At 48.6% G+C, this 64,782-nt stretch overlaps 5 protein-coding genes across 21 annotated transcripts in view; 1 reads left to right on the top strand and 4 right to left on the bottom strand.

Annotated features, from left to right (window-relative positions):
* Positions 1–431: 431 nt before the first annotated feature.
* Positions 432–9,328, bottom strand: Fancg (FA complementation group G). Of its 2 annotated transcripts, none has more exons than XM_036179388.1 (14): positions 8,994–9,328; positions 8,727–8,817; positions 7,777–7,908; positions 7,008–7,210; positions 5,411–5,546; positions 5,131–5,261; positions 4,896–5,042; positions 4,555–4,706; positions 3,553–3,619; positions 3,098–3,384; positions 2,875–2,921; positions 1,822–1,977; positions 1,222–1,339; positions 432–1,086 (listed from the first exon to the last, which is right to left on the bottom strand). In XM_036179388.1, the coding sequence occupies exons 1-14, from the start codon at positions 9,087–9,089 to the stop codon at positions 978–980; spliced, it is 1,872 nt and encodes a 623-aa protein (XP_036035281.1). In that variant the 5' UTR covers positions 9,090–9,328; the 3' UTR covers positions 432–977. The 2 variants fall into 2 exon arrangements, with proteins under 2 accessions (XP_036035281.1, XP_036035280.1); XM_036179387.1 differs by having other exon boundaries at positions 8,727–8,820.
* Positions 9,329–14,397: 5,069 nt separating this feature from the next.
* Positions 14,398–23,096, bottom strand: Pigo (phosphatidylinositol glycan anchor biosynthesis class O). Of its 3 annotated transcripts, none has more exons than XM_036179366.1 (11): positions 23,069–23,096; positions 21,870–22,381; positions 20,819–20,962; positions 20,516–20,639; positions 19,622–19,781; positions 18,887–19,066; positions 17,132–18,653; positions 16,424–16,630; positions 15,992–16,209; positions 15,407–15,477; positions 14,398–15,254 (listed from the first exon to the last, which is right to left on the bottom strand). In XM_036179366.1, exons 2-11 carry the CDS (start codon positions 22,378–22,380, stop codon positions 15,125–15,127), a joined length of 3,267 nt encoding a protein of 1,088 aa, XP_036035259.1. In that variant the 5' UTR covers position 22,381; positions 23,069–23,096; the 3' UTR covers positions 14,398–15,124. The 3 variants fall into 3 exon arrangements, with proteins under 3 accessions (XP_036035259.1, XP_036035258.1, XP_036035260.1); XM_036179365.1 differs by having other exon boundaries at positions 22,472–23,071; XM_036179367.1 differs by lacking the exons at positions 14,398–15,254; positions 15,407–15,477 and having other exon boundaries at positions 16,105–16,213; positions 22,472–23,071.
* A 5,645-nt stretch (positions 23,097–28,741) lies between these two features.
* Stoml2 (stomatin like 2) lies at positions 28,742–32,551 on the bottom strand. 2 transcript variants are annotated; one of them, XM_036178487.1, is made up of 10 exons: positions 32,417–32,551; positions 32,064–32,201; positions 31,312–31,411; positions 31,007–31,065; positions 30,517–30,618; positions 30,235–30,369; positions 29,964–30,108; positions 29,754–29,833; positions 29,412–29,540; positions 28,742–29,012 (listed from the first exon to the last, which is right to left on the bottom strand). In XM_036178487.1, exons 1-10 carry the CDS (start codon positions 32,459–32,461, stop codon positions 28,884–28,886), a joined length of 1,062 nt encoding a protein of 353 aa, XP_036034380.1. In that variant the 5' UTR covers positions 32,462–32,551; the 3' UTR covers positions 28,742–28,883. The 2 variants fall into 2 exon arrangements, with proteins under 2 accessions (XP_036034380.1, XP_036034381.1); XM_036178488.1 differs by lacking the exon at positions 32,417–32,551 and adding an exon at positions 32,299–32,401.
* Positions 32,552–33,502: 951 nt separating this feature from the next.
* Positions 33,503–46,974, bottom strand: Fam214b (family with sequence similarity 214 member B). 5 transcript variants are annotated; one of them, XM_036179583.1, is made up of 9 exons: positions 46,414–46,509; positions 37,783–37,926; positions 36,585–37,553; positions 35,994–36,052; positions 35,708–35,813; positions 35,422–35,580; positions 35,122–35,190; positions 34,855–35,030; positions 33,503–34,733 (listed from the first exon to the last, which is right to left on the bottom strand). In XM_036179583.1, the coding sequence occupies exons 3-9, from the start codon at positions 37,476–37,478 to the stop codon at positions 34,580–34,582; spliced, it is 1,617 nt and encodes a 538-aa protein (XP_036035476.1). In that variant the 5' UTR covers positions 37,479–37,553; positions 37,783–37,926; positions 46,414–46,509; the 3' UTR covers positions 33,503–34,579. The 5 variants fall into 5 exon arrangements, with proteins under 5 accessions (XP_036035476.1, XP_036035477.1, XP_036035479.1 ...); XM_036179584.1 differs by lacking the exon at positions 46,414–46,509 and adding an exon at positions 40,712–41,003; XM_036179586.1 differs by lacking the exon at positions 46,414–46,509 and adding an exon at positions 46,877–46,974 and having other exon boundaries at positions 33,567–34,733.
* A 14,249-nt stretch (positions 46,975–61,223) lies between these two features.
* Positions 61,224–64,782, top strand: part of Unc13b (unc-13 homolog B) — a 198,288-nt gene continuing 194,729 nt past the window's right edge. For all 9 annotated transcript variants that reach the window (XM_036177284.1, XM_036177285.1, XM_036177288.1 and 6 more), the window contains exon 1: positions 61,224–61,528. In XM_036177284.1, coding sequence (XP_036033177.1) covers positions 61,507–61,528 — 22 coding nt within the window. In that variant the 5' untranslated portion in view covers positions 61,224–61,506. The remainder of the gene's footprint in view (positions 61,529–64,782) is intronic.

Below are 64,782 nucleotides of genomic sequence, written 5' to 3' on the forward strand. Positions count from 1 at the left end.
GGCTGTCCTGGAACTCACTATGTAGAACAGGTTGGCCTCAGACTCCACCTGCCCCTGCCTCCCGAGTGCTGGGATTAAAGTGGCATACCACTTCTTAAGTATCATGTGCCCACTCTTCCCTAAGAGGCCTGTCAAGATCATTCTTCAGACCAACTTCATTCACTCTGTCACCTACCACAGATTCCCGGGCTTTCAGATAACAGCGCTAGAGAGATGGCTCAGTGGTTAAGAGAGTGTAACTGCTCTTCCAGAGAGCACAGGTTGGATTCCCAGCACCCATGTCAGGTGGTTCACAACCTCCTGTAACTCTAACTCTGAGGGACCCAACGCCTCTGGCCTCCAAGGGCACCCACACACATATAGATGGCATACACACACATGATTTAAAATAAGTAAAGTTTTTAATAATTTTTAAAGGACGGTGCCACTGCTTCCTTTTCCTCATGCTCAGACCTCGAGCTCTTTAGATAGATCGTGGGGGTTGGGTGAGAGATAGGGAGGGACTAGGGGCTTATATGTGAGGAACTGGAGTTCCATCCCCAGAATCCAACCTCCCAAAAAGAAAGTGGGAGGGAAGAGGGGACCTGGGAGGCAGGGAAGGTAGACGAAAGCTGGATGTTGGGAAGACAGCATCTTAAATAACCAACACCTAACTAGTCTGCCGTGACTCTTCCCATTCAACCATGTGCAATAAGCAGATAATAGGTAAATACGAGATTTTACTCAACACATATACCCCAAAAAAAGGAAGAAAGAAAAGAAACAGGAAGCAAGTGTCATGACCGAAGTCACTGATTTGTTCTGGAACTAGACTAGCAGCAGGGGACGGGCTCACAGACCAGCATCTCAGCAGTAGAGAGAGGAGTGACTTAGGAACACAGCCCCAGCCATATTCTCCAAAGAGGATAAGGGAGGGAAAAACCGCGCCATGGAGATGGTCCACAGGGGCCCCACTCAAGCTCCTGGAAACAAGGAAGCTACAGGTCATGAGACTCCAGCAGAGATGCTCCAAACTCCTCCAGGAGAGCTTCACAGTTAGGGGGGTGGATCCAGCTCAAACAGGTTTCTAAATACAGTGGAAGAGACCTGAAAAGCAAGAATGGTGATGCCTGAGAGTGCGAGATAGACATGGGTTTGACATCCTTCCTTCTTCTGCTCCTCAGCATCTCCACCACAGGATTCCAACTCCTCCCCAGCCAAGCCAGGAAGACTCAGCCTTACCAAGTAGCTGCTTCCTGTGGTGCTTGAGTTTGGACCTCCCGCCAGAAAGCAGTGGCCTCATTCTTCCGTTTCAATCTTTTCAGAGTCTGAAGCAGGTAAAAGGAACCATCTCTATTGCCTATAGCCCCCGCAAAACACAAAGACTTAGAACCTGATATAGCCTTAGACCTAGAGAGAAGCAGCATCTCGTCTACACATGAAACCCAAACTAGATTATTCAGAACCATACTTTCCCAGAAGCCGCTGCCTGCCCAGTACAAAATGTTCAACTGACCCTGTTCCTACAAAACCATCCCCACAGAGTCCAGATCTTTGTGTCTGAGGACAACAGAGAGACCAGGGAATTCTTAGGAGCCTTGCATGCTTGTTTGTATATGCACACACGGGTAGCTTCTGGGTAATACAGTATAACCCTATCCAGTCTTCCTATCTGGGGATAACCCCCCTCCCTCAGAGCTGAGGACCGAACCCAGGGCCTTGCGCTTGCTAGGCAAGCGCTCTTCCACTGAGCTAAATCCCCAACCCAGGGATACCATTCTTACATGTCTGTCCAAGTACCACTCCTCCAGTACAAGGCCAGTGTCATGCAAATGTACTTACCTGGGCATATCTGCACACCAAGGAGGAAGTCACTTAAGGCTTTGGTGTCCTGGCCACTGGCTGCCCATTCTAGCCCACGGCTAAGCAGAGCAGCTACTTGAAGCTGTTTCAGTACCGCATCCGGCCTACACGTCTGCTCACAGCTGGAGCCTGCACCTAGAGACCACCACCAAAGTCAACACGGATCCTCTGGTCTTCCCACACACATGATCACCAAACCTCCAAGTCCCCATTCTCCTCCTATCTTCCCCAACTTTTTTTTTTTTTTTTGAGACAAGGTCTCACCACATAGTCCTGGCTGACTCAGAACTTTTTTTTTTAAGATTTATTTATTTATTATGTATACAATATTCTGCCTGCATGTGTTCCTGAAGGCCACAAGAGGGCACCAGATCTCATTACAAGTGGTTGTGAGCCACCATGTGGTTGCTGGGAATTGAACTCAGGACCTCTGGAAGAGTAGTCAGTGCTCTTAACCACTGAGCCATCTCTCCAGCTGGACTCAGAACTTATTATGTAAGTCAGGATGGCCCCACACTCAGAGATCTACCTGCTGGGAGTGCTAGGATTAAAGGTATGTGCTACCATGCCCAGCATGTCCCCCTAAGTCTCCCATTCTGGTGGACTGGAGTACAATGGGAAGGTAACCCACACACCACTTTCAGGAGATAAGAAAAACTGGCATCTAAATTAGAGTCAGGCACAGTTCAAACATCCATCTTGTCAACACTTGGGAGGTAGAGGCAAGAGGAACAGGAATCCAAGGGCATCCTTGACTAAAAGAGTAAACTTGAGGCCAGCCTAGTCGATATGAGAACCTGTTTTATAAAAAAAGAAAGGAAAGGAAAAGAGAAAACTTAAAAAAAAAAAAAAAAAAAAATTAGCCAGGCAGTGGTGGTACATGCCTTTAATCCCAGCACTCAGGAAGCAGAGCCAAGCGGATCTCTGTGAGTTCAAGGCCAGCCTGGTCTATAGAGTGAGTTCCAGGACAGGAACCAAAACTACACAGAGAAACCCTGTCTCAAAAAACAAAAACAAAAAAAATTAAATCACCTTGTTCTTTGTCCTCAGGCCGGGCCCGAAAGAGCAGCTCAAGGCACCTGGAGTGGGGTATAAATAGCAGGAATAAAGAGCAGCTCAAGGCACCTGGAGTGGGGTATAAATAGCAGGAATAAAGAGCTGACCTCAGAAATTAAGACAGCTTCTAAGAATGAAGTCCACCGACCAAGGTCCCGATCAGAGAGCCACCCTTCCGCCCTCTGTCTCCCGGACTCACTGGCTAAACGCACTAAGTGCCTCTTTTTGAGCCTTTAGTTGTGACCAGGCCTGGCCCTGAAGCAGGTGGGTAGCAGAGACCCAGATCGGGCAGTAGGGCAGTTCTTTGGTTCTTTTTCTGGCATTTTCCCACAAGGACATCTTGGGACGCAGAGATGAAGTTCGACTGAGCAGCTCCCCGCATACAGTCAAAGCGTCTGGGGCTCGGCCTGCCTGGATCAGCGCTGCTGCCATCTCCAGACACAGCTCTGGTATACTGGGCTCCGGAGAGGAGGTGGGCGGGGAGAACTGGGGGGAGAGGGGCAGTGTCCTGGAGTGGCATGAGCCATCACTCCCGAGCTCTTCATCAGGCTCCAGGACCATTCAGAGAGAACTGATCCCTCGGAGACCAATGAAGTGCGGGGTGAGGGGTCCCAACCCACCCACCTAACCGAAAAGAACCTAAAACACACCTACCCTCAGCTCTGTGCCACCCAGCAACATGGCCAGCAGGTCCAAGTAATGCTCCGCAGCGTCTTCTGCCCTGGAGAGTCAGTCAGCTTGTGAGTTTCAACAAGGACCCTGGCCCCCCATAAAGGTTCCAGTGAGAATACTCTCTTGGCTAATGAGGGATGCCTTGGGCCCTGAGGTGTAAGTGAGGAGAAGGGCTTGGGAGCTCCAACCCTGGCTCAGTATAGATCCATCCCATTTCAGGATGGATGGGGTAGGCCACGTCAGCATTTCAAATAGAAGACGTTACCGTCTGGATGAGGGCTTCTCTGTTAAAGCTCCGCTGTAAGGCAGGAAGCTATGTCTTGCCCATACTTTAGTCACAGGAATAAGCAATCTCACAAGAGAAGCATGGGGTCTGGGGAACATGGTTCAGTGGATAAAGAGCTTGCTATGCAAATGTGACAAGTTTAGAGCTCCAGTACTCTTGTAAAAACCCTCTACAGCAATACACTTTTTTTTTGGTTTCTCTTTGTAGCACCAGCTGTCCTGGAAGGCACTCTGTAGATGGAGCTGTCCTGGAATTCAGAGAGCCACCTGCCTCTGCCTCCCGAGTGCTGGGATTAAGGGCATGTACCACCACCTCCGCAGCCACCGCCACCAGCAGCACCACCAGGCAACAAAATACATTTTTAACCACAGCACTGGGAGTGAGGGAGGAGTCAGAGACTAGCAAATCACAAGGCTTCACTGGCCAGCCAGTCTAGCCAAAACTAGTGAGCCGTAGGTTCACTGAGAGATCCTGTCTCAAGAAATATAGTAGATAACAATCGAGGAAGACATCTAATGTCAATCTCTAGCTTTCACACCCCCCAAATCAGCCAAGTGGAAGCTCTCCCTGACCCCGCATGCACAGATATACCACACATACCAAAAATAAATAAAATTTTAGAGAGAGAGAGAATCGCATGCCCAGCAAAAGTATCAGAAGTGGGAAGAGGAGCTCTGGTGAGCAGTGGGGAGACTCACCTCCCTGTCTGTAGACATCGGCTTGCTAGCAGGTGCTTGGCCTGGCTCTGTGTGCCACAGTGAAGAGGAGAGGAAGGGTCAGGTTGTGGGAGTAGCAACTCTACCTCAATGAGAAGTCTGAGCATGTCAGGACTGTGAGTGGTACTCAAGGCCTAAAAGGACCAGAAAGAATTTAAGTCTTTGAGGACCACACATCTGTGTACTTCTGTCTTGCTGAGTCATCCTGGACCAGAAAGAATTTAAGTCTTTGAGGACCACACATCTGTGTACTTCTGTCTTGATGAGTCATCCCAACACAAGTGCCTGAGCAGTCCTCCACAAGGTGTCTGGAAGCGCCTCACCTCAACCAGCAGCTCCAGACTCTCCAACTCGGCTGCTGTGTCTCCTAGCTGTCGATATATTCTGGAGGCCTCCAAAAGAGGAAGGGCACAGGTTGTTCCCACCTTCAGGGCAGCGGTCAAGTACAGCAGCGCTCTCTGTGGATTTCCCTATGTGCATGGAAAGATACAAGCCTTAGCTACCCTGACAAAGCATGATGTCCATGGTTTCCCCCAGTTCCTAAGGCTTTATCTTTACCATCTTACGGAGACAGGTCCCCAGCGCTGTGTACACCTGGACTAACACAGATGGTGGACACAGGCCTGAGGCTGCTTCATGCAGGCTGTTCAGTGCACGGGGTAGGCTCCCTGCGACGAGCTCCTGGAGGCCTGGAGGCAAGCACGGTACAAGCTTAGAAAAGCTCGTAAGGTAGGAAGCATGATGGGAAACAACACCTTAGAGGAACTCCCCGGAAAGACAGAGAGCAGAAACCCAGAGGATCCTTTAGGGAAAGAAAGGATAGATCAGGTTGCTAGACCTTGGCGGCAGGCAAGTGCTGTCAAAAGGACATCCCTCAAACCCTGGGCGTCCTGCAGAATCAATGGGCCATCTGACTTCTCAGCTGGAGGACTCCAGGATTTTAGCAGTAATAGCAGGTCCTCAGAGGTCTCAGTCTGGAGAGAGAAGGACAGTCAGAGGCTGTCATTGGCAAGCACCCTGTCTTCTCCTGTCAGTCTGTCCCACCCAGTCTTTGAGCCCGAGAGTCCTTCTGCTTACTGTACCCCCATTATAAGGGAAAGATAACTACGGGGCAATGATGTGGGCAGGAAGGGAAACCCTAGATAGTGCTGACTGAAGTTCCCGTCACTCATATGCCCAGGTGGACATGGGACAAGGAATGTGTTCGGGTACTATGAGAGGATTGAGCCTGGAAGGTAGCTTTAGTACTCACAGAGCCTTATCCTGACTTGGACTTACTAAGCAACTTTTAAAACTGCCCCCAAAAAATCCCCCAATGAGGAGCTAACCAGAGCAAGGTCACTCAAAAAAACTGGTTTGGTTTTTTGTTTGTTTGCTTGTTTTTGCTTCTTTTGACAACCATCAATCATAGCAGCCTTCCCAGGGGCTCTCAAGTTCCTAATGCTGTGACCTCATGCTGTGTGACCCCCCAACCACACAATTCTTTCATTGCTTCTTCATAACTGTAATTGCGCTACTGTGATGAATCGTAAGGTAAGTATCTGTGTTTCTGATGGTCCTAGGTGACCCCTGCGAAACGGCCATTCGACTCTCAAAGGGGTCATGATCCGCCCACAGGTGGAGAACCACTGCTCTAGAAGCTAAGGCAAAAAGGATCATAGTTGAAGATCTTAAACCCAGGCTATAGAGTAGCATGGGCTACCAGTAAGTTCAAAGCTAGACTTGACAACTTATTCAGGTTCTACCTCCAATTAAAAAGTAATGAGAGTTGAGAGCTGGGTGTGGTGGTTCACAGCTGTAAATTTCAGAATCGGAGAGGCTGAGGCAAGGAGGACTGCAATAAGTTTGCAGCCTGGGTACACAGTAAGAGCCTGTCTCAAAAACAAAGTGGGAGACCTGTCATGGTGGTGTGCTCCTCCAAACCCAGCACTTAGAGGAGGCAGGTAGATCTTTGTGGGTTTAAAACCAGCCTGGACTACGTTGAGAGCTAAGGCTACACAGTGAGACCCTGTCTCCAAAAAAAGTGTGTGTGTGTGTGTGTGTGTGTGTGTGTGTGTGTGTGTGTGTTGGGGGGTGGGAGAGGTGGACTGCAGAAGGCTTAGTGGTTAAGAGCACCTGTTCTTACAGAGGTCCCAGGATTGGTTCTCAGCATCCACGTGGTGGCTCACAACTATCTGTAACTCCAGTTCCAGGGGATCTGACACTCTCTTCTGACCTTCATGGGTACCAGGCATGAACATAGTACACATATATGCATGTAGGTCAAACACTCATACACATAGAAATAAATTTTCTTAACACATGGGCAGGAGGGGAGGATGGAAAAAGTATCTCAGTGGTGGAGTGCCTGCCTAGCATGTCTGAGCCCTAGGTAAGCAGTGCAGCTACGGGGAAGAGCGGAGAGTAAGCCCTTTCACCCTCATTTTCCTGGTTACCTGGCTGCCACCGAGGGCTTGCAAGAGCAAGGCCAGGTCCTCCGGGTGGTCAGTCCTCATCCAGAGGATAGCTTGAAGGCTGGCCAGGCAGTGTAAGGTAGGTAGCAGCTCCGGCAGAAGGGAGGAAGCAGAAAGGACAGAGTGCCACAGCTCCTGGAGTCCCTGCTGTGACTTTGGCTCCAGCTGATTCTGGGTCTCCATCACTGTAGAACACACACGCGCACTCATCCATCTCTCGTCTCCCCACACCCTCTGGTTTTTCCTTTCTTAAAACTCCCTGGGGGTTGGGGATTTAGCTCTGTGGTAGAGAGCTTGCCTAGCAAGCACAAGGCCCTGGGTTCAATCCTCAGCTCCGGAAAAAAAAAAAAAAAAAGGAGGGGGGGTGGAGAGATGGCTCAGAGGTTAAGAGCACTGCTTGCTCTTCCAAAGGTCCTGAGTTCAATTCCCAGCAACCACATGGTGGCTCACAACCATCTGTAATGAAATCTGGTGCCCTCTTCTGGTCTGCAGGGATATGTGCAGACAGAACACTGTATACATAATAAAAAAAAATAAATAAATCTTTATTAAAAAAAAAACAAAAACAAAAACTCCCAAAGATTACAATAATATACCTGGTCTGAAGAACATACAGAGGATGAGGAAAGGGCATCTGCCTTAGTGGAGATGACAGGTTTTGTGCCTCTCACCGCCCCCCATCCCCTACCCACACACACCCCCTTCAAGCATCACCCCAGAATGGAACTGCCAGGGGCATGGGAGGCCTTACCTCTCTCTAGGCCCCTTTGAACATCCATGATAAGGTCTTCAGTGAAACCCTGGGTCAGGCTAGCCCTCAGGATTATATAATTACAGATGACAGTCAGCTCCAAGGGAAGAGCGGGAAGAGCAGCAGGGAGTCCTGGAGCGACAGATGCTGGTCTCACAGGCTGTCCCATGAAATACAGCCCAAACGGTTTCCAATCCAGAGATCAACCCCACTCCAACCAAGATGCCTTCAATAAGGAATTCATCTTTTGTTCAGAAACTTGGAAAGAACAAGAAGTTCTTGAAATCTCCTGATAAATCATTTCTTCAAATGTTGCAGCGCGCGTGTGTGTGTGTGTGTGTGTGTGTGTGTGTGTGTGTGTGTGTGTGTTGTAAGGTGAGGGAGAATTCACCTATTGAAAAACAATTCCACCCGTCTCTTAGTGTTTTAAAGAGTGTAGAGAAAAGATTAATAGAATCATTGCACCTGGGGTAAACATCGGAATGCATAGTTATTTTCCATAAGTACTTAGACTTTAAGTAATCATTGTGGAAAACAGTGATTGTTTTCTGTTGTCTAGAGAGCTGTCTTTCTGAAGCCTTTGCATGACTTTGGTCACAATACGGTCCTGGCACACCTGGAGCATCTAGAATGATTGGGTACTGCAAACAGTACACAATAAGCGCTGAAGTGCCAAGGGGGTGATGCTTTCCTTCAGAAGAACACGCAGATTAGATCAGGGGCTTTGGTATGAGGAACTAACAGTCAACAGATACGCCTTTGCTGTTCGGGGTTCAGTCCACCAGAGGCTGGACCTCCCTGCTGCAAAGAGCCTAAAACTTGCCTTGGCGTGAGTGACCTTCTTTCTTTGATCATCCGCACACTACAGAACACCCGACAAAACAGGGCTCCTAAACGCTCGGAATAATCACCTCAATCCCAGAACCGCTGCTGGAAGCTCTCTGTCTTACCTTGCAAAGTGAGGAGCAGCTCCCTAAACCCTTCCAGTGTGTCTTGAGCCAACTGCTGTCGCCTCAGAGACAGACGAGACTCCCCAGTCAGCTGCTGAAATTAGGAGGGGCCGCTGAGGATCAGGGTGGGACACATTTTCCAGCCACTTCTGGTTCTTTGGGCAGAGATCAAGCTCTGCTCCTTCCCCCAGGGTTTGCTTCTAATCATTGCAAACCCGCTTCCTGGGATCTTGAGGATACAAGGCGAGGGTCCCAGAACCATCTTACCCTAGTCTGTCCAACGAGCCAGTCATTCTTTTCCCTCCACAGGTCCAGGCTACTAGAAGATGTCTGGGGGAGGGCTGCAATGGTCTGGCTGCACATTGTCGCCGAGGTTGAGCCCCGTCACCCGAAGAGGTCTTCTGATGGGCGATGCTGGTCCCGCCGACGCCTTCGCCCTAGCCGCGAGGAGGGTGCCCACTCGGGCGCCCGGCGCCCCTCTGGGTCTCAGCCGGCGGGCTCTCGGAGCCCGAAGCTCAACCTTCCCGCCGCCGCCCACCGCGGCTCTGGTTGGCCAGGCTGCAAAACTCTCGGCCACGGTTGGTCCTCTTCCAGAGTCGGTTCCCGCGGGAAACTGAAAAGAGACCCGGAACAAGGAGGTGGGGAGACGGGGCAGCCACAGGCCAGGGACAGACTGTTGGCCTTCGCGGGGGCCAGTAGTGAGACTAGGTTAGCAGGAGCGGGTGTTGGCACCAGAGTCCCTGGCTCGGCTCTGCCTTAGAACCAACGGCAGCCCAGGTTTTCCACTCCGTGGCAGGCTGGCCCGCGCGGTGCCTGCTGGGGGTTGTAGTACAGTGGAGAGCGCCCAAGAAAGGATTCCCCCCCACACACACACACCTCCACTCACTCCTCCCCTCTCTCCCTCCCCCCATCCCCCTGCAAAAGGAAAATGTCTCCTAAAAGCTAAGGACAGAGGACTGAAGCCCTTAGTAATCTTCCCATCCTTTCTTTTTGAGCAAAAAGCGTGGGGAATCTGACATCCCTACGCAGCAAGAAGAAAAAAGTACTGGGCTCAGTGTATATAAACATCAATTCAAAATGATTCACAAAAGAAATACAAAAGCCCCAAATATAAAGCTCAGAAAACAAGAAATCACCTTCATGGGTTTGACAAGTTTTGGTTTGGGTTCGTTATTGTTATGTTTGAAGGTTTGTTTTTGTTTTTTAATTATGTGTGTGTCTGTGTGGGTAGGTCTGTGAGGTGGCCAGAGGTGGCCAATACCTGAGTTTAAGGCCTGAGCCGCCTGACATGTGTACTGGGAATGAACTCGAACACAAGCCTGCAAGAGCACAATGCACTCTCAACCCGGAGCCATCTGTCCAGCCCAGTGTTATTTTTGAGAGAGTCTCACTATGTAATCCTGGCTGGCCTGGTACTGGCTTTGCAACCACCAACTAGCGGTAGTCCTCCTGCCTCGGTCTCTCAAGTGCTGGGATTACCAAAACCAAAAAAGCTGCCAGTCTCAAAGTCCCACCTCACTACTTCCTGTGCATTTCTCTACCCATTTTCTGGGCTCCCTCTCACTCTCTATGGCTACTTCCTGTCAACAAGTCGTTGGCTCCGCCTCTTGGTGCAAGGTTGATTTTATTTAATAAATGCAATCTTTGGGTTCACAGTGTGATCAAATATCCCTCAACACTCTGCCTTATTCCTTTAGACCAGTGGTTTCTCAACCTGTGGCTCTCGACGGGTGGGATGACTCATTCTCAGGGGTCACCATCAGAAAATCAGATATTTATTTACATTACGATTCATAACAGTAGCCAAACTACAGTTATGAAGTAGCAAAGAAATAATTTTAGGGGGAGGGGGCAGTTTCTCCACAACATGAGGAACTGTGTTAAATGGTCACAGCATTAGGAAGGTTGAGAACCACTCATCTGGACAGTTCTGATCCTGAAGCTGGCTGTTGGGCTAGACTTCATGGTTTGTGCTCATTGGGCACAGAGTTTCTTTGAGGGGATGAGCCATTCTGGAATCGAGAGTTGTCATCTTTGCTAATTATGTACTTACGACCACTGAACTCTACACTTTTTTTTGGTCTTTTGAGAGTCATCTCACTCTGTCGCCCTGGGTGGCCTACAACTTTTTCTGATGACCCAGTGGCCTTTAACGTGTGGCAGCTCTCCTGCCTCTGCCTCCTGTTTGCTGAGATTATGTACTTTTTTTTAGACTTATTTATTTACTGTATTTATGTATCTTATGTACTGTCTGCCTACCAGAAGAGGGCATTAGATCCCATTATAGAAATGGTTGTGAACTGCCATGTGACCCCTGGGAACTGAACTTAGAACCTTTGGAAGAACAGTCAGTACTCTTAACCACTGAGCCATCTCTCCAGCCTGAAATTTTATTTTCTTGACATTTTAACTTTCCTGGAGGTTTTGTTCTACTTAATTGATTTGGTCTTGAGGACTGCACATGTGTGGAGGTCAGGGGACAACTTGTGAGAGTCGGTACCAGGGATCAAACTCAGTCTTTACCTGCTAAGCCACCTCTCCACCACCCTACCCCTACACACACTTTAAAAAAATACATACTTCCAAACGGTGAATTTTGTAGTCATGATAGTACATGCCTATAATGCTAGCACTCAGGATGGTGAAGTAGGAGAATCAGGAGTTCCAGGCCATCCTGGGGTATATAATGAGACCTTACTGTTTAAAAAAAAAAAAGTTAATTTTACTGTCTTAATTTGTTTGGGTGCTTCCCAGACCAGGTGCCGATTTCTCTCCTTCTCACTCCAACCCTCCTCCATCCCCAGGCTGATGGGGTCCGTCTCTGAGGCCCCCAAATGCTGGTGACAGTGCTTGAAGTGACTGCTTGGCCACCTCAGAGGCTACCAGGGCTGCCAGGTGCCTGAGCCCTGCTGCAGATGTGACAGTGGACCACACAGCACCCATCCCCCACCTCATTCCCCCCTGGGCAAACAGGCCACCACTGAGTTACATCCGAAGTCCTTGTTTTTGAGATAGGGTCTCACTATGTAGCCCTGGCTAACCTGGACCTCTCTCTATAGATTAGGCTGGCCTTGAACTCACATAGATCTGCCTGCTTTTGCCTCCAAGTACACACACACACACACACATTATACCACATAAAGCTTTATTGAGATAACAGTCACATATCATGCAAATCACCAATGTAAGTTGTGGTTTCGAGTATATTCACCATGTTGTCCAGAGGCTCCAATTTCTTGTTTGTCACGTGGAGATAATATAACCTCGTGGAATTGTTGTAAGAGAGACATGAGATAATAAATGTAACATGTTTGGCACAAAAAAAATTTTTTTGTTTGTTTGGTGACAGGGTCTCACTAGATAGCCCTGGCAGGCCTGAAACTCACCTTGTATGTAGACCAGGCTAGCCTGGAACTCAGAGAGACACTCTTGCCTCGGTCTCCTGGGTGCTAGGATTAAAGGTGTATGTCACCACACCTGGCTTTATCTCAGTTTTTAAAATGAATGAATGAACATTATGCTTAGAGATTTTGGTCACAAAAGATCATGTGTTAGAGCTCATTCCTAGGAAGTGTCGAAATGCCCACAGCAGGCAGATATAGACAGAAAGCAGGTTAATGAAGGGGGTGTGGCGGTACATGGGTGCAGTTCCAGCACCTAGGAGGATCAGAGTTCAAAGCCAGTTTTGTTTTAGCTAGGCAGGAGCCTCCAGAAGCTGGAGAAAGTGCAAGGTACAATTTTCCTCTGAGTTGGACGGATTGTAGGGAAATTACGCAACTCTGTGAATACATAAAAACCACTGAATTTTATACTTCTAGTGGATTTTCTCTTAAAATTGTGATTCAACTTGGCTGGCCTGAACTCACCACGTAGAGTAAGTGATCTCAAACGTTTTGAGATCTTCCTGTTACTGTCTTCCAAATGCTGGAGTCACACATTTTCCAAGCCAAGATTTTGTTTCTTATTTCTAATCTACCTTACAAGCTAGTTAGTGATTTCTCCTTTGCATTACCAAGCCTGTTTCTGTCAGTGCAACCAAAGATCAATTAATTTGCCTCAAGTAATATATACTTTTTTCATCTGATCTAAAACTAGGGTCTGATGGCCATTAACAATTTGAACATATTTTGGCTGTCTACCACAGAAGTGAATGCTTTTATTTTTCCTTTTTTTTTTTTTTTTGTATAATAGTTTTTTGTGTGTGTGAATGCTTTTATCTCATAACTATTGTTTAACTTTTCTCCTATTCACTAAGGCCCCAAATGTCCTATTGTTGATTTTTGTTTTTTTTTTTTTTTTTTTTTGGTTTTTCGAGACAGGGTTTCTCTGTAGCTGTGGAGCCTGTCTTGGACTAGCTCTGAAGACCTGGCTGGCCTCAAACTCACAGAGATCCACCTGCCTCTGCCTCCCGAGTGCTGGGATTACAGGCATGCGCCACCACTGCCAGTCACGGCAGCTCATTTTTTTATTTATTTGTTTGTTTGTTTGTTTATACTATCAGCTTGATACAGTACAAATTCTTATCCTAATAGTGAAATATTTCACTGAGGCTTGCCCAGTGATTGAATAAAACCAAAACTTATTATAAGCCACAGTCATCCGAGGGTCCCCCTGCGATGTAGCCTCCCTGGACCTGTGGGTTGCAGTCTGATTGTTCTTTGCTTTATATCTACTATCCACTTTTTTTTTTTTTTTTTAGATTTATTTATTATGTATAGAGTGTTCTGTCTGCATGTATCCCTGCAGGCCAGAAGAGGGCACCAGATCTCATTACAGGTGGTTGTGAGCCACAATGTGGTGGCTGGCATTTGAACTCAGAACCTCTGGAAGAACAGCCAGTGCTTCTAACCTTTGAGCCATCTCTCCAGTCCACGGCAACTCTTATAAAGAAAACATTTAATGGGGTGGCTCACAGTTTGAGGTTCAGTCCACTGTCATCATGACAGGGAGCACGGCGCCATGCAGGCAGAGGTGGTGCTGGAGCTGAGAGCGCTCTGTCTTGCAGGCCACAGGAAGTCCACTGACTGTCACACTGAGGGAAGCTTGAGCAAAGGAGGCCTCAAAAGACCGCCTCCGACAAGGCCACACCTCCCACTAGTGCCACTCCCTTTAGGAGCCATTTTTTTTTCAAGCCATTGCAGCCACCTAGCTGTCCCAGTTTTGTTTGTTGTTTGTTTGTTTGTTTTGTTTTGTCTTGTCTTGTTTTTTGGTTTTTCCAGACAAGGTTTCTCTGTAGCTTTTGGAGCCTGTCCTGAACTAGCTCTGTAGACCAGGCTGGCCTTGAACTCACAGAGATCCGCCTGGCTCTGCCTCCCGAGTGCTGGGATTAAAGGCATGCGCCACCACTGCCCAGCCCTGTCCCAGTTTTAACATCTGTCCATCTGCCACACAACAGTCCATCTCCTCCTGATGGGAGGGAACACTTGAATGCAGTCCCAGTCCTTCTCTCCAGAGCCTCTTCTCAAGTCCACAAATGGACATTTTCAGGACAATCTCACACTTTAACTTGACATGTGAGTGGTGGGATAAGCAGAGGCACAGGATGGACATAAAAGAAAATCATTGGCTAGGCGTGGTGACACACACCTTTATTCTCAACACTGGCAAGCAGAGGCAGGTGGGTCTCGGTGAGTTTGAGGCCAGCCTAGTCTACTACGTATTGAGTTCCAAGCCAGCTACTGCTACATAGTGAGATTGTTTTTAAAAAAGAAAAAAGAAGCATTACATTCATTCCATTTTGGCTCTAAGTTGGGAATAATCAATAGGCAAGTAGATGTGACAAAGGCAGCACAGGCTGAAAAACTAGAGAGAGGCTTCCACAGTTGGGAAGGGGAAGGGTACCAGAGGAAGAGACAGTGCTGTTTAAGGCCTTGAACACAGAAGTCTGTGTGCTTCACGATCCTGCGCTTGTCTTCTCTGCTATCAGTTACAACACAGCATGACCCAACCAATCAACCAAGGAGGAAGGCAGGACCAGTGGGATGACCACACATTCGGGAAGAAGTCAGAGAACCCAGGCAGCTTCTTGCCAAGGAGTTCTTGGGTCCAGCAAGCCCCGCCTAAGATCACATATGTAATCGTACTTGGTGAGGAGACAGACTGACTTGGCTAGCTCCTCCACATCTTAGATACACACATTTACATTGCTATTTTATTCCACTTCGGTGACCGCCCCTGTAGTCCATCAGGTGCATCCAAACAAGGAGCTAGGGCTCAGGCTCCATGGTGATTCTGAATTATAAAACGATGAAGTCCTTCCTGGTAAGCAGCCTCTGGTTGTTACATGGTGGTAAGAGGTATGCCTGAGTCTCTCTTGCAGAATATCCAGCACTAGTATAGGCCAGGCCAGATGATCTCCAGGTCTCTCCATGGCCAGGTGTCAACATGCCGAGCCTGGGCTACCTCTGCTGAGCCAGAACTAATCTTTTGAACCAGGAACTCACAGCACCATCCACTCGCATCACCAAAGCTATGCCCAAGAGAAGTCCCACACTGCTCACAATGAAACCTAGGGCTTCAAAAATGAACCTGTGAAGAAAGATGGAGTATTTCAGGACATAGGTAATAAGTCTAATGCCTTTCCCTAAAGAGACAAAACCTTGTCGACTTGACCTAGGATAGCCATAGTTTCCTCAAAGTCTCTTCCTCCACATCACCTCTTCTCAAGCAAACCCACTTACTTGGGGGCAAACACCTTCCAGACCATGAGATGCCTTCGGAGGATGGACGCGGCCAAGGCACAGGCTAGAATCTAAGGGAAGAGAGGCGGGCACTTACTTTGGAGGAAGCAAGGCAGAGAAGGAAAGTAGTACATACCACTGGAAAACACCCTGGGTTGGGAGTTAGGAAACCCAATGCTTGTCCTGGTCCAACAACCACTGACTCATGTGAACTTGGGGAAGTCACTATCCATCTGTAATGCTGACATTCAGGCTTTGCCTTCTGTCAGAGGGAAACACCAGCAACCCATCTCTGCCTCTGATGGCAAAGAATCCTAGCCTTAACCACTGCTTTTCCAGTGTGTCTGAAATGCAGGGCCAGATCTACACAGCAGAGAAGAAATGGTCCAGGACTGGAATAAGAAAACCCAGCCCAGGTCTCAAATCTGCCATTGGAGGTCTGAATTTGAGCAATCACCTCACTCATCTGAACCTCCATCAAGGGTCTTTCCCAAGGTATCTGAAACTAAGAAAAGGTATAATAAAAGTGTAAGAAAAGAAATGAGGGGAAGGCCATCAGCTCTTCCATGTCTCCCCTGCACTCACCTGAACTCCAAGGACAAAGAGGTACTTGAGGCCCAGCTGCAACAGGGCTGCATTGAAGTGATGCGGAGCATCTCGGAGGCGCATCTCCATCAGTGGCTCCTCTTTCTCCTCCTCAGGCCTGACTCTGGCCTCAGCTTCACTCCCTGGAAGCTGCTGCCTCTTCCTTGGCCCTTGACTCTCACATAGGAAAGGCCAGAGCAGGAGCAGTGGGCAACCTACTGCCTCCGGAAGGACAGGGCTGGCGTCAAGGGAGGACCCTGGGACCAGGTCAACCTGGTCCCCAGCCACCCTAGTTGGCTCAGGCTGCAAAGAGCTTAGGGCCAAGGGGCTGCTAGGAGCCAGCATAACTGCCCCTTCCCTTCCAGATCCAAAGTTTTCCTTTCTTTCCACAAAGCTGGACCAACAGAAGTTAGGAGTAAAGCAAAGAGGTACCTGCAAAGAGGATGTGGGAGGCAAAGGTGTTAGCTCCCACTAGCAAAGCAGGCAACCAAGTAGAAGAGCCATGACCTTCTGGGAATCCCACGAAGGCCGCATGCCAATGGATGGCTGAAAAGACAGGCTGGTGGCCAGTGGAGTAGAAGGTCTGGGTGGCCAAGAGGGCCCACGCTGAGACCGCCTGCCACAGCACAGTAAAAGGACCTAGAAGAAAAGATATACTTCTTTACAGTGACATCTCGTGCCCCAACCTACAGCCTTCTCTTCTGGGACCATCCGCTCCTAGTACTTGAGCGAATTTTTGCACAGTCGTACACTACCCCCACCTTCTTTACAGCCAATACTGCTATTCTGATTGCCTCAGCGCTACAAGTTATAACACAAGACCACAGTGCTCCAGTTCTCTTTCTTTCTCACAAAGAGCTCACTATGCCATGATACACTCATACTGTAGCACTCTTGTAACTGAAAAATCAGGGAATGTGCTCAGACAGTGTTTCTCTACAAGGTGAGTCCTGAAGTCCCTATCTCTCTCTCATCTCCAAGGGCAGGGGCGAGGGTAGGGGGAGAGGACTAATATGGTGGTGGCAGATAAGGGAGGACCTCAGGAAGACTTTCCCAACTGCAGGGGACAAGAGACTGTATGTCAAAGTGAGAAACACCGGCCTCGAGACAAGATGCATCGGGGCTAAGGTCCGTGTTTACCAGTTGTGGTGACTGAGGTCCCCGCAGCAAGCAGATGCAGGAGGAGGAAGCTCTGCAGAAACAGGAGCAGGAACGCGAGGCTGACACGCTCGACGTGCAACAGTAGAAGCGGGAAGGCCAAGAGGACGAGGGCTGTGACCACAGCAGCTGAGTAGACACTTCCCAACTGATAGACAGTCACAGGACCCTGAGCTCTGGTCCTCTCTAGCCGGCCCTGGAACTCTTCCTGCATGTGGCGGTAGATTTGTGGGACCACATAATCTAGGTCAGCCTGAGAGGTAGGGGGACCTGAGAAGGGAGTGAGGATAGTCCTGGTCCTTGAAGGCCCGGCCCCAGCCTTCACCAGCACTGTCACGGGTCTCCAGAGCAGCAGCATGAGCCCCGAGGCGGCCAGCCCCACCACAGCCCGAGGCAGCACAGCTGACGCCCCAGCAACCAGGGCCCGGAGACGTGGGGGTGTTTCCTCTGCCCCCGATGCCAATGCCCAGTAGGCGGCCGTGCCTAGGGCCATGAGAGGCAACCCCCAGCGCACAAAGAGCACAGAAGGCTCGGGACTCTTGAGGTTACCATAGCGGCGAAGCCACAGGCGCACAACTACCAACAGAGCCACCAGTGCCCCGACACAAGCTCCGTACCACAAATTCTTGGCTCGACCGCCCACCATGGACGCCAAAGGACTCAGCCAGGGAGAGGAATGGCAAGCAGGCGTCTCTTCGGGGCAGCGGTGAAAAAGCCCAGCTAGCCTTGTACATAAAAGCAACCCAAATCCAAGCCTCAGGGCATAGGTGCCAGTGTGCCGTGGGGGGCCCGCTGGGGCGGAAGAGCCGAGGCGGGGGAGCGTGAGCAGTTTGGGTGGCAGAAGCTGGCCCTCCCAGTGAAGATGGGCAACCATGAACAGGATGAGAGAGCCCAGAAGGAAGGGAGTGGCCCTGGCCTCAGCAACAACAAAACTATCAGAGAAGAAGGTGGCCAAGCGAAGGAGCAGGAGCAATAGGAGAGGTGGAGGGACAGGAAGTAGGGGTGCCAGGAGCCTGGGGGACCCCCGGCTAACCCAAGCTTTCCACAGAAAAGGAAGGAGAGAACCTGCTGCAGCTACAGCTCCGAGAACCACCGAATCCACCTCTGCCCCTGTGGTGACCAAGAGTCCAGCATAGAGTGTGGCCCAAGTTAGGCCCCAGGCTACAGGTGTTAGCAGCAGCGGGCGGAAGAGAAAGCCTGGGGATACTGCCCACTGGGATGCAAGCAGGCAGAGAAAGCAGGCAGCAGCCAAGAGAGCAGCACCCCCTGCCATTCGGACCAGAGAGAAACGGGCCCAAGACTGGATGCACAGGGCCCGAGCTCCCCGCAGGAACTGCTGCAACTCAGCCATCAAAGTCTTCAGGGATGCCTCCGCCTCCTGGGCATTCTGCAGAAGCTGCTGGTAGCTAGCAGAGGTCTTGGAGAAGAGCTTCTGCAGCCGATGAAGCTCTTTGGCGTGGAGATCCTGAGTAGCAGCTGAGTAAGCCTGAAGAAATCGGGACACCTGGCAGGAAAGGTCAGACAAACAGAAACAGGTCAGAGAGAGAAACCGGGGCAGAGGTAAGGCCAGATGTTATGCAAAGAGGAACCTGGACACGAGGGCTCAAATTCTGTCCAGGATGGGAGAAGAGAGGGTACCGGGAGAAGGGCGTGGCCATGCTATGGCGGGGAAGTGAAGACTGTCCAATGGGGTGGTCCTTGTGCTTACTCCCACACAGGTCTAGTCCTCTTACCTACCTGCTGGGCATTGACATGGAGAGCTGAGAGCTGGGCTAGAGCAGAGGTGTGAGGGTAGGAGTCACTGCCGCCTGAGAATAGCTCGGCCATCACTTCCCCGATGTTCCCAAATGGGATGGGCAGGCCTAGCAACAGTGCCAGTGTGGGCACAAGGCTGACTTGAGGAATAACCTCTGGCTCCTAGAAGGAAAGGAAGAACCGTTATCAGTGTATTCACCAGGTTAAGAATGTGGGGAGGGGGTGGGGATTTAGCTCAGTGGTAGAGCGCTTGCCAAGGCCCTGGGTTCCATCCTCACCCCCCCACCCCCCAAAAAAAAGAATGGGGGAAGGGGGCGTCCAGAGAGACAGTTCAGTGGGTGAGAGCATTTGCTGCATACACATAAGCACCTGAGTTTGGATCACAGAATCCATGTAGAGAGCTGGCACGACCACACAGGCCTGTAACCTAGTGCCATGGTGGGCCATTCTGGCCACCAGGATAATTCCAAGTTCAGTGAGAGACCCTCTTTCAGTAGGATAAGGTGGAGAGTCATAGAGCAGAACTCCCAACGTCCTCTGGCCTCCTTGCACACATGAGTGTGCATACCAGCACACACAGTGCACACATACCACATACATCCATCTCACACACGCGCACGCGCGCACACACACACTAAGTGAGAGTGGAGCCAGATCACGTTTTGGGTAGCCTAAAATAGAGGGATGACAGTGTGGGGAGACCGGAAGAGGCCTCACCTCTGGTGGGGCACTAGGGAAGAGGGCTGTGCGGCTGTACAGGAACAGTGCAGCAGAGACCTCCAGTTCACTGTCCCCTCCATGGTCCCCATTCACGGTCATCCCATGGTCACCAGCTACCACCAGCAGTGTGTCATTCTCCAGACGGTCCATGAGTCCCCTGAGGGCCAAGAAATGTGTCAGGGGGAAGAGAGAGAAAGAAAGATTCTTCTCAGGGGCCCATTCACCCCCACCACTGATTTCCATTAACGGGCCCAAACCTCTGTCAAAAAGATACCTCTTCAGGCATAACCATGCAGCCTAGAGCTGCACACCAAGTTATTCAAAATGAATGGTGCCCCTAGGTTTTGGGGAAGAGGCCCATATAAAATAATTCAGAGCCAGGGCATGGTAGTGCATGCCTTTAATCCCAGCACTTGGAAGCAGCCAGACGCAGGTGGATCTCTGTGAGTTTGTGTCCAGCCTGGTCTGGTTTATATTGCAAGTTCCAGGTCAGCCAGAGTTACATATTGAAATACTTTCTTTCTTTCTTTTTTTTTTTTTTTTTAAAGATTTATTTATTTATTATGTATACAGTGTTCTGCCTACATGTATGCTTGCAGGCCAGAAGAGGGCACCAGATCTCATTACAGATGGTTGTGAGCCACCATGTGGATGCTGGGAATTGAACTCAGGACCTCTGGAAGAACAGCCAGTGCTCTTAACCGCTGAGCCATCTCTCCAGCCCACGAAACACTTTCAAAATACATACATACATAAACATATGTACGTACGTAGATTTCATCCAGAAAAGAGGCTCCAAATAAGGGGTTTTTGGTTTTTTTCCTCATAGAATCCTATGTTCTGAGATTCTCAAACATAAACCCATTCCCCCAGCCAGTATCCCACACTCACTGGATCACCTGGTCCATCTGGCTAAGTTTCTTGGCCATTTCAGGGTGGTGAGGCCCATGCTTGTGACCACAATGATCCACACCCAGGAAGTGGGCAATCAGCACGTCCCATGCACCACTGTCCACTGTGGAGGGGAGAACACTGAGCACAGGGCAGCAGAGCCTACTCCTCACCCCAAGCCAGGCCTTGACATTCCTCTATGCCCAGGGATCCACCCACAGGCTCTGCCACACCCACAACCTGTAGACACTCTCTCCGACTCCTAGGGTGGGCAGGCACTCCGTGCTCTTTCCCCATGCTCACTGGTAGGGTAGAGATGTTCTAGGATGCCATTGTCCACTGTGTGGAGGTCTCTGACGTTGAAGGACGAGAAGAAGAAGGCTTGGGAAAAAGCTCCAGGGAAAAGGTCTTTCCAGGTATCATCTCCCATGAAAACTACACGCCTACCTGTAGAGACAAGAGGGGAAGCAGAGCAAATCTTGTTCACGTGAGAACCAGAGCAGGGGATATTATGACAGACATCTCTAAAAAAACCCAACACAGAGCAAGTGAGACATCTCTATGGGTCAAAGTGCTTGCCACCAAGCCTGACAGCTTGATTTCAATACTCAGAACCCATATAGTGGAAAAGGAGAAAATCAACTTCTAAAGTTGTACTCTTAATTCCACACGTGTACCATGGCATGTGCACTCACACATATACACTGTGTGTGTGTGTGTGTGTGTGTGTGTGTGTGTGTATACACATATCCAATAGGAATCTCAACCACACATCCCCAAGTATAGGAATTCATTCAGCATCCCCTAAAATTCCCCATTAAGCTTTCTCTGATAACCACATCCCCTCTAGACCTGTCACTTCCATTTCTACAAAATGATCCACTATTCCTTGGTCTCTAGGCTATCTGCTGATATGTATGTTTGTTTGTTTTGAGACAGGTCTCACTATATAGACCAGGCTAATCTGGAACTCAGAGATCCTCTTGCCTCTGCCTCCTGAGTGCCGGGATTAAAGGCGTGCACCACGCTCTGCCCTTGGCCTACTTTTTTTCATAAGCAGTCAGTGAACACAACTTGGATACTTCAACTCTTTTTTCTATACTTGCAACCCAAAACACCTGTCTTCCTTCATTTCTTCCTTAATTGGAGCTCCCAAGAGTTGAACATTTTGTGCACATCAGAAGCTTCATCAAGGATAAAAATCTCTTGAGCTTTCCACAAGCAAGGTCCCATCTACTTCTACTCCCCAGTTTCCCTACACCATAGTCAAACACAGACCTGGGTACCCTATGTCCTGGCCCTGTAACTTCTGAAGGCCCAGGTACACCTGGCTTCCAAAGGAGTCCATACTGACCTGCACTGGTGAGCTGCTTAATGAGATTATCTTCCACTATAGCGTGGCTGGCAAAGTTACTGCCAGCATCAATAAAGGTAGGCAGAGAGCCAGTGGTGAGAGCCTTGAGACGCTGCATGGTGGTCGTGGGGGGATCCACCTGAGATCGGTATAGCCGGGCATGGTGGGGTTGAATCTCTAGGATCCTCTGCAAAGAGCCTAATTTTCCCAGAAAAGGCACGGAGACAGGAGGTTCCCCAGGTACATGTGAGCGCTGGGGCTGGGCAAAGTCAAACCGCAGAGCATCTATCAGCACCAACACAAGCCTGGAGAACCGAGAAGGCATCCAGCAAGCCCCAGGCTTTCCTTGGCTCCCCCATGGCAAGGAACCAGGGCCTGGGGGCTCTTGGCAGCTGCTTTGGTTGGTGAGCTCCAAACGGGTGAGAAGGAAGCCACTGGTGAAGAGTGCAATGCCGGCGTAGAAAAGAAAACAGACCCAGGCTAAGAAGAGGAGCACAGGGACCTTCTGCATCCTGGAAGAGAAGAGGAAAATTTTCGTTGTGGTGCAAAAAAAAGATTGGACATTTTGGCCCTCAAAACAATGCCCAATAACAACCACTTACTGCTATAAAACTTCAGGATGTAAACAACTCATAGCCAACTCATTCCAGCTGTTTCTACAAGTTATACCACCTGAGGGAGAGATGCTGCAACTCTGGATCTCACCCTGGAGCCCACGCTACATCTACTGATTCAGGCTCTGGACGTGAGCACAGCAACCTGTGCATATACAAGCATGCTGTCAAACCACAGCCTAGAAGGATGACTATTCCAAATGGTAGATAGATTGTTCTCCGTCAGTTCATTTCAATGACTATCTCAACATTCCTAGGCTGACAATAGGTAAGAGCCGCACGGAAAATCGGAGAGAGTAAACGGCGCCGCCTGGCGGGGACCGAGGAGACGAGGGGGAGGAGTCAAGCTCCGCTTCCGGGCGGCCAGGATCAACAGAAAACCAGAGGAACGGCGTCCCCAGGAACCCGTATAGATCCCGTTGAGCTGAGCTGGGATCCAGGAGTCCCAGCGGCTCTGTCTCCTCCGGTGGGAACCCGGCCAGCACGTGGGCATGCTCACTCCGATGCTGGGCACCCTGGCAGCAAGCTGAGGCACCTGTGCAAGGGGTGACGGTAATAGAGGGTTCTCGGGAGACCTTGGCTCACCTGGATCCGCGCCCGGAAGTGCAGCGGCGGTGCCTGCAGCCTGACACCACAGAGGTGTGCACGTCTGACAGAGCGCCCTACCAGGAGCTTCGTCGCCACCTGCCGGCACCAGGGTGGAAGTTCGACAAGGAACTTAGGGCTGGCAAGTTTGCTGGGTGATTCGGTGGAGGCAAGGCACTAATCTAAGAGTTGGGAGGACGACCGGATGTGTACATAAACATGAAAGAAAAAAGGTTCAGGGATCACTGTTTGTCTTTTTAAATATGCGTTTGTTTTATGTGTATGTGTGTTTTGTGTACCTGAGTGTATTTGTGTAGCAAATGCATTTAGTGCTGCAATTGCTCTTAACCACTAAGCCATCTGGCAGATCCACTGTCCATGTTTTGACACGAGGTCTATTATGTAGCTCTAACTGTCCTGGAACTTGCTATGTAGACCAGTCTGGCCTCAAACTTCAGAGATCCACCTGCCTCTGCCTCCTGAGTGCTGGGGCTAAAGGCGTGGGCCACCACACCTGGCCTTCACTGTCCATTTTTTATTAGAACTAAAACCATGGCTTCTGGAGTCAAATTTGACTAGAACCTTTCCTCTGTCAGCTGTTCATCACTGGGCATGGTCATCCGTAAAATAACACTGGGCTGGGGAGATGGCTAAGCAACTAAAGTGCTTGCTGCATAATCATAAAGACTACAGTTTGAATTCCCAGAAACCCAATGCTGGGTGAGCATGTGTTCCAGTAATCCAGTCCCAACAGGGTATTGCCAGATTGTGTACAGATCTGAGTTTGATTACCAGATCCTACATCAATGAGTAAGGTGGAAAAAAGATGGAGGATTATTCCTGCCCCTTCTCTCTCTCTCTCTCTCTCTCTCTCTCTCTCTCTCTCTCTCACACACACACACACACACACACACACACACACACACACACACACACACGGATACATACATATGAGACATGGAAAAGGAAAAAAACTTTTTCTCCGCTGATTCCAGTTGATAGCATTCACCATTGCTCTCAAAACTGTTAGCTGAATCTTAAATATACATTAATAGGGGCTGGAAAGATGGCTCAATGGTTAAGATCACTTGTTTTTGCAGAGGACCTGGGTTCAATTTCCAGCACCCACAGGAAGGCTCAAAACCATACACAATTCCAGTTCCAAGAGACCCAAAGCCCTCTTCTGATCCTCAAAGGCTCTAGGCACATGTATGGTACTATACATACATGTGAACCAAAAAACTCATCACATAACAAAATTTAATTAATAGAAATTAAGTAATGCAATTTAAAGATGAACAATGGGCCTCCAGACATTTCTCTAAAAAGGATACACATAGCCAATAAACACATGGAAAGATTCTCAACATCATTAGCTATCTGGGAGGTGCTAGAATTAGCACTTGAAATGTATTAGTTTGGACTAGATGTAGCTCAGCAGTACAGTGCTTGACTGGCGTCTCTGGGTTCAATCCCTAGCACACCAAAGCAAACAGCTGGAATGGTAGCTCATGCTTATAATCCCAGGACTCAGGGCGGAGGGTTGCCACAAGCTCAAGGCCAGCCAGTGCCAACACAGAGAAAGGAAGATGATTACAAGTATTAGCAAGGATGTGCAGAAGCTGGAACTTCCACACAGGTGGGGACTGTAAGATGGCACAGCAATGTTGGAAAGCAGCTTCTCAAAAGGTTTAGCTGCTCTATTGCCCAGAAATTCCACGCCTACATGCTGGGGATGTCTTTCTGTATGCTGTGAAATGTGTTGCTCTGATTGGCCAGTAGCCAGGCAGGAAGTATAGTATAGGCAGGATAAGCAGAGAGGAGGATTCTGGGAAGTGGAAGGCTGAGTCAGGAGATGCCAGCTGCTGCCATGAGAAGCAAGATGTAAAGTACCAGTAAACCACAAGCCACGTGGCAACGTATAGATGAATAGAAATGGGTTAATTTAAGACATAAGAACTAGATAGCAAGAAACCTGCCACAGCGATGCAGTTTATAAGTAATATAAGTCTCTCTGTGTTTACTTGGATCTGAGCAGCTGCAGGAGACGGGTGAACACAGGAAAACTCCAGCTACACCTACATAGATACCCAGGTGTGATGCATAATGTTAACTGTCAACTTGACAGACTCTAAAACCACCTGGGAGATGGGCTTCTGGACATGCCTACTGTAGGGGTTATCTTGGTTATGTTAGTTGAGGTGGGAAGACATGTCCACTGTGGATGGCACCATCCCTTAGGCAGGGGGCCTGAACAGAGTAAGAGTGAGCTGAGTGATGGTAAGCATTCAGAGAATGCCTACTGCCATTGTTCTCTTCTGATTACAGGTGTAATGTGGCCAGCTGCTTCAAGCTTTTCTGAAAGTTTATTTTTAGTTATGTGTATTTGTGTGTGAGTACGTGCATGTGAGTGCAGGTGCATTATGGAGGTTGAAGTGTTGGGATTCTGATGGAGTTGGAGTTATATAAGGTTGCAGTTTTTCTGATGTGGATGCTAGGAAATGAACTCTGGTCTTCTCCAAGAGCAGCACATGCTCTTTGCTCTCTCTCTCCCTCTCTTTGTTTTTAAATTTAATTTTATGTGCACTGGTGTGAGGGTGTCAGGTCCCCTGGAACTGGAGTTACAGACAGCTATGAGCTGCCATGTGAGTGCTGGGAATTGAACCCAGGTCCTCTGGAAGAGCAACTGGTCTCTTAACCACCGAGCCATCTCTCCAGTTCATACTGCTGCGACTCCCCTACCATGATGGACTGTAATTTGAAACTGTTTGCTAAATAAACTTTCTCCTTTAGATGTTTTTGCCAGAGCATTTTATCACAGTGACAAAAGAGGAACTAACACACCAAGATAAATTAAAACATGTCTTTAAAAATACATCTAAAGGGGCTGGAGAGATGGCTCAACAGTTAAGAGCACAGGCTGTTCTTCCAGAGGTCCCGAGTTCAATTCCCAGCACCCACATGGTGGCTCACAACCATCCGTAATGAGATCTGATGCCCTCTTCTGGCCTGCAGTCATACATGCAGGCAGAGCATTGTATGTAAGTAAATAAAATTTTAAAAATACATCTAAATAAAAACCTATATGTGCCAGGTGGTGGTGGGAAACACCCTTAATCCCAGCACTAGGGAGGCTGAAGCAAGTAGCTTTCTGAGTTTGAGGTCAGGCTGGTCTACAGAGCGAGTTCTAGGACAGCCAGGGCTACACAGAGAAACTGTCTTCAAATTTAAAAAAAAAAAAAAAAAACTATATATAAACATCCAAATTAGCATCTGGAATTACCTAAAGATAAAAACTCAAATTTCTATTAGTGAATGGATAAACAAAACCTGGTGTTTGCATGCAATAATGTGCGTAGGGAGGGAAAAAAAATGTTCTAAATTTGTGCTTACACATAGTCTGTAAATACGTTAAAATTTACTGGAATTATTATTATTATTATTGTTATTATTGGTTTTTCGAAACAGGGTTTCTCTGTGTAGCTTTGGAGCCTTTCCTGGAACTCACTCTGTAGCCCAGGCTGGCCTCAAACTCACAGAGATCCACCTGTCCTTGCCTCTGGAGTGCTGGGATTAAAGGTGAGATTTATTGTTTTAATTTTACATTTAAAATGAGAAAGTTAAGCCGGGCAGTGGTGGCGCACCCACGCCTTTAAGCCCAGCACTTGGGAGGCAGAGCCGGGTGGATCTCTGTGAGTTCGAGGCCAGCCTGGTCTACAGAGCGAGTTCCTGGGACAGCCAGGGCTACACAGAGAAACCCTGTCTCAAAAACAAACAAACCAACAAAAAAAGCCAAACAAATGAAATGAGAAATAGGTGATGGAGGTGCAGCTCAGCTGACAGAGTGCTTGCCTAGCATGTATAAAACCCTGGTTAGATCTCCAGCACTCCACAGAACCTGGCATAGCTGCCTACATCTGCAATATTAGCCCTGAGAGACAGAAGCAGGAGGAATAGACATTCAAGGTCATCCTAGCTAGTTTGGGGCCAGCCTGGGATACATAAAACACTTTCTCAAAATCAGTAAGTAGCTAACTAAAAACACCCTACATAAAATGGGTAAGTTGGCTGAGGATGGCAGCACATACCTATATTAGCACCACAAGAACAAGACCAGCCTGGGCTACAGAGAGCCGATCTCCAGAAACAATAAAATGGGTAATTTGTATAGTATGTGAGTTGGATCTCAGTAAGAAAACCACTCAACTTTCTTTTGGTTCCTTAGTAAATATGGGGCACCTCTCTACATGAGCCCTACAAATTTACGTAGTTCTTTCTTTCCCCTTAAATACATCCAGTTGCTACTTCTTTGCTTCTGTTAACTATCCCAGCCACAGTTCCTTGGCTCATGTTTCTAAGCCAGATATGCCCTGCCTCTCAGCATTTACAAACTCCTGACACCTTCATTTCCAGATCACCAAACGGGTCTCTTTTCCTCCCTTCATATCCAAGCTCTGGTCTAATTTTCATCAGTCTCCTGGAACTCAAGCTAACTTATGTTAGCTTTTTTTATCAGAGCACCATGACTTAAAAATAATGTTATTCAGGAAGTGGTGATGGTGTCATGGGCCTATGAGGTTGCTGGACTAAAGTCTATCATATTGTGCAAACAGGGAAATTGTATACTATGTGAATTATCTGTCAATAAAGTTCTTATAAAGTAAAAAAATGTTATTGTGCCAGGTAGTGGTGATGCACGCCTTTAATCCCAGCACTCGGAAAGCAGGGGCAGGTGGATCTCTGAGTTCGAGACCAGCCTGGTCCACAGAGCAAGATCCAGGACAGGCACCAAAACTACACAGAGAAACCCTATCTCCAAAAACAAAAACAACAACAACAAAATGTTATTGTGTGTGTGTGTGTGCGCGCACATGCGCGCGCCACGGCATGCATGTGGAAGTTAGAGAAGACCTCTGTGAAACTGGTTCTTTCCTTCCACCCTTTACGTGGTTCCAGGATCTAACTCAGGTCATTTGGCTTGCACAGCACGAGGGTGTACCCACTGATCCTCCTCAGCCCCATTATGACTTCCTATCACTGTCTGCTTGCTTGTATTCTACCTGACTTTGTATTCCGTGGAAGCAGACGCCACTGGTCAATTTGGTTACTGCCGCTCTGTCTCACTAAGTACTTCAAGCAACCTAGCCTTGAACTCACAATCCTGCTGCTTCAGCCTACCAAGTGCCGGGATTTTAGGTATGTATCACCATGGCCATCCCTTAACTTGTAAACCCAGGTTGGTATCTTAACATTCTACCTGGTCCACAGTAGATATTAAATGGTTTTGAATGAACGAGATACACCCTCAGCCCTTCTAGATCTCCAAAGTACCATTCTGCAAAGGTAGTCCTCTTTTCCCATGTTTCCCCAAATACCTGCACCACTTTGTGTGTGTGTGTGTGTGTGTGTGTGTGTGTGTGTGTGTGTGTGTGTGTGCGCGCGCGCATGCAGGGGTGGGCAACAATGCTCTCCAGCTGCCAGTTTAATGGACGCATGCTTTATACCTCTATAGTGCGGGTTTCCCTTGAAGACAGGATGATTTCATGTCACGTGAAGTTCATTCTTATCATGGAGAATCTGCTCTCCAGACCTACCTGGACTGGAAGGTGGGAGTGGACATCCAAAGAAAACAGGGGTGATTTTTCTAACTTCACCCCTAATCAAAGAGGACAGTTTCCAATTTGCCACTGATAAGTTTATTACATGATTATTAAGTTCAAATAAAAAAATAAAAACTAAAATTTTGGCAGGGAGGCTAGAGCCAGAATCTGAGAGTACTGTTCCCTGCCCCAAGACTTCCCAGCCAAGCATCTCCTTAACTGAGCTTGACTCTACCCAGTTCTTCAAGACTTGCATCTGCACCCTGGACATCTCTGCTGTTTTCGCTGGAGTTCTGGGCTCCTGGCACTGGGGTCTTGGTGAGAGCCCCATATACACCCATGGCCTGAGGGGAGAGAGAGAGAGCACCGTAAGGACACCGCAGAAGCTCTATCCCAAACTACTAAAAGGGACTACTCAACTCCTCTGGTTCTTTCATTTCCCCCCTCTTTCTTTCTGAGACAAAGTTGCATTATGGAGCCTAGATAGGTCTCTAACTTGTGAAATTCCTGCATCTCCTCCTGGGTGCTGATATTGCAGGCATGCACCATCACACCCAGCCCCTTGGTTTTTCTTGTTCCTTCAAGTCTTCTAAGCTTTGCACTCAATGATAAGAATCCTACAGCCCATCACAACAGGGTGACTCAGAACACTGACATAGGTCTCTACAGGAGCAAGTGGAAATTCTTCATTCTTCGCCAAGCCTGACATTGTTATTGTATGCTTGTCCTCAAAGAGCTCTAACCTGAGCCACCATACTCGTGACGTCGCTGGGATTGGAGGGCAGGAGGACTGTGTTGGAGTCCTTGGCAAGCTTGGAGAATGCGCTGACATATTGCTCAGCCACTGTCAGGGAAGCTGCCGCATCTCCGTTCTACGGGCACGAGGGATAAAATCCAAGGTCACAGGTTTGGGGAGAGAAGAGAAAGGTCAGGTTCCTGCGAAAGGGGCATATCAATCATAATACAAAGCTCATGTCATCTGCCTTAATGAAGCCCACAATGTCAGGAACTCCCCTTAAGGGTAGATGAGCGCAGCCCTTCTGTCGTCTATTCCTGTCCCTCATTCCCACCCACCAGCCTCTCACATGTTGAGTCAAAGCCGAAGCCAGGATTCGAATTGCTTCCGCTTTAGCCTTGGCCTTGGCCAGAACTGCACTGGCCTCTCCTGGAAGGAAAAAAAAAAGACAGTTTGACCCATGAAATCAGAGTACCCCAAAGCTCCTGCTCCGGCACTTACCTTTAAGACCCATGCTGTCTGTGTTCCTCCCTTATCCTCTATGCCACTCACTGCTCACCTGCTGCCTGATTTATCTGCTCAGCCTTTTCTGCTTCTGAGGCCAGAATCTGGGCCTGTTTCTTCCCCTCTGCCACATTGATAGCTGACTCTCGTGTCCCTTCAGACTCTAGGACTGTGGCCCGTTTCCGCCGCTCTGCCTCTACCTGGAAGCCCCAACGACCCCATCAAGAAGCAGCCAGGGGAAACTCTAACCAGGACTTACAACTGTATCTACCACAACAGGGGATTCTAGTCCCATTGGGATTAGAGTACCAAATCCAGTTCCCCACCTGCATCTGCATAGACTCTTTCACTCGGGGTGGCACATGGATATCTTTGATCTCATAACGCAGGCAGCGGATTCCCCAGTAGTCAGCAGCCTGGTTGATGGCATCCACAATGTTGGCATTCAGGGATTCCCGCTCCTAGAGAAAGATAAATGTGAGCAGCATAAGTCAGTGCATCAACCAGGAGCCTAAACTGAGAAGATCCTGGGGTTAATCTTGAGCTCCAGAAAAGATCTGACAGGGCAAGGAATGTGCCCGCAAGCCCTAAGGCCCAGATCTGCTTACTCGAAAAACTTTGTCCAGAGAGAGTTTGCCAAGCTCTGATCTCATAGTCGTCTGTGCTAGCTGGGTGACAGCATACTCAGGGTCTTCCACACCATAACTTGCCTGAAAGAGGAGGTTATAGGGTAAGAAATGAAGACACAAGATTTTAATGAGGGGCTATTCAGAAGGCTGGATAAAGCAAGGGGCAGAGTTGGGGATTTAGCTCAGTGGTAGAGTGCTTGCCTAGCAAGTGTAAGGCCCTGGGTTCGGTCCTCAACTCTGGCTAAAAAAAGGCATGCGCCATCAACGCTGGGCTGAGACTTCTTATTACCGGGCGGTAGTTGCGCACACATGTAATCCCAGCATTCAGGAGGCAGAGGCAGAGGCAGGTGGATCTCTGTGAGTTCGAGGCCAGCCTGGTCTACAGAGCTAGTCCAGGCAGGCTCCCAAGCTACACAGAGAAACCCTGTCTCGAAAAACAAAAACAAAAACAAAAGCCAGGGGCAGATACCTTATAAGGGTCCATAATACGCAGGTAAAGGACTCCATCTATTTGCAGAGTTACATTATCTGCAGAAGCAAAAGAAAGAGAAAAGGAAAGTGGTCCCAACAAGCTCTTTTTTTCCTTTTTCTTTTTTTTTTTTTTTTCATTTTTCTTTATTATGAAATTTTCTACTCACTCCACATGCTATCCACAGGCCCCCCTCTCCTTCCTCCTCCCACCCCCTAAAGCTCTTTTTTTCCCCACAAGTTCTGGATCCATAGCAACCACATCCTAATATGCTTCGTGCATCCCTATCTCTCTGGGTCTCTCACCAAGGGTCACAGCCGACTGCTCAGGCACATTGATGACAATTTCCTTGAGACTCTGCACATATCGGATTCGGTCTAACACAGGGATGAGGACATTCAAGCCCTGGGAAAAGAAGTCATGGATTCTGAGAAAAGTGGGGGCGATAAGCTGGAATTCTAGCTAAGTCTGCAGAAAGCAGAAAGTCATGGATGGGCCATACCCAGGGAAGTGATAGCTCCTACCAAGACACGTCCTCAAAGGCCGAGGTGTCATTGATAGGGAAACCTAAGAGCAGAAGAATGAAAGACTAGGCTTCTGGATGTCAACAGAATGGGAGCCAGCAAGAACAGCCATCTTTAGCCGAGCGGTGGTGGCGCACACTTTTAATCCCAGCACTCAGGAGACAGAGACATGTGGATCTCGGTGAGTTCGAGGCCAGCCTGGTCTACCGAGCGAGATCCAGGAAAGGCACAAAGCTACACAGAGAAATACTGTCTCGAAAAAAAAAAGAATAGCCATCTTTGGGCAGACAGGTGGAGCAGAGAGGATGGGTGGTTCTAAGAATGCAGCCTGTGGAATACTAGAGTAATAAGAAAAGCAGCGAAACACGCATGTGATGGTCAGGAGACTGGGCTCCGCCAGAACCGGTCCCTGCTAGGCATGGTCCCAGTAGTCAAGGGGCAAAAGTGCAGACAGGCCCCGGGAAATCCCACTCCCACATGAGTAAGAGATCGGATCACTTGGCTGGCGGGAGGTGGACAAAAGAGGTTCTCACAGGTTCCAGGATCCGGTGGAATCGGCCCATTCGCTCCACCACCCAGGCCTCCTGCTGCGGCACAAACAGTAACACCGTGTTCCGGGGCAGTCCGGAGGAGGCGCGGCGCGGAGCTCGGCCAGAAGCCTGCACAGAGCCCTGAAGAAAGAGGAGAGTCGACTGAGGACGCGGCGCCGAACCCTATCTCTATTCGGAAGGCATCTCCCCAAATCACGATCCCCGGAGAATGACTCACGTGGGGACCATGACCTCTGACCCCAGTCCTTCCCCAAAGTTGGAATCCCGCTCCTTCCCAGCTGAGGACCCAGGTGATCTCTGTCCCGGGCCTCTGAAGAAGGTTGCTTCGTTCTCACCCTCAGCAAAAGGGCTCCAGTGCCCCGCGCGGCGCGCGCCAGCATTTCCCGCAGCCTCAGTGACCTCCGGAACCAACGAGAGGTGGAGCAGAGCGGCCTCCCCTGAAGCCTAAACCCGAGCCCTTCCTCCTGAAGTTCCACTCCGCCCGACGTACTTCCGGCGTCTCTTTCCACTTTTTGCCCTGGTCCGTCCCGCCCCCTTCCCCCCCAACCATCGCCGTACTTGGCAGAGCGTACGTCAAAACGTTCCCTGGGAAACGTAGAGTTTGAAGAGAGAGACCGGGGCTGCAGGTTTGTTCTGGTTCTCAAGAACCAAGAAGTTCCTGGGTATTGTAGTCGAAATTGAGGCAATATTCTGTCTGCAAGTGGTACAGAAATACCTCCCACCAAGTTCTGTACCCAAAGCCGTGACTCAGTTTACTCTCCAGCTCGTAGAACTGCCTTAATCTGTCGCCATAACGATCAAAGGTTTGACGCTGACTCGTTGCCGTGGTTGCCATAGTGACATTCTTGGGTAGTCAAGCTGTTGTGTTCAGCCCTCCCACTGGGGACTGACCCCATTCCCGTTGCCATGGTTACTAGGAGGCCTAACTTTGCTTGATGACTGGGCGGAGATTTTTCCTTCTTCCCTCTTTTCCCAAGGCATCAACAGCTCTTTCCATATTTTCTGAGCCAGATACTGTCAGGCGTGATTCCCTTACATACAGAGGCCAGCAGAAAGGCTTAGTCTTTCATTTTGTCTGGAGCATGTCACCTTGCTCAGGTCTCTGACACACTCTCGAACACATCCTTTAAGCGGCCCGTATCATAGTCACCATCCTTGTTTTACATATAAAGACACTAAGGATCTGAAGGGCTAAAGTAACTCACGGATTTAGTGTAAGAATCCAGGTCCTCAAAGTGTAGCTTCAAGAGCCTCACTTCACCCTCCCAGCCCCTTATTGTATGAAAAGGAATAAGACTAGCCTAAGATCCCACGGGTTTTCAGCAGCCTGTAGCTTCCTCTTTAGAAGAGAGAACAGTTCCAGGTCCAATTAGGCCCCACATCTCCATCCACATCCTCTGAATATAGGAAAAAAGTAGAGCTTACTTCAAGTTTCCAAACAAGAATTTATTTTTTTTTTCTAAAAAAAAAAAAAAATGTACCAGGTACAATTTTTCCTGTTTTTGTTTTGTTTTGTTTTCAAGTTTCAGCAAATGCTTGTTCCCCTCAGCCAAGCCCCAAGAGTTAAGAGTTGAGGCTGGGTCAGAGTCTTGAGTGGGGAATGGGGTAACTGGGAACCACATGACTGAATACGAGGGGCACCCCCTCATCCCAGCTGAGGTAGGTGGGTCAGAGTCCGGTCAGGTGAGAGGAGGTTCCCCAGTCCTTAGGCCTGACTCTGTCCCTGGACACCTTCCCCAGTCAGGACCCCAAAGCAAGGAAACCCAGATAGGAAGAGAGGAACAACTGAGTCCGAAGCCCTAGGTAAGGGGTGGTTAAACCCCTGTGTTACACATACATGCACATCCTCTCTTACACACGCAACACACACACACACACACACACACACACACACACACACACACACATTAGCTTTCAAAGATGGATTGAAGGGTAGGGAAGGGGAAAGGAATAGAGAAGAACAAGGGAAGCTGAGTCTTTGGCTAGTGACTCAATTCCTCTGGAATTAACCCTCTGCCCTTAGCCAAGGGAGAACAGTTCTTCCCTTGCCCCGACATCAGCTTCTTCAAGTCCTGAGGTTGGAGCAATGTCAGAGTGGGGTGATGCCAATTATCAGGTTTGGGAGGTCACCAAGGCAATCCAATTTGAATAAATTATAAATTAAAAATAAATAAAATAATAAGTGGCCCCTGCCCAGGGCAGGGAGGCAACACTGGCATTACTTGCCTAGGAACTTGGGACAATCTCAGGGCAGCTCTGGTTCCTCCCTACTACCTAAGCTGGCCTGGGAAACCCAAGGGAGGGGACAGGCACATGGAGTACCCAGAGTAGACAGGGTGTGGAAGGATCAGAAGCTTTAAACACCCAAATAATCAATTTGGGTGTGAGTGTGGTGAGGGCTTTAATGCAAGCCTGAAGGGGCTCTCCACAGTTTACCCTGTCCAGGATGGAGCTGGATAGGCAGGCTTTGGGCCCACCTTGTTTCAGGACGATGGTAATTAGGGCAAAGGTGAATAACGTGGATTATGGGGGGCCTCAGTCACAGCCTGCAGTTCATAGGGGAGCCCCGTGTCCAGCTCCAGGCTCCGGCGGGAAAAAAGCAGGCGGATATCTCCATGCAGGCTTAAGCGGCCTGAGCGGGAGCTCCGGAACCTGGGGGAAGACAGGGTGAACCGCGTCAGTATCCAGATGATTGAGAAGAAGAGAGGGATCCTGTCTGAGGGCAGGGGGCAGAAACCCAAACTTCCCAGCACTCCCAGGGGCCTGGGCTTACCTGAGGTGCAGCAAGTAGCAGAGGAGGCGGTGGGCGGGGCTAGCATTTCCCTCCTCACCTACGGGCACCAAAAAGAGGCGATGGCGCAGGAAGGTCATGTGGGCAGCAGGCATGTCCGAGAAGTCAAAGGTCACAAGGAACATCTTCACCACGGTCTGGTTGGGGTTAAATAAGGTCTGGAGACAGGACAGTCCAGGTCGGTAGGGTCTATGGGTTGATTTTCCTCTTCCCACATCAACTCCCTCTGGGCACCATTCCCTCACTCACCACTTGGATGGTGCCCACCTTGGGCACACTGTAACCCTTCCTCCCCAGAGGATTCAGGTCCACGACACCCTAGGAAGATCATAAACCATTAGCCAGGGTAGGAAGTAGAGAACCATGAGCACTAAATACTGACTGCTCTGTAATATCTCCCCTTGGACTTGGCCCCACCCCATACTAGAGTTTTGCCCACCTGAGCCTGACTAACTCCCAAAAGAAGACTATGTAAGGATTATCTTTTGCCACTCCTCCTACCCACCCCAACCCCTCTGAGGTAACCTCGGGGTCAGTACTATATCATACCAAGAAGGGAGCCGGGGCATTTTGCTCAGAAACATCAAAAAAGGTGACAGTGACAGGCAGCGTGACATGCTGGGGGCAGTAAGACCCACTGGCTCCAATCTCTGCAGTAAAGCCCTCAATGTGGCCAGATGGTGCAAAGCGTCCTCGAAGCAATGATTCCTGGTATTGGCAGGGAGCAGACACGGTCTGAGAGTGACGTCAATTCTTTCCTTCGTCTATTTGAGCCACGTCCCATCACTGAATTCCTCCCAGAAACTCCTACTCAGAGCCCAGAAGGAGGTGTTACCTCAAAGTTGCCCAGCAGGGACCGGCTGACAGCAGGGGTGGGAAAGAGAGAGGCACTGGGAGCGCTCAGCAGGCCTGGCCCCTTCCGGAGGCTTCGAAGGGAGCTTCTGGTGAGGGAAGGGATGCATAGTGCGCTGATCTGAGTATTCTGGTAGTCCTATTTTCAATCCTCGGACCCCGCTCCTTGCCACTCCCCAGGGCTCCCCACTATATATAGCATTGGGAAGAAATAACAGACTCTGCCTTTGCTTTCATGGCCAGGGTAGAGGGAGAATCTGGTCACTTACAGCTTCAGGCGACGGGCACCTTTCAGCCTCCGCCCCATGGGACTGCAGTCTGTCGGGTCCTATGGTGAAATATTGAGAAGAGACTGCATGAATACCAGACATAATTTGGGACAAGGACTTACTACAAGTTCTCAGAAGAGCATCTGTATAGGTCTCCTCCACCTTCACCTACACAAACGTCCACAGGAGTAGATAAGAGTACGCCGGATGTGGTAATATATGCCTATAATCTTGGCACTTAGGAAGTAGAGGCAGGAGGATGAAGAAATTCATCCTTGGCCACACAGGGAGTTTGAAGTCAGTCTAGGCTATTTGAGACCTTGTCTCAAGAAACAAAACCAGGAGACTGGGGATATAGCTTAGTTGACAGAGTGTTTGTATAATAAGCACACAGCCCTGGGTTCAATCTACAACACCACATAAACTATGGTGGGGGTGGCGCATGCCTTGTGTAATCCCAACACTGTACTTGGAAGATGGAGAAGGTCAAGGTCATCTTTGGCAACCTAGGCTTGCCTGGAATACAAAAGACCCTGTCTCCAAAGAAAGAAAAATAAATAAAAGAATAGATGAACTCATCCCCTGGCTTACCAAAACAGGCTCCTTGGGCCCAGGCAGCAGGTGGCTCCAGAAGGGTGTGGCTTTGGCATCAGAACTATTGGCAGCAAGAGGGCAGCCCAGGGTTCCCCGGCGCCTCCGAGGGGCTGGCCCCTCTTCCTCAGAGCGGACATCCAGGGTTTCTCCAGCAGGCAGCAGCCTTCGCTTGGTGGGGCAGGGGCCTGGAGGTCCAGGGCCAGGGGGTGTGTGCTCGGGACTGTGCCCATTGGCAGTTCCAGGGGACTCCCTAGGCCAGGGGCTGCTCCCGTTGCCCACCCTAGCCACTGGGCTCTTACTCCCTATTTGTGCAAGATTGTGCAAATCAGTGTCAAGTGTGTGCAGCTGGCCTGAAGGGGCTGGCCCTGGAGACTCCCCCAGGCACCCCTGTCCCCCTTGATCTGGGAAAGCCCAGTCTCTGGTGTGCAAAGTTTTGCAGGAAGCATTTGATGAGGGCCAAGGGGAACTCCCGGTCCCTGAAGTCCAAGGTGAGGTGGCACCACCTCCCTGTTCCACAACACAGAGGCCATGATGGGAGAAATGCTGGCTGGCCACACCCAATCCCAGACCCAGTCCCTCTGGGCCCAACAGTCCCACAGTAGATGGTTCTTCAGGGGGTATTCCCTCTCTGGCCCCCAACCCAGGGCCTCTCTTCAGCTCCCGGGGACCCTCAGTGGGAGGGGCCGGCCGCTTCAGAGACCTAGGAGGTTCAGAGGCACCAGCTGGAGGGGAAAAGATGGATACCTGGTAGACCCCGGGGGATGTCGCCCCCCCTGCTGGGCTGTAGCCCATGAGCAGGCCACCCTGGAGGGTCCCCTGTCTGACTGGAGGCTGCGAAGGGCCAGCCTCTGGCTCTGAGGATGGAGACGGCTCCGCCTGCACGTGGCGCATGAAGCCCCCCTTGGGTCAGGGGGGCCCCCCTACACGGCCTTTATGCTGGGCCTGGGCTGGGGGGCCTGGGGACATCTGTAACAAAGAAGAAAAGGCGGTCAGGGAAATCAAGGAATTTTCTTTCTTCCAGCTGAGTTTCAGACCCCTCCCCCCCCCATCATCCTCAACAGGTGACCTGGAGCAGTTCGTGGAGGTAAAGATGTCCAGTGCCGGGACAGATTAATGGAATTCAGAGGCTACTCTCAGAATTCCAGAGAGGTGGACAGGTTTAGTTCCCGAGTCCCTCCTTCTTCCTGGCAATTACCCCGATGAAGAAGCCTCAAGCCCAGGTGTGTGTCCCCTCTTCCTGTCTGATGTCTGGTTCCTCTAGCTTTCAGTCTGGTCCATGCCCACTGCACTGGCAAGGTGACTGCCACCATTCCGTGCAGCTCCTGGGCTCAGCTGGACCCTGAAAGAGAAGAGAAAATATAAGCTGGGATCCCTGAAGCCAGTGGTAAAATTCCCTCCACTAATATGGGCTATTATATTAGCACACACATCAAAGCATCCTCCCCCTTTGTGACAGGCTCTTCAGAAACACAAGAGGCGGGGTACCTGAGGAGAGAACTGAGAAGCAAGTCTTGCCGGACTGTATTAAGGATGTGAGAAATAAGGAGAGGCAAGAGGAACAACCATTTGTCAGGGTCACTATCTTGGGAACAGGCCCTGAGTAGTAGGGGATGAGATGCCCCAAAGATCAGAGATATACCATGTCAGTTAGTAGGTAGATAGGGCAATAATTTACCTGTCTTACTCAAGGCCACCCAGTTACACAACTCATCTCCATATGTCTATCCAAAGGGGCAAGTGCCACGGGAGAGTGCTAAGGGCAGAGGGCATGCAGACAGTCACACCCCATCACACAACTACAAACCTCAAGTCAGCTCCAAGCCAGCCCTTCATATCTGAAATCCCAGCTGCCCCCAGCAACCAGAGAAAAGAAATCCAACCAAAAACAAGTGGTAGGAGGAAAGAACATGGTCAGAGGTACTTTCTAGATCTCACCCCTCCCCCTGGGCCCTGCAAACCAGAGATAAGGAAGCAGCATGAAGTGGACTGGGAAAACAGGAGACTCTCTCTATGCCCCTCCTCTAGTGCACAGCCAACACTCAAAAAACCTGAACCATTTCTTGGCTGCCAAGGCACAAAAATGGCCTTCATGGACCAGAAACCAGTATCACAGCGATGAGGCTGTCAAGTTGAAGGTCAGCTGTCCTCACTATCATCCTTATTTGGTCAGCAGCCTGTGAGTCCTACCAGCCACAATGCCCTTTAGCATAATGCTAGAGGCTGAGGCAGGAGGATCTGGAATTTGAGACCAGTCTAGCTACATTTTGAGATTCTCCCTCAAAATCAAACAAACAAAAAAGAAACAACAAAAACCAGGTTACAGCCAGCCTCCACTACACCAGAGAGTTCAAGTTCAGCAGGGGCTACAAGAGATCCTATCTCAAATAAAATAAAATAAAATAAAATACAAACAAAATTAAGCAAGTTGGGTGGTGGTGGCACATACTTTTAATTCCAGCACTCAGGAGGCAGAGACTGGTGGATCTCTGAGTTCCAGGCCAGCCTGGTCTACAGAGGAGTTCCAGGACAGTTGGGGTTACACAGAAAAACAACAACAACAACAAAAACAGTCTCAAAACAAACAGACAAGCAAGCAAAAACAAGAAGACAAACAAAATCCAACAAACAAAAAATATTCTTTCCTACTCCTCTTCCTTGGATAGCTCAAAGCCCATCCCCTCAAAAGGTATCTCTCCTCCAAGACTTCCATGACCATGTCACTCTCTTCTGTAACCCAATAATACTTCTGTTCACTTCTGACCATGCCAAACCCAAGGACAGGCCCAATTTTAAGCTCAGGAGAAACACACAACATAAGACTCAAAAAAGCCTAAACGCCAGCCCTAGCGATCTGGGTGGCTGTTCTGACAATGCAGAGAAAGGTTCCTTGAGTGAGAAGCAGAGAGATGAAGTGTACAGGGAGAGTCGCAACAGCAGATGCGGTGGTAGGAGGCAGAGAGGAAGGAGACATTTACACTCAGGGACTGAAACGCTCTGCCTATGTCATCCTTCCCATCATCGCAGGCCATCCCTTCCCATGTCACCAGGCCCTCTTGAGAACTGAGATCCTAAGACTATTCTGGTCCTTTACGGTGGGTGATGGCTAGAAAGGGGAGGCCACTAATAATGGCAGTGTGGTGTCAGAGTACAACCTGTCCTCATTCCTTCCTCACCTATTCTCCACCCAGGTCTTGAAGTTCAAGAAGGGCATTTTCCTTAGCACCCCAATTTCCAGGTCATCTCAATTTGCCTCCTGGGCCCTTGCCTCGAGGAAGCCAGGTGACGACATGATGCTCTACGTGACCCCAGCATGCCTGGCATCTGCTCATTAACCCAGAGCCTATTAGTTCCTTCCCTGTCAAGAGACGCTCACTCCTCTGCCACCCAGCCAGTCTGGCTGTAGACCATGGCTTCAAGCTGACTCATGGGGCAGGACTGCAGGGAGGGGAACAGGCCAGGAGAAGCCAAACCTCACCCTCCATGGGCAGCAGCTGGCATTAAACAGCTGTGCCAGACTGTGGCTGCCAAGGACTACAGCTCCCAACATGCCGAGAACAAGGCCAAAACAACAAATCCCAGAATACCATGAGGTCTGTACCCTCAGATACTTGTTAGGCCCAGGAGGTGGGAGAGGTTCTGGTACAGAAAGAACACCTAAGGCTCATTCTCTCCTTCCCTTCAGTGTTCAAGACACCCATTCCACCCTGGCTAAGGAGTGCTACGGGAAGACTTTCTATCATTCATGTGTCTTCCACTCTTCTCCTATACAGAGTACTGCTGCTCACTGCTGTACGTTTTGTCCTCACGCGTCTACACACGCTAAGGTAACTGTTCCTAAGACCACCACTGTGAGTAGGAAGGTCAATCTCTGCTCTCACCCTCCCTCTGGCTCCTGGCCTAGAGCCCTTCACCCTTAATAGAGAGGGAGCAGACCTCAGCAACCCCTCCAAACTCAAACGGGTAGACTCACCTTGGCTCCTGGACTCCTTGTTCTGGACGATTCCCCCACCCCGCTGTCTAGCCTCCCAGGTCGGTTCTCACTCCCTTCCTCTTCACAACTGGGACAGGCCCCATACCCTGCAGAGGCTTTGGAGATCTGCACCTTCCACCTAGTACACACTCACCCCGCTCCCAAATGGGCTCCGCTGCGGTGGCCGCTGCTCCGGGCCCTTCCGTCCCGACCCGTCTCGGTCCCTCCCCTCGGATAACCAGTCCCCCCTGCTACGGGCCCCCAACCCAGACAAAGGGTGGCTTAGGCTGAGAGCCTTGCTTTTGCTTGGCTCTTCTTTGATCAGCTTCGTGTGCAACACTAGCGGGCCCTGGCGTCCGAAGCCTCTCTACCCGCTGTTGCACCCCTCCCCGCGACGGTCCCTCCCCGGGGCCGCCCCGGCTCCGCGCCGCAGACTCCGCTGCCCCTCTGACTCACAGGCCATTTCCTACCAGCTGATGGGGCCGCCCGCCCCGCCCAGCGCCCGGCCACCCCCGCCACTGCGACCACGGCTGCCACGCCCCCCTCAGACCACACCCTCCCTGGGCCACAACTACGCTCATTGGCCAAGTGGAGGCCAGCCTCTCGGCAACCTCAAGTGTGAGTCACGCCCTCTCCAAGGGGCGCACGCCTATTGGTCCACATCAGGGCAGGCCTACTAAAGCTTGCCCCGCCCACCTCCTTAACCCTTTTTCTGCCAAGTCCCAAGTAATTCTCTGCCCTGCCATTTAACCCCTCCAGACATCTCAACAAACGCGTCTCCTCCACCCTTCCTGTTCTCAGGTACATTAATAGGAAGCTCCAGGGCTTTTACAGATACGGCTCAACTATCTCCACCTCAGCCTATTTTTCTCATACCAAACCCAACCCTATTCACCTCTCCCAGCATTCCTAAACAGAGCTCCTAAGTGGGAGGGTTGTTGCTATCCAGTAAGCTTCCTATGGGTCAGAGAGGGAAAAAAGACCCAACGTCGGACCTTATCTCCACCCAGACTGAAAGATGGTCTCCTTAGTTTTTTGTTGTTGTTGTTTTGGGGTTTTTGTTTTGTGGGTTTTTTTGTTTGTGTTTTTTTTTTTTTTTTTTTTTTTTTTTTTTGTCTTTGTTAAGAGATCCCAGGGGGCTCCTGAAACAGGAATACGTTTAAATTTCAGGGACTCAGGCTTTATTCTTTGTATCTCGAAACTCTTCTCGGATTGGGCTTGGAAGCACTTCTTGCTGAGAGGCCTCTGCTCTGCTTGAGGAAGCTCAGCATCCTAAGAAATGAGCTAGAAGGGCTTCTGCCCAGTCACTCCTGACATCAAGCTCATCTTCATGACTCACAGCTCCCTCGAAACTCACCAACCTCCTCCTGAGTCACTGGGCCCCAGGCCCAGCCCAGATCCAGCCAAATTAAATGGCAGCAGAATCAGCATCCCTAACCTTTGTCCTTTGGCTCCGTAAATAACCAGGGTGGAATCTTTGCCCAGTCTGGGCATTCACAGACACGTTTTAGAGGGACTGCTCCAGAGATAACCTAGGAAAATGGGTAGCCTTGTCTATCTTGTCCTCTGAACTTAACAGCAAGTTAAACAGGCTGTCACCAAATCAGACCTTTCCTCCCAGCCAGTCACAGAAACAGGAAAGCACCAGAACCAAAAGAAGCAGAGTCCATTCCTTCATGGTTTAAAGATGTAATAAGGCACAAGGCCCTTTTTTGCCTTGCCTATGCTATGAGTCCCCCCAGGAACATCAGTTGTGACTAGACTGTAAAAAGAGACAACCCCTACTTCCTCTCTGTGTTCTACAACTAGATATAGAAAACAACAGTTTTCTAGGATTCTTTCTCCTTACCTCTGATGAGTAGGAAACCCCTCCAAAAGAACCCAGTTCCTTAAGACTGACTTCCCTGAAAGCAGCAAGATCTAAAAAATTGTCAAAGCTCTAACAAAACTGCAAAATATCAATGTGAGAAGCTATCTGCCTTAGTAAAGCTCACTAGAAAGACAGAAGAGACACAGACCATCTTAGGAAAACCCTTAGGAACTCTACCTTGTTCTGTCTTACTGTACCATACTTTCAATCCTCAGTTTTGTACAAAAATCAGGGGGTAATACTAAAGGAGTCAAGATCAAAAATATTCCAGGCCTCAGTATGCCCTGGGGACAGTAGCATGGTTCAGTCATGCATGAGGTCATACCTAGCTGCACTAACCTCTTGGCTTGCATTTCTGTTGTTTTGATTTTTAGAGCCAAGATCTTGCTGTGTAACCTAGGCTGACCTTGAATTCATGATCCTCCTGCCTTAGCTTCTAGAAGGTTAGGGTTACAGGACTGGGTGTTTTGGTTGTTGTCTTTGCTTTGTTTCTTTGAGACAGGGCATCTAGTAGCTGTGAGACTGGATTTAACTCTGGTAATCTCCTGCCTCTGCCTCTGGAGTGCTAGGTTTGCAGGTGTGTGCCACTAAACACAGCCTGACTTTTAAAAAACTATTATGGAGCTGGATAGATGGCTCAGTGGTTGAGAGCACTGGCTGCTCTTCCAGATGATCCAGGTTCAATTCCCAGCACCCACATGGCAGCTTACAACTGTCTGTAACTACAGTCCTAGGGGATCTGACACCTTCACATAAATGCACATAAAATAAATTTAAATAAATTATTTAAATTTTATTATTATAATTATTATTGGTTTTGGTTGTTAGGGTTTTTGTTTTGTGTGTGTGTGTGTGTGTGTGTGTGTGTGTGTGTGTGTGTGTGGTATGTGTGTAGCCTTGGCTGTCCTAGAACTAGCTCTGTAGACCAGGCTGGCCTGAAACTCAGAGATCTGCTTGCCTTTAATGAGTTTGAGGCCAGCCTGGTCTACACAAGTTCCAGGACAGCCAGGGTTACACAGAGAGACTCTGTCTCAAAGAAACAAACAAACAAAATTATTCACTGCTCGGAATGGTTGCACTCGCCTTTAATCCCAGCACTCGGGAGGCAAAGGCAGGCTGATCTCTGTGAGTTTCAGGCCAGCCTGGTCTGCATATGGAGCTCCAGGCTAGCCAAGGATACATAGTAAGACCCTCTCTTAAAAAAAAAAAAAAAAAAGCACAATATTTTCTCCTTCCTCATTATTATTATTGTTGTTGTTATTATTAGTGTGTGTATGACGTGTGAGGGCAGATTAGAGGACAATTTGGGGGATTCTGTTCTTTCCTTTCACCATGAGGTCAAGGATAAAAATCAGGTCATTAGGCTTGCACAGCAAGTGCTTTTACAAGCTGACTCAGCTTACTGCCCACCCTCCTTTTTAAATAAATAGCAGCTATCCCTAACTTACTTCTTTTTTTATGGGGGTGGGGTGGGGGGTTGGTTTTGTTGCCTTTTTTTTTTTTCTTTTTTGTGTGGAGCTGAGGATTGAACCCAGGGCCTTGCACTTGCTAGGCAAGCACTCTACCACTGAGCTAAATCCCCAACCCTACATTTGCTTTTGAAGGAGGCAGTAGGGTGGGTACCTTGGAGCTTAAATGTGCAAGGCAGAAGTTGGCCTAGAGTTCTCTGTGTATCCCTAGATGTCCTGGAACTTGCTCTGTAAACCAGGCTGACCTCGAACTCACAGAGATCCATCCACCTGCCTCTGCCTCCTGAGTGTTGGGATTAAAGGCGTGCATCAATTTAATTTCTCACAAGTATACACATGGGTTTTGTTTTGTTTTGTTTGTCTGTCTTTTCCTTCTTATTGGAAGCTCCAGGAGAAGAGCAACTCTGTTCTTTGTACTAACATTCTCAGAGCCTGGCATGTAGTAGGTATTCAATAAAATTTAGTGAAGAAAACAACGGGCCCAGACACTGAACAGCAATTTGAAAACTTGGATCTTAACTCCTGCTCTTTCACTATGCCGCCTTAGGAACCAGTTTCTTTGACCACAAATTTCAAATGTAAAATGAGAGGTTCCGAGCTGGGTTTGGTGCTGTGTGTCTATAATCCCAACATTCGGGAGGTGCAAACAGAAAGATTAGGAGTTCAAAGTCATCAACAGGTATATAGTGAGTTTGAAGACAGCCTTGGTTACTTGAAACCCTATCCCCAAGCCCCAGACAAACAAACAAATAAATAAATAGACAGACAGACAGACAAAGAACTAAAATAAGGATTCCATTAAACAAGGGCCATTGAGGACATCGACAACCCTGGCCTTATAGCTTTAATGGCTGATGTGCACTTGTGTCCATCACAGAGGATGGGCCCAGGCAACTGAATTCCCTGCTGCTGGAACTAAAGCAGAAAGGCTATCCACTCAGCATAGCAAACTGGTGGCTTTTCTCTTCATGCCCCACCCACTCACACAAAATGCCCAAGCCCAGAGGAAGCTTGAATGCCTCGGCCCTAGGCCCGCCCCTCTCTGATAAAGAGCGTCTGGGAAGCAGTGTTGCCATAGAAATCAGTGCCTCCTCAAAAGGCTTGGGCCTGCCCTTCTTTACCCCACCCTACCCCATGGCTTTGTCTGTCTTGAGCGCCCTCCCTTCCTCAGCCAGGCTCTGGGCAACTGGGTGGCTGTGTGAGGAGGCTGACTTGGGGCCTCTTTCAGCAACAGTCACACTCATTCAGTCACGGTGTGGAAGGCAGCCCTTTCCCACCCTCCCCGAGCCAACCTAGAGGCAAAAAGAACAGTGGCAGGCACCACATCGAGTCTCTTTCTGTTCTGACAGTCTACTTCCACACTCAGAGTGCAGGGAGCCATTCTCTCTTAATCCCCTAGCTGGGCTAGAACCTTGTATTCTTTCCCAGGTCAGGCTTACCATAGTAGCCCACCTTTCCAAGCATACTGAACCTTCACTACTTCTCAGCAATTTTTCCTAGAGAACCCCTAGAATTTCTGAGGATCCTTTGATTCCCCCACCCAGGGAAGGACAAAAGCAGAGAAATCAATTTTTGGCAAGAGGTAAAATGTGGCTGCTAGTCACTTGGGATTTCCCTGCAGAGATGTTGGTGGTGGTAGTGCAGTGGGATCTGAGCCTCCGTGTTGGTTACCAGGGTCTCTGCCCGCTAAGAACAAAGTCTGGACAGGTCATAGATCCTAGACTGGCAAGAACCAGGCCAGGCCCCAGTGTGAGGAAGGAAGTGGGAAATGAGCACACCCAGAGCATAAGGGCAGGGCAGGGGGGGGGGGGGGGGGGGCAGAGACCAAAGCAGGCTTCTGTAGGAACAGGAACTAGGTTGGGGATTGACAGGAACCCAGTGACAGAAGGGTCCCCGGAGATACTAGTTGGGGAAGGTATCCTAGCCCCAGCTAGACAGATTCAAAGTAGGATCAAGACACAGTCACACAACCCCTTGTAGCAAGCAGGGCCTGCCTGTTGTCTGGGTACCCACGCCAAAGGTGCGGATAGGAACTTAGCATCCAGTAACACTAGATTGGCTTCTTTTCAGTTAAGCCCAGCACCCTCACTCCTAGAACATAGACCACAAATGTCTTCCTGGAGTCCCTACAATGCAGCAGAATGTTACTTTCTAGAAGTACTGGGATTCTCCCCAGCAGGGGGCCTACATGTCTCTACACAAGCCCACCGACTCTCCCATACGCTGGCCCACCAGCCATTTTCCATCACATAGACCCCCCATTCTCCCCGAAGTTCCTCCAAGTCGCCCAAGTATCACCTCCCACTTCCACAAAGTACTCCCGCCCTTCCCCCACAGCAGCCCCTAGAGAGTGCGCCTCCTTGCTCACACATTGAGCCCCTAACCGCTCCCCCAATTCCGCGTCACCCACTCCACAATCTCCAAATTCTTTTCTTCGCTAACGGTGCTCCCTACTTCAGGTTTGCCCAAGCCCACCCTCGGCCTTGTCTCCCTTTCCACGCGCACCCCGCCCCACACCTGTAGTTCCGTGAGTCCTGTTGCACTTGAGAAGGTAGTAGATAGGGGCAGTGACTGAGCAGCCCTAGCTGCAGCCTGGGCCTGTAAACCTCTCCCCTTGGGTCCGAGCCCCGCCCCCGCAACGCCCCGGCCCACCCTCTCCCTTGTCCCAGCTCCCACCTTCCCCGGGCTTGTCCCCCTTGCCCCGGTTCTTTAATCCCTCCGACTCCGCCTCTGCAGCCCAAACCACGCCCCCTCCGTGACCCCGCCCCTTTCGCCTTCTTTGCATTACCCCAGGATCCTCTGCTTTCCTGAGGCACCACCCCCTGGTCCCCGCCCCCCTTAGGGTCTCTCCGCCTTTCATCAGGACCCACCCCCTCGGATTACAGCCCGGTGGAACTCCTTCCAGGTCCCTTTCACAGGAGCACTGTCCCCTCTGACGGCAGTGACTTTTATCCCCCGCCCCTTCTCCCGCCTGCCTCACCAGGGCGCACACGCTCCTTGGCCCAGGTCGGCTGGCTGTGACTGGCGGCGGCGGCCCCAACAGATGACGGAGGAGACAAAGTGATGGCTGCAGGTCGTCTGAGGTCCCACCCCGGCCACGTGCGGCTTCTGTGATGACAGGTCCAGGAGGGCGGGGCTTTGCCTGACCAGCTACAACCCCAAAATGACCAGATCCGGCCGCGAGTGGAGAGCCAGAGCTCCGGCCAAAACTCAATAAACTCTCTTTCTAGGTTCCTCTTCCCACCTCTCCCCTCTCTTCCCTTGTCTCCGCTCTTTTTTCCTTTAAGGGTCCCTTTTTACTGTAAACTGGCCGCTAACTCGCCAGTCTTCTGCCCCCTCCCCCCGCAAGTGCTTGAGTTCCTGAGGTTTTCTTGCTGGTGGAAGAGAGCTCCTTGAGGAACTTGAGCCTCTAGTAAGAACTACCGAGTTAGTAATGTGTATTTGCCCTGCTGAAAATCCGAGAGGTTTGCAACATAGTATAAAGGAATCTCAGGGGTCTATGAAAAGTGGGAGAATCTGAACAGTGGGGTTACGGGGTTAGCTAAATTATGTGGTCGGGTCCGGCTCCAGGAATGGGCAGTAGGAGTCACGTCTGTTTCTGTTGAGGTGGCTCAGGGAAATGTGTGACCTTGCTTCGAAAGTGGGGAGGCAAGTCGCAGAGTGAGGGAAAGATTTTGCAGATTTCTCTAGCAAAAGAAGACTATCAGTAATAAACAGAGACCTCCCTCAAAGTAGAAAAACACAAATGAAAATACATGATACTCTTACTTGACAAGTCAAAGTATTGAATGGGAGCCTGAAACTGAGAAGTATTTTGCCTTGTAAAGGTACTGAGTGAACTGTGTGAAAGTCAATGCTTTGCAATGTGGAGGTCTTAAGTCCTCCATAGGAGGTGCAGGAGGCTAGAAAGAGGGAACCTAGATACCTGCAGGTGGCAGCACAGCGACACCTGTGGAACTCAGGCTAGCCACAGAGCTAGCTTGGGGCCTCCCTGATGTTTTGATAAGAGTTGGTTCTGACAAATAGAAGTTCTGGAGGCTGATTTTTAGGCTCTGTGACTTTAGTTAACGTGTGTGGGTTTATCCATTTGTATTGTTTTCGTTTTGAGACAGGGTCTTTCTTGCTCTAGTGGTACTGACCTAGAACTCACAATGTAGCCCAAGCTGGCTTTGAACATGTGGAGATCCTTTTGTCTCAGATGCTTGTGAGGTGGGATGAGGGAGGGGACAGTGAGTAACACAAACTGGTCAGTCCAGTGCCAAAGGTGTGCTACATAGCTGCATACAATAGGGAAAGGAAAAGAATCCCTCCACCTTTAAGAAATTCACTCATGAGGTCTGGAAAATTTGCCATGACTGGGACTCAGAACTGTCTGTAACTCCAGTTCTAGGGGATCTGATGCTGGCTATTGGCTTTTGCCAGCGCCTGCAGGTGCATCTGCATAATTAAAATGAGTCTTTTCCCTTTGTTTTGTTTTGTTTGAGATAGGGTTTCTCTGTGTAACCCTGGCTGTCCTGGAATTCACTCTGTAGACCAGGCTGGCCTGGAACTCACAGAGATCCACCTGCCTGTGCCTCCCAAGTGCTGGAATTAAAAGAAATAGATCTTAAAAAAATAAATTTACTTAGATAGTATACAAATACCTATATAAGCCGGGTGGTGGTGGTTCGTGCCTTTGATCCCAGCAGTCAAGAGGCAGAGGCAGGAGGATATGTGAGTTTGAGACCAGCCTGGTCTACAAAGTGAGTTCCAGGACAAGCTACACAGAGAAACTCTATCTCAACAAAACAAAACAAACTATATAATTTAAAGTTGGAAGGAAGTTAGAAGGATTTTCTGCAGTGGAAAAAAAGGACAGGGTTGAAGATACTCAGGTTGCCCTCTGAATTTTGGGTTTTTACTAACTATGGATTTAAATAAACTACATTTTGTTTGTAGATAGAGCTCCCTATGAATCCCAAATTGGCTTCAGGCTCATGACTTTGAGTGTTTAAGGTTAAATGATTGTGCCAAAGTTGGGTATGGTGGTACAAGCCTTAATCCCAGCATTTGGGAAGAAGGGACAGGCAGATCACTGTGAGATTTAGGCCAGCTTAGTCTACACAGCAGGACAGCCAGAGATTTTGTTTAAAAAAAGATTGTGCCAACATACTGAGGTGTGTGTGTGTGTGTGTGTGTGTGTGTGTGTGTGTGTACAAGCCTGCACACATGCTCATACCACAGGGCATGTGTGAATATCAGAGGATACATAATTTTCTGGAGTCTGTCCTCTGTATAGTTTTAGTGCCTGTCCTGGATCTCGTTCTCTAGACCAGGCTGGCCTTGAACTCACAGAGATCCTCCTGGTTCTGCCTCCCGAGTGCTGAGATTAAAGGTGTGCACCACCACAGCCTGGCCATGTTTTCTTTTTTTAAACAAATGTTTGGTGGTGCACGCCTTTAATCCCAGCACTTGGGAAGCAGAGGCAGGCAGATTTCTATGAGTTCAAGTGTAGCCTGGTCTACATAGTGAGTTCCTAGCCAGCCAGGAGTATATGGTGAGACCTTGTCTCAAAAGAAACAAACAAACAACAAAAAAACCAACCAAACAACCAAACAACAAAACCTGAAAGTAAATAAATAATAAAAACATTTTTATTAGTATAATTATTAGCAGTACTGGCAATTTATGTGTATGGGTGTTTTGCCTGTACATATGTCTGTACCGTGTGTGTGCCTGGTACTTGTGGAGTCCATAACCTCTTCTGGATTCCCAGGAACTGGAATTACAGAGTGTCATGAAAAGCCATGTGGGTGCTGGAATCGAACCTGGGTCCTCTGGAAGAGCAGCCATCTTACCTGCCTTGCCATCTCTCCAGCCCCAGCCAACATATTTTCTTGAAGAAACTGTAGCAGTTCTAGTTCCTAAAGCAACATATGAGAGATGTAGTTTCTTTGCATTCTTGCCACCCTTTCCCTGTGCCAGGGCTTGATGCCAATATTTTTAATTTAATTCTAGTGTCTATGTGGGAGGAGCTCATCAAGGCTTTAATTCTATTTCCTTGATTTCTAGTGAAGTCAATGACTGTTGGGAATGTCAACTGTTTTTTTTCTTTTTGTTTTTTTTTAACTGGTTTTCTTTCATGCTTTGCCCAATCAGTTTTTTACCTAGTTGAGATGCAATTTTCCTATCACCTACAGGGTACTTAAGTGTTTTTAAAGATTTGTTTTTATTTTCTGTGTATGGGTGTTTCACTTGCAGGGGTGTCTGTGTACCACATGTGAACTGTGCCCTTGGAGGCCAGAAGAGGGCGTTTGATTCCCTGGAATTAGTGAGTTGCCATGTGAGTTCTGGGAATCAAACTCTGGTCATCTGGAAGAGCAACCCACAGATGAGCCAACTCCACAGTCCCATATAGAAAACTTTTTATATATTAGTAAGCATGATTTTTTTTTTTGTCAAAGGAAATTATTGCAAATATCTTTTCCTAATCTCTGGCCTTCCCTTTCCTCTTTTTGGAAATAAGAGTTCCCTATGAGCCAGGCATGGTGGTGGCACATGTCTTTAATCATAGCACTTGAGAGGCAGGCAGATATCTATGATTTGGGAGTCCAACCCGGTCTACAGAGTGAGTTCCAGGACAGCCAAAACTGTTTACAGAGAAATCCTGTCTCAAAAAAGCAAAAGAAGGGGTTGGGGATTTAGCTCAGTGGTAGAGCGTTTGCCTAGCAAGTGCAAGTCCCTGGGTTCGATCCTCAGCTCAAAAAAAAAAAAAAAAAAAAAAAAAATTGAGGTTTAATTAGGTCTTTCTCTCTCTTTTCCTCTCTCTTCCTTTGGATATGGATGGAACCCAGGGCCTTGGCCATTCTAGCCACATTGAGCTATAACCTCAATCTCTTTAATGGCATCTTCAATGAATTTAAGTTCTCAACTATAATGACATCAAATTGTTACTGGAATCATGTTGTAGAACACTCGTTAAAGATGTGTTACATTTGTTTATGCTGTGGAACATTTGCTTAATGATACAGAGATGTGCTGCATTCTTTTGTGTTGTATTTGTCTAACTCTGTGAAGCTGTGTTACTTTGCCTGTCTAAAATGCCTAGTTGATCTAATAAAAAGCTGAATGGCCAAGAGCAGGGCGGAGAAAAGACAGATGGGGCTGGCAGGCAGAGAGAATAAATAGGAGGAGAAATCTTGGAGGGAAGATGGAGGAGTAGGATAAGGATAAGGACTCCAAGGACCAGCCACCAGCTACACAGCAAGCCATGGAGAAAGAAGTAAAGAAAGGTAGATAGAAATAGGGAAAGGTAAAGCCCAGAGGCAAAAGGTAGATGGGATAATTTAAGTTAAGAAATGTAATCCCAGCACAAAAGAGGCAGAGCCAGGCAGATCTCTGTGAGTTCAAAGCCAGCCTGGTCTACAGAGCGAGATCCAGGACAGGCAGCAAAGCTACACAGAGAAACCCTGTCTTGGAAGAAAAAAAAAAAAAGCTGGCTAGAAACAGGCCAAGATAAGGCTGGGCATTCATAAGAAAGAATAAGACTCCATGTGATTTACTTGGGAGCTGGGTGGTGGGCCCCCCCAAAAGAGTAAAAAACATCCAACAACTACAGAATCAGGTCTGCTCTGTTCTGCTGAAAACTCAGAAGTCAGATACTGGGGAAAGGAGCAGGGCATGGTAACCCCCACCCCCACCCCCCCACCCCCCACCCCCCGTAATCCCAGTACTTGGGAAGTTGAAGTAGGATTGCCGAACATGAATCTTTGTTGTTTGTTTGTTTGTTTATTCTTGACACAGGGTTTCTCAGTGTAGCTTTGGAGCCTATCCTGGAACTCACTTTGTAGACCAGGCTGGCCTCGAACTCACAGAGATCCTGCTGGCTGTGCCTCCCGAGTGCCGGGATTAAAGGCGTGTTCCACCACCGCCGCCCGGCATTAATTTTAAAATTAATAAGATCTTTTAAGATTTGTGTTATGCCAGGCTGTGGTGCCAGCACTCGGGAGGCAGAGCCAGGAGGATCTCTGTGAGTTTGAGGCCAGCCTGGTCTACAGAGTGAGATCCAGGACAGGCAGCCAAACTATACAGAGAAACCCTGTCTCAACTCCCACTCACCAAAAAAAAAGGTCTTACTAAAAAAACAAAAAAACAAAAACAAAACCAAAACAAAACAAAACAAAACAAAAAAAACAAACAAACCCAGAGCCAGATATTGGGGTAAAAGCAGAAAGATCAGAGAAACAGAACAAGCCAGCTACATTCTTACCTCTATGAAATCCTCAGCCTCTAGAGAGAATTCCTGTTTCCTCAGACCTTATACACTTGTGTCTTGCCATATTACTTCCTGGGATTAAAGGTGCGAGTGTGTGTGTGTGTGTGTGTGTGTGTTTCCCAAATACTTTGTAGCAAAGGCATGAGATCTCAAGTGCTGGGATTAAAGGTGTGTGCATCCATGCCTGGCTCTGTTCCCAGTGTGGCCTTGAACTTACAGAGATCCAGCCAATCTCTGCCTCCCAAGTGATAAACAATATATCACCACAGATTGCCACAAGTTCAAGGCAAGTCTGGAGTACATAGCACTTGGTTGTCCAGGGATACATAGCAAGCCTCTGTTTCAAAATACCAGCAACAAAAGAATGGAAGGGAAGCAGGCCTAGTCAAGGTTGGCCCTGAGGAAAATGGAGGAGACATTTCCAGTGCAAATGTCTATCTTCAAGGGCTCAGGAAGTGAAAGTGGCTTCTAAAGGGGCACAAAAAATAGAACTATAGGTGGGAGATCTCCCGGCTGAATGGGGTCTTTCTCTTCAGAGCTGTTTCTTCTCCCTTAAAAAAAAATAAAAGATTTATTTTTATTGTATGTGTATATGTGTAGGTCTGTGCATGTGAGCCCAGATGCTTGAGGAGTCCAGAAGAGAGTGTCAGAACCCTGGAGCTGGAGTTACAGGGAGCTGTGAGCCACCCCATGTGTGCTGTAAACCAAAGTTGAGTCCTCCAAAGGACCTTTCCAGCTTCTCCCCTTCTTCTGCTTCTCCTTCTCCTTCTTCTTCCTCTTCCTCTTCTTCCTCTTCTTCCTCTTCTTCCTCCTCTTCTTCCTCTTCTTCCTCTTCTTCCTCTTCCTTGTCCTCCTCTTCTTTGTCCTCCTCCTCCTCTTCTTCTTCTTCTTTGGTTTTTCGAGACAGGGTTTCTTTGCATAGTTTTGGTGCCTGTCCTGGATCCCACTCTGTAGACCAGGCTGGCTTTGAACTCACAGAGATCCACCTTACTCTGTCTCCTGAGTACTGGGATTAAAGGCCTGCGCCGCCGCCACCCGACCCTCTCTTTTCTTGAAGCTGGTCTGCCCTTTAACCTCCTATAGCAACATGAGTGTTTTCTTTTCAGATAAACCAGTTTCTATGAACATGAGAGGAGGAGGCTTTCCAGACAATATCCTATGAAAAGGGCAGGTAGGGGCTAAAGAGATGGCTCAGCAGTTAAGATCACAGTTGTTCTTTCAAAGGACCTGGGTTCCGTTGTTAGCACCTATACGGCAGCTCGAAACTGCAATTCCAGTTTCAAGGGATCCAATACCCTCTTCTGGCTTCTATGGACACTGCATGCAAGTGGTTCATAGACATACATTCAAGGAAAACACCCATACACACAATATATATATATATATATATATATATATATATATATATATATATATATATATATATTTCTTTTTCGAGACAGGGTTCCTCTGTAGCTTTGGAGGCTATCCTGGAACTCGCTCTGTAGACCAGGCTGGCCTCGAACTCACAGAGATCCACCTGCTTCTGCCCCCCCCCCCCCCAACAAGTGCTGGGATTACAGGAGTGCGCCACCACCGCCCAACACTTTTTTTTTTTTTTTTTTTTAAAGAGGATAGATAGTTAAGATTAGAATATGGCCAAGCATAGTGGTGCCTGCCTATAATCCCAGTGTTTGTGTGGCTGTCTGAGCACAATGATGCTGAATAGGGACACAGAAACAGAATTGTTTTCTCTGCCAATTAAAATGCAGGAAAGGTCCAGCAGTGGTGGTGCATGCTTTTAATCCCAGCACTCGGGAAGTAGAGGCAGGTGGATCTCTGTGAGTTCAAGGCTAGCCTGGTCTACAGAATGAGTTACAGGACAGCCAGGGCTACACAAAGAAACCCTGTGCCAAAAAAATAAATAAATAAATAGATAGATAGTTAGATAGATAGATAAGTAAGTACGTAAGTAAATAAATAAATAAATACAGGAAAGAAGTACTGAAAATCTTTGGGGAATCCTAACAGAGCCACCAAATAAGATCAGAAAAACTGGGTTCCTCTCTCAGGGTCCTTTGTTTCATTAATAAATTAATGCAAAATGCACTCAAATGGAAGCTCAGGCACAATTTATTAGAGTTTAAAAAGAAAATCCCAGGGCAGGCAAACTCTAAAGGTTGCAGCGTCCGGGCAGAGGAGGGTGGAGAAGATAAGCGTGGACTTAAACCCGGATGGCAGGCAGCCCCACTGGGAGGAGGGAGAGCTTAAGAAAAAGTAAGGAAGTACAAAGCACCAGTTAGGGAGTTTAAAGCATACTTAGGGTCTGGCCAGTGTCTGAAAGAAAAAGACAGAAGAGAAGAAAAAGAAATGGGTACACCTTTCTAGGTCAAGTCTCAGAAAGTTGGGCAGAGCCAGAAGAACTTTTTGGTGGCTCTTAGGGGCTGTGCTAAAGGAGGGGATGCTGGGAAGGAAAACACATTGTGTTCAGGTGAACTTGCCTTGGTAGCCAATCCTGCTCCACTGGAGCCGGGAGGAGACAAGAGCACAGCTCCACCTAGAGGTAACTTCTATTAATTTTAGGAAGACGACTTGTAGGACTTGACTCTTCCTCCTGTGGGAGTCCCAGATTTGGCCAAGCCATCAGGATTGGCAGCAAGCCCTTTTACCCACCAAGCCGTCCACCTACTTTGGAGTTTTCTTAATTACATTATGAGAAGATCTACCTTGAATGTAGGTAACAGAATTCCTTGTGCTTGAGACCCTGATCCTAACACACACCACATCTTCTGTTTTCTGTTCTCGATTGCGGACATAACCAGCTCCCTCACGCCTCTGCCTACCCTGTTATAATGGACCGTTACTTGGAACTGTGATCTAAAATAAACCTTCCATCCTTCAGCGGCTGTATTTTATCACACCAACTGGAAACAAAGCTAAGGCATCAGGTGTCCTGCTCTGTCATTGTCTTCTTATTCCCCTGAGATGGAGTCTCTTACCGAAGCAGAAACTCAACATTTTTCAGTTTGGCCGGCTGGCCAGCGCGACCCAATGACCCTCTGGTCTCTTTCCTCCAAAAAGCCCTTTATAGGTCCTGCCTTCCACACACTCCACAGACACCTTGAAGAGGCTGCCAAAGACCTGTGGCTGCTTCTCCTGGCTCTTGGGGTGTCGCCCCAGCCACGGCAGTTTCTAACAGTTTGCATCAGACCTTTTACTATCACGTCTTAGGGCCCGTACAACAGTTTCCACTCAGGCAAAAGGGGTGTGTGTGTGTGTGTGCGCGCGCGCGCGCGTGCGCGCGTATGTGTGTGTGTGTGTGTGTGTGTGTGTGTGCATGTGTGTGCGCGCGCATGTGTGTGCGTGTGTGTGTGTGTGTACATGTGTGTGTGCGCGCGCGCACACCCTAGCAGATGGACTCTTGAAACTAGTGAAAAGGAACAATGCCAGTAATGTAAACAATTTGGCACAAAGGTTTTGTTTGGTGTGATTAGTGCAAATACTTATGTTTTGTTTTTTGGACAAGGTCTCCATAGTCTTGGCTGTCCTAGAACGCACTATGTTGTCCAGGTTGGTCTCAATCTCATAGAGCATGCATCACCATGCCTGGCCTTATTTTTGTTAGTTTTTGTTTTTGTTTTAATTTAGCCAGGAGTGGTGGTGCACAGCCTTTAATCCCAGCACTTGGGAGGCAGAGGCAGATGGATCTCCGAGTTTGAGGAACCTGGTCTACAGAATGAGTTCCATGATAGTCAGAGTTACAGAGTTGCAGAGAAACTTTGTTTTGAAGAAAAAAAAAAAAAACCCAAAAAATTTAAATTAATTAACTAATTTTTTAAATTAAAATTACATTTAGTTAATTAATTGTGTGTGATCAGAGGGCAATTTGTGGGAGTTGGTCCTCTCTATTCAGTATTTGAGTTCTAGGGATTACTCTCAGATCATCAGGCTTGTCAGCAAGCCAAGTTGAAAGGCTGAGCCATCTCACTAACTCTTGTTTTTATTTTTATTTACTGGCTAGATAAGAAAGTAAGCCACTTGGTAACACCTTCCTGTTTTTCCTCCTTGATATTGTAACAGAAAACCCTCAAATGTTTTTTCATGCTCTCCCACCTCCCCTGCTCTTTTTCTTTTTTAAAAAATAATTTATTCATTTGTGTTTTATGTACATTGGTGTTTTGCCTGCATATATGTTTGTAGGAGCATCCCCTGGAACAGGAGTTACAGTTATGAGCTGCTATGTGGGTGCTGGGAACTGAACCTGGGTTCTCAGGAAGAGCAGCCTGTGCTCTTAACCACTGAGCCATCTCTCCAGCCCCTCCTTCCCTGCTTTCAGGAGCAGGCTGAGCAAGTAATGTGAAGAAAGAAGCTGCTAAAGGAATTGACCATGGTGGTATAGTCTTAAACCCAGGGCTGGGGAGGTAGAGACAAGCAGATCTCGTAGAGTTCCAGACTAGCCTGATCTACCTAATGAGTTCCAGGCCAGCTAGGGACATACACACACACACACACACACACACACACACACACACACACACACACACACGGACGCTGTTGCAGGAGAGTGGCTTCTGCAGAGACTGCAGCTGAGCAGCCAGTTCTGACATCCACAGAAGCAGTGGTGCCTGCCATAGGATTGGCTCCAGGGCTGAGGAACTGTGCAGTCTTCCCAGTGGCAGAGGCACCGCCACCAGAGCAGTGGCCGTGGTGAAGTCACCCAAGTGCTAGTAATCAGTACATCATCAGCAATGACAGTGGCAGAAACAGTAACTTCCAGAGACAGGGTCTCAGACACCCAGGCTTGGGAGCCAGTGCCACTGAGTGCTGTCAGGAGTAGACAACTCTTAGGACCCTAGACCTGGGAGCTGCAATGTGAACGGCTGTTCGGCACTAGCGACTCCCCAGTGTCCTAGGCCTGGAAGCTGCTAAGCTAGCATGAATGGACACATTCTGACACCCTGGGTCTACATAAGTGCGCTAACAATTTTGTTGAAGGTCCTTATACCCCAGGCCTACAAAAAGAGTGGTAACATTTGCCAGTGTAGGCCTAAGGGCAACTCTTTTTAACTTTGTTTGTTTGTTTGTTTGTTTGTTTGTTTGTTTTGGGGGCAAGGTTTCTCCATGTAGCCCGGCTGTCCTGGAACTCACTCTATAGACCAAGCTGGCATCAAACTCAGAGATCCTCTTGCCTCTGCCTCCCAAGTGCTGGGATTAAAGGGGTGTACCACCACCACCTGGCAACATTTTATTATTAGTGTGTGTGCGAATGCATGCATGCATGCATGCATATAAGTGAGGTCAGGGGGAGACAGTTCTCTCATTCCACCTGTGAGCCCCAGGGATCAAACTGGTCATTAGTATTGGTAGCGAGCACCTTTACCCACCGAGCCATCTTGCCAGCCCTGTGAGTCACTTTTGATAAACAGAACATATTAAAGAGGGAGGGCTGGGGGCTAGAGAAATGGATGGCTCAGCACTTAAGAGCATGTACTGTTCTTGCAGAGGACTCAAGTTTCGCTCCCTGCATCCATGTTGGGTGACGCAAAGCTGTCTGTAACTCCAGCTTGAGGGGCATTGATCCTTTGGCTTCTGAGGGCACTTGCACACATATACATAATTAAAAATGAAATAAATCGACCTGGTAGGCCCTGTTCAGCCTGGGTAGGTGGAAGACACTCATAGACCTGCTGGGCATCTCAAGAGGCTGGATGGGTGCCATTACAATGAATGTATGGTGGAGAATGGAGCTGGGTGGTTCATGTGCTGTGGAGAGAGACAGAACTGAACAAGTGAAGGCAGTGAGGAAGAGGCTGATGTGGATGGTCTGTGTTGCCACCTGGGCCCTTGGTGATGTCCAGCCAGGGCTGATACCAGGGGTCATGTCTGGGTCCATGGCCCTACAGCAGCCAGGGTCTGTGTGAATGTCCGTGGCTCTTGTTACCACTGAAGGCCCTGCAGATTCCCCGGGCTCTGGGTCACCACATACTGCCCTGTTGATGTCTGAGAGCCAGGGTGCCACCGTGCCATCCTGATCTGAGTGGCCTGCGCTGCCATCCAGGGCCATGGTGACATTCGGCTGCCCAGGGCCATGTCTGGGTCCATAGTCTTACCACAGCTGGGTTCTGTGTTGATGTCCATGGCCTGTGTTGCCACCAAAGACCACATGGATGCCTGGGTCTGGGCTGCCACTTATAGCCATGTCGATGTCTGAGGGCTGTGCCTCCACTGGGGCCGTGCAGATATGAGTGACCTTTGCTGTTACCCAGGACAATGGTGGTATCTGGCCCAAGCTGCTGACAAGGGCCATGTCTGGGTCCATGGTCCTTTCACAGCTGGTGTGTCTGTACTGGTGTCAATGGCCCATGTTACCACCTGGGGCCATGCAAAACATGTATATTGAAATCTGAGGGCGGTGTTGAGGTGGCCTTGCCCTTTGTTGGCCCTGGGAGATCTGGCCCTGCCTCTCTCTGGCTGCTGCAGTGGGAGAGCAGGCCCTGACCCACACCAGAGTGCTGGCCCCATGACCCCAGTCCTGGGAGACATGGCACCACCCCTCACCATGTTTACATAAGAGCTGCCCCCCCCCCCCCCATGGTATGGATGAAAGATTGCTGGCTTTACCTTTGGGGGCAGTCCCAGCAGAGGCCCAGATTGATCAACTCAGCTACCACCCAGGCCTACATCCAGTGCTCTGAGTTGGCCACACCAACATCTACTCCATCTATGACCTGCTAGAATGCTCAAAGGGACTGGTCCTGTGGAACCAGAGCTGCAGGATCTCCATGACTTGGGGCAACAGCAGGATGCTGGAGAGGACTTTCAGTGAGGGTCCATTACTGATGCTGTACCATAAGACAGAGAGAGGTCTTGACCAACAACTCATTGCCGTGAACATTTGCAAGTGAAGCTGTTTGGACAGGGGGTATACTGAGTGACACACTGTATCTCCTAATGCCAATAAAACCAACCAAAAGGTGATGGAGAGGCAGGAAAGACAAAGGAGCCAAGCGGTTTTTTGTTTTTAAATTAATACTATTTATTTATTTATTTATTTATTTATTTATTTATTTATTTATTATGTATACAGTGTTCTGTCTGCACATATCCCTGCAGGCCAGAAGGGGGCACCAGATCTCATTACAGATGGTTGTGAGCCACCATGTGGTTGCTGGGAATTGAACTCAGGACCTCTGGAAGAGCAGCCAGTGCTCTTAACTGCTGAGCTATCTCTCCAGCTCCCTAAATTAATACTTTTTAAAATTTTCTTTTGTGAGTGTGGGATGCTGCAAGGGTGAAGGGTGGATATGGAGGGACTCAGAAATGAGTAGGATTGGGGTACATGATGTGAAATTCCCAAAGAATTAATAAAACATTGTTTTAAAAAGATGAAATAAATCTTTAAAAACTGAGCTGTTGCCACTTTTATAATTGGGATAGCAAGGACTATGACTTTTATTTTTCAGGAGACTGTATTGCTTTTTCAGTTCCATGCTTCACTTCCATTCTTTTTTGTTTTATTATTTTTTTATATTATTTTTATTTCATGTATATGAATATTTGCCTGCATGTATGCTTGTGTACCATGTGCATGTCTAATGCAGGTGGAGGCCCAAAAAAAGGTATCAGATCCCCTGTAACTGGAATTACACACAGTTGTGAACAATCATGTGGGTGCTGGGAACCTCTGCAAGAGCAGCAAATGCTTTTAACTGCTGAGCCATCTCTCTAACCCCTTGCTCTTTTTCTATTTGTTTTTTAGACAGGGTCCCATATAGTTCAGGATCGCACTGAACAAACTGTGTAGCCAAGGATTGCCTTAAATTCCTGATACTGCTGCCTCCACTTCCCAAGTGCTGAAGTTACAGGCATCTGATGTCATGCTTGGCTTCAGCTTGCATGCTTTGGTAAAGCAAGCAGCCATGTTGGCCAGGCCTCCATGACAAGGAGCTGAGGCGGTTATTCCAAGCCCTGGAGGAATTGGGGTCTGCCAACAATCACAGGAAAGAGTTTGGACCTGGCACGTCCAAGTTTCTGAGAAACCCTGAACCGGAGGACCCAGTTAAGCTGTGCCTAGATTCTTGAATAAAAACTTTGAGATAACCAGTGTTGTTTAGGTTACTAAGTTCAGGGGTTATTTATTACACGCCAATAGAAAATACACTGAATCTGCTTAGATCTTAAATGTGTGCCCCTCATAATTTTATTAGATTGTTTCCCACTACTCTGTTATTTACAGGTGCAGAGTGATTACCAGTCTCTCATTGGCTGGCCTCTGCATTCTCTAGAAGGATCCTGTTCTGTCTAAATTCAGTACTACAATTCAGAAATTCAACTCCCTTTGTTTGTTTGTTTTGAGACAGGGCTTTCTGTGTAACATCCTTGGTTGTCCTAGAACTTACTTTGTAGACCAGGCTGGACTCTCAGAGATCTTCCTGCTTCCTGAGTGCTGCGCCACCGTGCCGCACATCTTCAACTCCTTCTTCAGTTCCTTGATTGCTCTACAAAAACTGTGATACTTAGCTAAGTACTCCTACCATGAGTAACCTAAAAATGCCCACTGTCTTTGAGACCTCTTGACTAAGGTGCTTGCTTAATTATCCTGCTCCAAATCTTCAGGCTGGCTTCAGATTTGTCGTGTAGCCAAGGATGGCTTTGAATTTCTGATTCCCCAGCCTCCATCTCCTGAAGAGCTGGAATTTTGCCTTCACAGCCTCAGTGCAACCTTGTGTAATTACTATGGCAAGTACCTCTTCGGTTGTAAGGTTTGCCTCATTAAAGGAAATCCATCGCAAAGTCTCCAATTAAAAGAATCTGGTTTCTGTGTGTGTGGGGGGGAAACGCACGCACGTGGGAGGAGCAAAATGTTTCAATTCCCGCCGCTCACAGGTGAGGGTTGGTTCCGCCCACCCTCGCTTTAAAGTCCTTTCAGTGGGCGGAGCTGCCGTCAATCTCGCATATTAGGAAAATGAAGGGGACTGCGCTGTCTACGTGCCCCTGAGGGGCGGGGTCGGCAGACTGGGCGCCAGCGGATTGGCCGGGGGCGTGGCCCTGAGGCTTGGCTCCGCCCAGGCTCTCGCACCGATCCCAGCCCGAGTGACGGGAGGGAGCTCTGGTGGCTCCGGCTTCGCAGCTATGGCGCCTCGGGGCCGCGCCCAGTCCCCAGTTTGCCGGTGGAGCCTGAGCTCTTTCCTCGGCTCAGTCCGACCGTGAGAGCCTGGGCGGCTCCGAGGGAGCGGGGGAACGCGGCCGGCGACGGGCACCATGAGTAGCGGCCGGACCCGGGAGGCGGACGGCGGGAGGCGGCGCGGCACCTGCTGAGAGAAAAGAGGGAGCGGCCCGGCGCGGAGGTGCGGCGGAGGCTGGTCCGCGCCTCGGCCATGTCGCTGCTGTGCGTGCGTGGTGAGTGCGCGGCCGGCGGGACCCGAGGCTCCCACGCCTGCCCCACACGCTTCTCGTAGCGTCCCGGCTCCGCCGCTCCCGAACTTCACTCCTCGTGCGTTCCCGGGGAGGGGGAGCGGATCTGTTCACAGTCACTTGTAAACATTCGACCCTCTCCCCCCCACCCCGCTCTTTTCCGTCCCCCCTTCTGCAGTGGACTGTCACCTCTTCATTCTGGCAGCCGTGTGACGATGTTGCAAGGAGTCTGATGAGAGTGGATTACTTAGGGGACCGCCTATGGTCCGTGCCTGTCCACTGCCGGCAATCTCGCATTCTTCTCCGTGCGCTGTGAAAGCAGCTTCTTTTTATCACTCTGATCGTGTTAGTGGTACAGCTGTCACATCCCTTTAGTTTATTTCTTGATTTACATCTTTCCGTCGTCTGGCTCCTCCCTGGCTCCTTCCCAGAACCTCAGCCTATGTCTGGGCTAAAATTATTCTCTCATAACACTTTGACGAAGAATATGCTGGCCTCTCTCCTTTGGAAGCAGAACATGTAGATATGGTTTATTTTACGTTAGTGTCTCTCCCTTTCTCTGAGGACACTTGATCCATCCAGGAAGGCATTTTTCTTCCTTCCTTCCTTCCTTCCTTCCTTCCTTCCTTCCTTCCTTCCTTCTTTTCTTTCTTTTTTTGTTGGTAACAAAACAGTCTTGTTATGTAGCCCAGGCTGGATTTGAACTTACTGTGTAGCCCAGGCTGGTTTGGAAGTTGTGATCTAACTGCTTCACCTCCTGGGATTACAGGAAGCTTTTATAAAACTAGATAGAGCTTTGGAGTTTTAGTCTTAATGAGATACAGTGCCCTGGACTTAGCTCTATGTGAGTAGTGACTATTTGTTTCTGGGTTTTGCAGTATTCCAAGAGCCACACTCCGTAGAAATTTTGAATGAATGCAAGAACCGTGATTTTAGAGAGATTATCTGATCAGAAAAATTAGGGTTTGGATAGCTGAATTTGATCTTGGGAAATTCAAGTTAGAAGTCAGTCCTATCTGTTGAACACAATGGTATAATAAAGTGGCTTGATTGTGAGAGCACACTTAACCACTACGGCCTTCCCAGAGTCCTTTCCTGTCGCTTTTCACTGGATAGCTACAAGTTCATGTTTCTTTTGGCTGAACAGATTAGAAGCATTGTTGTTTGTGATCTCTCTGATTACAGTGTTTCCCCCAGCTGCTGGCAAATGGAACTGCTTTGGGTTGCTCTCGTCCACTGTCTCATTAAATCTGCACTAACCCCAAATAGGATTTGGTTGTTTCTGGGGATTATGGGAGATACAGTTTTTCTTCTTTAGTGGTTGATTTTTCATTAATGAGAATTTTGCTTTGGTTTTAGGGGAGGCATTTTCCCTCAGCAGCTGGGAGTCTATTTATTCCTTTAGATCCCTGCTGCCGAGTAGCAGGATTTGGGAGAGGTTGGGTTTGGAAATGCCTCTTGGACAGTTTATTAATTCTCTGCTGCCACACCATACAGAGCTAGACCTTATGAAAGACTCCTTAGGCAGGAGCATTTTTAAATCAGAAGTTATTTATCTGAATTTAAATAAATAGAGAAGCTGCTGCTGTTTTTATTTGCTTTAAAATCAGTCAACTTTCATTGTCTAGAAATTCTGTTATTTAGTCTGTCACTGTCTCTGTTCTCCCTCCATCCCTCCCCCCTTCCTCTCTCCCTCCCCTTTTCCCTCTCTCCTCCTCAGCCTTAATCTAGAGTCTGTCCTCCTACCCCCCAATTTCTGGGATTACAGATTTGTGCTACCATGCCCGGTTTGCTTCCTGCTTGTTTGCTGGGGTTTGAACTTAGTTCCCCTGGCACATTAAGCACATTTAACCACTGATCTAGACACTTACTCCTTTTTGTTTTTTGGGGGGGAGTGAGCAGGGCAGAATCTCACTTTGTAGTCCAGGCTGGCCTTGGCCTTCTGAGCTTCTGGATTGCTGGTGTGAGCTATTATACCTGGCAAAACTAAATCTTCTACAATGACATTCCTTGCATTATATTTGACAGCTGGAATTTGTTGTTTTTTCTTTTCTTTTCTTTTCTTTTTTTTTTTTTTTTGAGATAATATTTCCTTTTGTAGCCCATAACTCATTATGTAGCCCAAGATGATCTTGAAATGGTGGTGACTGGTGGTGACCTCCTGTCTTAGTCTTCTGAGTACTGGGATTTGCTGTACCTGGTCATACATACATTTAATTCCAGATTTTGGGAAGCAGAGGCAGGCAGGTCTCTGAGTTTTAGGCCAGCCTGGTCTACATAATGAATTCCCTGCCAGCCATGACTACATAATGAGACCTTGTTTCAAAAGTAAGCAAACAAAACCAAAACAATTCCAGAAACAAATGCTGGGATTGTAGATATATGCGGCCACCACCACCCCTCACTGGGAGGAGGGATGCTATTTATTGTCTAAAATAGTATCTAGTGATACTGTATAACAACTCAATTTCAATTCATCTTGGAGTGAGTAGAATTGGTTTCAGGTTGGTGTGGTGGCACATGCCTTTAATTGGAAGGTTGAGGCAATTGGATCTCTGAGTTTGAGGCCACTCTGGTCTACAAAGGAAGTTTTAGGATAGCTGGCTACATAGAGAAACACTGTCTCTAAGGAAAAAAAAAAAAAGAAAGAAAGTAAAAGGAAACTTTTTCATGTAGTTAACTTGATATATAAATTGGTAATTTTTTTTTTATTGTTTTGCCTTTGACTTTATTATTTATTTGAGACAGTCTCACATACCCTTGAATTCCTGGTCCTCCAGCCTCTACCTCCTAAGTGCTGGCCAAATTGGTTTTGATATAATCATCCCCAAACATCTCCAAGAACTTGTCTCCATGGTCTAACTCTTCAATCATGCCTTATTTCCCACAGGATAAGGTTCTCAGTATCTTGACTCCCATGTGCTCTCTCATATGATTTGTGCTTACGTTAAAATTTTTATTATAGCTGTATGTGTATGGATGTTTTGCCTGCATGTATGTCTGTGTACCACATGCCTGCCTGATACCCTGGGAGACCAGAAGAGGCCTTAGATCCCATGGAACTAGTGTTATAGATGGCTGTAAATGACCATGTGTGTACTGGGAATCAAATCCTTGTCCTTTGGAATAGTAGCTAATGCTCTTAATTGATGAGCTATCTCCTCAGTCCCTAAAACTTATTTATTTAGAGAGAGAGAGAGAGAGAGAGAGAGAGAGAGAGAGAGAGTGTGTGTGTGTGT

The sequence above is a fragment of the Onychomys torridus genome, chromosome 2 (assembly GCF_903995425.1).
Source record: "Onychomys torridus chromosome 2, mOncTor1.1, whole genome shotgun sequence".
NCBI lineage: Eukaryota > Metazoa > Chordata > Mammalia > Rodentia > Cricetidae > Onychomys > Onychomys torridus.

What these genes read in the sequence shown, in the direction of transcription:
- Fam214b (XM_036179583.1), bottom strand. Translation starts at nt 37,478, where the DNA reads ATGCGCCACGTGCAGGCGGAGCCGTCTCCATCCTCAGAGCCAGAGGCT. An exon ending in GGTGCCCGTCGCCTGAAGCT is followed by an intron (nt 35,814 to 35,993) that starts GTAAGTGACCAG and finishes TTCCCTCACCAG; the next exon opens with AAGCTCCCTTCGAAGCCTCC. An exon ending in TGCTACTTGCTGCACCTCAG is followed by an intron (nt 34,734 to 34,854) that starts GTAAGCCCAGGC and finishes GTCTTCCCCCAG; the next exon opens with GTTCCGGAGCTCCCGCTCAG.
- Stoml2 (XM_036178487.1), bottom strand. Translation starts at nt 32,461, where the DNA reads ATGCTGGCGCGCGCCGCGCGGGGCACTGGAGCCCTTTTGCTGAGG. An exon ending in CTGGAGCCCTTTTGCTGAGG is followed by an intron (nt 32,202 to 32,416) that starts GTGAGAACGAAG and finishes CTCTTTCTTCAG; the next exon opens with GGCTCTGTGCAGGCTTCTGG. An exon ending in GCAGTCGGCTGTGACCCTTG is followed by an intron (nt 31,066 to 31,311) that starts GTGAGAGACCCA and finishes TTGCTTCTGCAG; the next exon opens with ATAATGTAACTCTGCAAATA.
- Fancg (XM_036179387.1), bottom strand. Translation starts at nt 9,089, where the DNA reads ATGTGCAGCCAGACCATTGCAGCCCTCCCCCAGACATCTTCTAGTAGC. An exon ending in GTCTGGAGCTGCTGGTTGAG is followed by an intron (nt 4,707 to 4,895) that starts GTGAGGCGCTTC and finishes TGGTCCTTTTAG; the next exon opens with GCCTTGAGTACCACTCACAG. An exon ending in TGGGTGGCACAGAGCTGAGG is followed by an intron (nt 3,385 to 3,552) that starts GTAGGTGTGTTT and finishes CTCTCCCCCCAG; the next exon opens with TTCTCCCCGCCCACCTCCTC.
- Pigo (XM_036179366.1), bottom strand. Translation starts at nt 22,380, where the DNA reads ATGCAGAAGGTCCCTGTGCTCCTCTTCTTAGCCTGGGTCTGTTTTCTT. An exon ending in TCCATGTCAATGCCCAGCAG is followed by an intron (nt 18,654 to 18,886) that starts GTAGGTAAGAGG and finishes CTTTCCTGCCAG; the next exon opens with GTGTCCCGATTTCTTCAGGC. An exon ending in GACCTCAGTCACCACAACTG is followed by an intron (nt 16,631 to 17,131) that starts GTAAACACGGAC and finishes CTTTTCTTCTAG; the next exon opens with GTCCTTTTACTGTGCTGTGG.